Consider the following 55,020-nt stretch of genomic DNA (forward strand, 5'->3'; position numbering starts at 1 on the left):
CCTACATTTAATTGGTTGGCCACATCTACATTTAATTGGTTGGCCACGTCTACATTTAATTGGTTAGCCCAATGTGGTAAGAGGAGAATTAGGTAGGAAATTTCCTAATATGAGTGAACTATGAATTAAATATAGATTTGGGCAATTGTCGGCGGAGAGTCTACATTGAGCACTTGGCCAAACCTAGTGAGAGGAGCATTAGTTATGCCCATGGTTAGGGTTAGGATTAGGCTAATCCCCATTAGGAGTGAGCTCTGAACTATAGATAAATTTGGACAATTATCCAAATCTGTATATTGAATGGTTAGCCAAATCTTGTGAGAAGAGAATTGGTTACTAATATGAGTAAGCTATGCATTGTATGTAGATTTGGACAACTGTCCAAATCTATACTGAATGGTTCTAGTAAGAGGAGCATTAGGCAAATCCCCAATAGGAGTGGTGTATGTATGTATATAAATTTGTCCAAATCTATATCAAAATGAATGGTTGGCTAAATCCAAAAAGAAGAGAATTAGAGAAACCCCCATTCAAGGTTGGCCTTAGGCAAGGTGCCAAATAGAGTTGAGGTCTAGTGAGAGGAGAACTATAGAGGTTTGGATTGCAGGTAGATTAAGACAATTATCAAAATCTATATTTGATGGTTTGCCAAATCCTTATTTAATTAGTTAGCAAAATGTGGTGAGAAGAGCATTAGGTAGGCAAGTCCCTAATAGGAGTGAACTATGAATTAAATATAGATTTGGAAAATTGTCTAAATCTACATTCAACGGTTGGCCAAATCTAGTGAGAGGAGCATTAGTCATGTCCATGGCTAAGGTTAGCATTAGGCAAATCCCCATTAGGAGTGAGCTATGAACTATAGATAGATTAGGACAATTGTCCAAATCTGTGTATTGAATGATTAGTCAAATCTTCTGATGAGAAGAGCATTAGCTACTAATATGACTGAGCTATGAATTTTATATAGATTTAGACAAATGTCCAAATCTTTACTGAATGGTTCTAGTAAGAGGAGAATTAGGAAAATCCCCAATAGAAGTCGTGTATGTACGTATATAGATATGTCCAAATATATATCAAGGAATGGTTGTGGCTAAATCCAATGAGAAGAGCATTAGACAAATCCGTATTAAGGGTTGGCCTTAGTCAACGTTTCCAATAGGGTTGAGGTCTAGTGAGAGGAGAATTATGGAAGTCCCCAACAATAACAATAAGATATTAATTGTAGTTAGATTTAGACAATTGTCCAAATCTATATTAAAGGGTTAGACAAACATAGTGATATGAGCATTAAACAAATCCCCAATAATAAGAATTAGCCTTAGGTAAGTCTCCAATAGGGATGAGTGAATAACTAGTTGGGTTTCCCTAGAACCATTTGCCATGGTCCTGCTCTTCTCAAAATTGTTTTGTATAAATTCTCAAATTATTGCCCTTTCTAGTTTAGTGTGATCCCATGACTTTCTTATAATCCCCTTGTTTCCATGCATTGACCTTCGTATACCATTCTCAAACTGACCCCTATATCTGTAAAATGTTATAGTTGGAACACCACATGCATCTCATACCATGCCCTTTAATACCATTGAATGTGAAGCTATATTGTCTTGTCCCCACTCCGTCCACACGACAAGCAATTTCCATGATGGAATCATACACATAATCAGTGCGAGATTGCGAGCAACGCCCCCAAAATCTTTGCAGAGTTGTATCATTGCATCACGATCAACAACTTGGCAACATTTTCTCATGCAACAATCAATTGTAGAGCTATATTGGGAAACAACATCTAGTGTTGTCCTCTTTGAATTCCTTGTTATTCCCAACACTTTGGGCTACCTCTTCACCATGTAGTATCTCCTCTTCTTAGTTGGAGCATCATCACATTCATCAATGAGCTCGTCATCCATATATCATTGGAATCCTCTTCAACAAGAAGTGCTGAACAATCCTCAAATATGAGTCTTTTAATAGGCCACCTAATGAGATTAACACCATTATTTAAAGAAGGTACTAGTGGCTCAACATGTTGGATGGCTTGATCAACCACCACACCCACATCATCTCCGCCTAAAACTTCAAAACCAATAGCCTCATATGGAAAGACCAACAATATGACCCCTTTCCCAACACATTCTTCTTTGCCCTCTGATCACAAGAATACAATTTTTTCTCTCCAACTCTCACAGATTGAAATTCCATCATAGGGCGCTACTCTTGAATCATGTCCACCATCCATGGTTGAGCCCAAAAATTCTTGAATGTTAGGTGCTACACCCAAGGTCTCTAGAGAACTCATACACCACTTGACAATGCTACCGATTGCATCGACTAATTTGTTTGCATCTAAAGTTGGGAATGGTAGTGCAATGTCATGGGGTTGAAGCATTTATCAATGCTCACAGAGACGTGGTCTTTCCCAAGTGTTTCTCCATGGCACATATCTTCCATATGGGTTGCATGTATCTTGCATATTGCCACCATCACATTATTGATGATCAACTTGACACATTCTCCATGAGAAAATTAAGATGACATTTTTTCTACACATAAAAAATACATTATTTCAGTTATCCAAATTAGATCAAGTGTCCAAATTCAATTAGCAGAATATACATTATAATCTATCATTAGTATCATCTTCTTTCACTTACCACTTGATAGAATTGACCAATTATCCAAATCTATATCCAATATGAATATTTTTGAGGTCATCAGGTGGCAAAATCCTTTAACTCCATCGAATATGTGGACTACTCCTTTTTTTGGGATTATTACCCAAATATTTGTACATATCCCATTCCTGTTTCCAGATGCCACAACTCTCTAAAGAAATGGTCAGGTGTCCAAATCTATCTCTTAGAATTCTATTACATCCTACTTTTATGAACCTAGCCTTGTCTCATAAACATCTCATATGAACTAGCTAGTTTTAGATACCCTCTCCCATTCAATGCTACTTCTTTAGTATTTAGATACCCTCTCCCATTCAATGCTACTTCTTTAGTATTTACCTAGGTGTCTAAATCTATATCTAAATGGACACACATCATACCCTACTTTTAAGGACTTAACCATCCATATATACGTACCCCTCTAATGCTAATTCTCTCCAAAGATTTGACCGAGTGTCCAAATCTAAGAGGGCCTCAATTTTGGACGTGTATAAATCCACCTCAAAATTTGAGTTCTATCACCTCCTAGTTTTGTAGACCTACCCCATTAGTAAGGCCACCCTAGTTTTGATCAAGTGTCCAAATCTACCTCTAACATGGATCTCTAACAAGGCCCTAGTTTTAGCCAAGTGTCCAAAATCAATGGGGCTAATCCAAATTTCTACCAAAGGCCATAGTTTTGGCCAAGTGTCCAAATCAATGGCTAACATGAATTTCTAACAAGGCCCTAGTTTTGGCCAAGTGTCCAAATCAACTTGTACCATGGAATTCTAGTAAGGCCCTAGTTTTAGCCAAGTGTCCAAATCAATGGGGCTAATCTAAATTTTTAACAAGGTCCTAGTTTTGGCCAAGTGTCCAAATCAATGGCTAACGTGTATTTCTAACAAGGCCCTAGTTTTGGCCAAGTGTCCAAATCAACTTGTACCATGGAATTCTAGCAAGGCCCTAGTTTTAGCCAAGTGTCCAAATCAATGGGACTAATCCAAATTTCTAACAAAGGTTGTATTTTTGGCCAAGTGTCCAAATCAATGGCTAACATGGATTTCTAAAACAAGGCCCTAGTTTTGGCCAAGTGTCCAAATCAACTTGTACCATGGAAATCTAGCAAGGCCCTAGTTTTAGACAAGTGTCCAAATCAATGGGACTTATCCAAATTTTTAACAAGGCACTAGTTTTGGCCAAGTATCCAAATCAATGGCTAACATGGATTTCTAACAAGGCCCTAGTTTTGGCCAAATGTCCAAATTAACTTGTACCATGGAATTCTATAGCAAGGCCCTATTTTGTGAATAAGTGTGTCCAAATCAACCTCTACCATGGATTTCTAAGAAGGCCCTATTTTTGGCCAAGTGTAAGTCAACCTCTAAGATGAATTTGTAACAAGGCCCTAGTTTTGGCCAAGTGTCCAAGTCTACCTCTAACATGTATTTCTAGCAAGGCCGCCCTAGTTTTGATCAAGTGTCCAAGTCTACCTATATTATGGATTTCTAACAACAAGGCCCTAGTTTTGGCCAAGTTTCCAAATCAACCAATAACATAGAATTCTAAAAAGGCCCTAGTTTTGACCAAGTGTCCAAATCAGTCTCTAACATTGGAACTCTAACAAGGCCCTAGTTTTGGCCAATTGTCCTCATTATATACCTTTAGCTATATCTACAAATATATACAAATGTAGATATATATATATATATATATATGTATATATATATATATATATATGTATATATGTATATATGTATATATATGTATATATGTATATATGTATATATATGTATATATGTATATATGTATATATATGTATATATGTATATATATGTATATATGTATATATGTATATATGTATATATGTATGTATGTATATATATATATATATATATATATATATATATATCTATATATATATATACATATATATATATAAACACATACACTCACATAAACATATATCTATATATATATATATATATATGTATATATATATATATATACATATATATATATAAACACATACACTCACATAAACATATATAATATTTTATTTGTATGTATGTATGTAGATATGTGTATACATACATACATACATACAAATATACAAATATGTATATGTATGTTTGTATATTTGTATGTATGTATGTATATACATATATATACACATACATACATACATATATATATAAACAAAATATTATATATCTATATGTGAGTGTATGTGTTTATACATGTGTGTGTGTGTGTGTGATTTTATATCTATATGCATATATACGATTTTATATCTATATACGTATGTGTGTGTGTGTGTGTGTGTGTGTGTGTGTGTGTGTGTGTGTGTGTGTGTGTGTATAAACATATGTGCAGGTGGACATTTTGAATGACGTTAATATGACATTGAAGAATCTCAATCAAAAAGAAATGTCAACATCAAATTTGATAGGATTAGCCTTGCCACAAAACAAGTGAGTTTTCAAAGTGCACTATATGCAATGGAATAAAGGATCAATTGGGAGCCACAAAGTGCCAAGATGAACGTAATAGATTGATGCGTAAAAGAAAGGCCCACATGGTGCAACAACTTAGTTGTAGAAATCTCTACTATTCTTGGAGATTGACCTCACAATTAAATCCTAATAAGTACTTATGCATAATACATGATAAGATGGACTAAAAGAAAACAGCGATCCCGAGATTGAAGGTGTGTTCCAAGGAGACAGATAAGTCAACACAATTGCTAGTGTCACTAACAGGAATGATAACCCATGGACATGGATAAGGGCACTATGGACATTTTGCTATCAGCTTATGTCCATCTGATCCGAATTTCACAATAGGTTCTCTTGCCTTGTGTCTAAGAAACCTTAGAGAGGTGTGATAGACATGAGTATGGAGATCTTTCCAATGATGGTATGCCTAGATCTACTAACACATTGTTGAATGCTTTAAACTCTAGAGAAAGGCTCTTAATCAGCATTACCCACATGAGGGTGGATACATGGGTGCTTATTCAACACTACATTGAATGGTTTTGGGATAGCAACAGAAGTGTTGAACACAAATCCTAGTTCAAAATTCAAGAAGTTGCAAGAGAATTCAATGTTGCAATTGGACAATTGTGCATCAGAGAACAAGAATCGGTATTTGTTTGCCTATCTATCATTGTTGATTTCCAAAGGAGTATTTAAGATGGTCCAGTTAGGATTTTTGATGGTTGGTCATACACATGAGGATATTGATGCAATATTTAGCAGGTTTTTTGAGAAACTAAAGACTAGCCAAACATTCACCTAGGCCACATTTAATGAAAGTGTTCAAGGATAGCCAAGTATCTACTCCAACCCCATTCTTGATGACAAATGTCCCAAACTTCAAGGCATTCATTGATGGGTACTTATCTGATGGATAAGATGTGCTAGTGGGGGACTCAAAACCATTACAATTTAGCATGCAATATAAAGTGCATCCTAACTCCATTGAATGGCTACCAAAGGATGGTGGTATTGAATTATGGAAGAAGGATAGTGATGGTAACACAATACTGCCAACAGGGGTTCCATGTGTTGTTAATGTTTGAGTACATTAAAGATCACATAGAGGTGGTAAAAGGAATTAAGGATTACATACGATAATGTGATCTTTAATGTTTGAGTACATTAAAGATCACATAGAGGTGGTAAAAGGAATTAAGGATTACATACGATATTGAAAAAGATGGGCTGATGTTCAAGGATCTAATGCAGCTTTCACCTTGTACATCAACCCAATGATTGAGTATTTGGAGGCCATGGTTCAGGAACTAGAGAGACCAAGTTTCCAAGACAGAGGCTTCTATCAAAACTTTTGACCAAGAACTCTAGGCACACGTGGATGACATAACTATTGATATGATGAATTCTTAGGATTGGAGGAATTTGATGATCACTATTGTGGACCACAAAGTAAAAGGCCGAAGCAAGATTTTCAGCCCATGGTTGATGTTAGAAAGGGAGACTTTGTTCTTATTCGACCATCATAACCAATATATCCTATATGGTTGGATGTAGCTCAGAGCAACATAAATGCCAACAGAACATCTGAAAACTACAAGAGGATTTTAATACAATATTGGGCACCAGTATGCAAAAAGAGAAATGTTAGTGATGCTGAGTTTTATAGAGATTGTTGGAACAAATTCTGGATGTGTAATAAGAAGGATCCTATGCGTTGGAAACTATCAAACGTGATAGTTTTTGGGTGGGTCACTAAGGGGGGAAAAGTGCCACAAAAGATTAAGATTCCACCAAATGTGTGTGCTAAGGCAAAGGAGAGTTTGGCAACATCTGAGGACTGTGATGAAGGCCAGCGAGTTTAGATCATTATAGTACTAGTTGGATCTATGTTAGTCACCTTTTGTTTATGAGTTAATCCATGTTAGTCTCTTACTATTTAGAATTTGATTGTTTTTTATACTTTTCTTTAAAATTTTCTTAGCTACACTACTGTAGCTTAAACAGTGTTTGTAAACACCCCATATGTGTTATTAGCAACCTTGAGTAGCAACACTTTCCCTTTCAAATTTAGTGAAACTACCAAATTCATCAAAATTACTAAAATTAATTTAAAGATATTAATTTTAGATTTTCCAAAATGCATGGATTTTTCCAAATTTCCTAATATGGACTTTATTCTTTTAAAGAGTTTCTCTCCATGCTTATGAACCTTACACGTGTAAAGAGCCACGCGTCTTTGATGCTCATACCCAATTACTTCTCTCTCTCTCTCTCTCTCTCTCTCTCTCTCTCTCTCTCTCTCTCTCTCTCTATATATATATATATATATATATATATATATATATATATATATATATATATGTATGTATGTATGTATGTATGTATGTATGTATGTATGTATGTACAGAGAGAGAGAGAGAGAGAGAGAGAGAGAGAGAGAGAGAGAGAGAGAGAGAGAGAGAGAGATTTATTAACATCTACAAAAGACCCCCACGGTCTATGAGACCAAAAGTTTTACATTGGTTCCATGAGAATACTAGTCTATAGAGAAAGACTCGATAGTGATCCAACAAACAAACACAAACAAAAACAAAGAAAAATGAACATCCTCCTACTAATTAGCTAGGTGATCGATGGTGCTAAGGCTCACATGAAGTCATCATTTGAATGTGGTTTTTGGGGGGTTTTTTATTTTTGGCTTTGGATTAGACTTGCAAAATCATGAATGACGGTTTTTCCTTTATCTTCTTGTTGAGATGCTCTAACTTTTGTTAGTTGATACATTCTTTCGGTTAAGTTGATTGGAGTGAGTTCTTCTACATCCCATAACTTTGTGCCCTTTTTTAGAACTTCAATCATGTCTAATTTGGTGAAGAAGGTTAATAATGCATGATTACCTTATCATCAAACTTTTGTATAATCTTCCAACTAATCACTTGCACAGCTTCACACCATTGAATATGTAAGTGTTCTCCCATGAATGTACTAACCCTCAAGAAAACCTCCTACTTGAATCTACAAGGCCTTAGTTTTCTTTCCTCGACTTTGATAGTGTTCTCCCATGAATGTACTAACCCTCAAGAAAACCTTCTACTTGAATCTACAAGGCCTTAGTTTTCTTTCCTCGACTTTGATAGTGACTTCCAACTAGATATGTTCCTTCAAATCTTCATTGACCCATTGGTAATGGAGTTAACTATCTCTTGCAAGTCTTCTTTCATTTGTTGCCTTTACCTTGGTGTCAATTTCATTTACCTTGATTACTAGATTTGTTTTACTCTCCAAGGTCATGACTCAATCTTCAAGTTTGTGAACTCATCCCTTGTCCAAGTGACCTACTCAGGAAGGTATGTGGTTAACTCACTTGAGGGAGTTATATAGAATATGTCATATATAGTATTCTGGATGTGGCCAAAGCTACTCTGTAAAAGTGACTTTTTTAGCATTGAGTCTTGCTAATACTTCAAGTGATTTAAAAAATAAATAAAAATATGGATAAGGTTTTTTTTTGTGTGGACTTATTTGTGAGATTGCCAAGAGAGGCTAAAATACCAAAAAAAACACGTACCATGTACACATTTGAGATTTGTCTAGAATGGATTAGGTGTGTAGAAATGGATTAAAATCAACATCTTAACATGCTAAAATTTTAAGAGAGAGATTAATCCTAATGATAAAAATAGAGCATAACGACGACAAGGCAAGAGGTTTAGCAAAGAAGCTCATGTGATAATCCATTAGATAGAGTGCCTTTTTATAAGCTTGAGTATATGTCCATGAGCCACTAATCATGACCTATAAGCTTGATTAATTACCACCTAATTTTTTAGATTTGAGCACCATCTCCCTTGAAGTGAGTACCCACTTGGCTTCTTTCCCACCTTCTTCTAGGCGTCTACTTTTGGCCTCAACATGGGTTGGCCGTCCATTTAATCCTTCATATTTGGGCTCCATTTGAACCTTTGAACCATAGTCTATGACTTATGCAACTCATTAAAAATTTTACCTCCCCCTTGCTCCTAACTTTTACCCCACATTACTTGCTATTTCAAACTCTCCCCCTCAAGTGATGAACTCCTACCACCATACATAGTGATTAACTCTTACCACCACACATACACTAGATCTACACACTTAGTCATTTGCTAGTGTGGTGAACTACTACCACCATTGGATCTACACACTTAGTCATTTTCTAGAGTGTTCTATATATATATATCAAGTGCCTCATAGGCTACAATGTTGGCTTAGGGCTTGCAGTTTTACACAAGGGTAGGAATACAATGAGTGGAATACAATGAACGGGTTTAAACACAAGGTGAGAGGGGTGCCCTCTTCCATGAACTAGAAGAGTCATTCCGATGATTAGCCTCCTTTCTGGAAATACCCTTCATTTGGCTCTTCTTTTGGCATGATGTTTGCTTGAGTGTTGTTTGGAGTCTTCTTCTTACTCCAGTAATCTTTCTCTATGTGGACTGGCCTACCACAAAAGTTACACTTCACTCTAGCTCTTGGTCCTTTTGGTGAAAAATGTTTTCTCCTCATATAGTGTGATGAAGATCCACCTTCTTTGAGTTTGATTCTTTTTTACTTCAATGCCAGTGAAGGTTGGGTCATCAGGTAAATTCTTCAAGGTAGCCACCAACAAACTAAATGCTTCCAAGGTCATGCTCTTGAGAGAAGGATTATTATGGCATCCTCCTCTTCCACCACAAGAGACCCAACACATAATACAAGTAGTTTTCATTTTATTTAAATGTTCTTGGAGAGTGATTAACTCTCTTTGATGTCCAATCCAAAAGGTTGAATTTTTAGATTGAAAAATAATGTAAGGGAAAAGGAGGAACTCAAGAAGAAGAGGGAGAAAAAGAAAAATCAACAGAAACTAAATGAAGGGGAAATAAATTAGAAAGAAAGAAAATTGAGGAAGGAATTGGGAAGAAAAAGGAAGATGGAAAAAAATGAGTTCTTTTATTTGTACTAAATAGCTTCTCTAGTTTATGCCACATGCTCCTTTAGAGTTTTCTTCCGATGCAATCTTATGGATGAAACTATCTCCTGGCCCTAATGCAATGATGGCTAGAGCTTTCTCATCTCTTCCCAACCAAAACTTTTTTATTGCCCTTCTAATCTGGGATATTTCTTCCTTCCACTTACTATCTCCCAAAGCCCATCTTTCATGAGAATAAACTTAAGTTTTACCTATTATGTATGGAAACCATCACCATTAAATTTATCAACTATGAGTGGATTTTCCATGGTTTCGTTATGGAAATGGGAAAGTCTTTGAAATGGGGTTTACCCAATGCCACTGTCTAGTCCCTTACAAAGGTGGAGATATGCATTTCATATGATCAATACTTCCCAATTTCAAAAACTTGAAACCAAAAAATAACATGTTTTGCAGGAGTAATTAGAGTACTAAACAAGGGGCAATTTGATTTTGATGATGCACAAGTGTTTAGCAACACCCCAATGGTAAAGTAGAACCCCCAATGGCCTAGAAACTTGACTATAATTAGTGCTAATTACCATGTTAACTAAGGTAATTTTTTGCTAACAAAACAAAGAATGATTTCATAATTAAAGATCGAATGTTTGTTGTTTATGCTCAACAAACTGATGTACATGTCCTCTACACCATATATGTTGGACCCATTAGTCACTTGCTTGAGAATATTATGAGAAATAAGAAAATTTTACCCCCTTGTGGTTGAAAATTATCACCACCTGTTGGGCTTCTTTTGAAGCTTTGACTTGATTTGATCAATTATGGCTAAGAATTACCGTCGCCTATTGGGCTTCTTGATTTAATCAATGATGGCTCCCTTTGATGTCTTATAGTTGTAGCTGCTCCAAGTAGGCCCTTATTAGTAGTAGAGATGAACCAAGAACTCTTGATTCTTAATGATTTTGAAGCTTGGGAAAAGAGAGAAAAAACATATTAATAGCTAATTAAGAAAACTAATTATTTTCTAACTAGACTATCTTAGGATACATAGCTACTCAAGGGATGATGGTTGGCTCTAATACCAACTTGATATTTATGTCTAGAAAGGATTAGGGTGTACAAAATGGATTAGAATCAATAACTTAATATTAATCCTAATAATAGTGCTAATCAATATCTTAACATACTAGAAATGCAAGAAAGATATTAATCTTGATGATAATGCTAATAATAAAAATAGAGCATAATGACAAGGCAAGAGGTTTAGCAAAAAAGCTCATGTGATAATCCCTTAGATAGAGTGTCTTTTTATAGGCTTGAGTACATCTCCATTAGCCATTAATCGTGGTCTATAAGCTTGATTAAGTTCTCTCTAATCTTTTCTAGATTTGAGCACCATCTCTCTTGAAGTGAGCATCCACTTGGCTTCTTTCCCACCACCTTCAAGGCGCCTACTTTTGGCCTCCACATGGCCTGGCTATTCCATACAATCATTCATATTTAGACCTTTGAACCATAGTCTATGACTTATGCATGCAACTCATACAAATGTTTGAGGGTCACATGCCACTCCCCCTTGTGCCTAACTTTTACACCCAACATCACTTGCTATTTCAACATACACATTCTATAATAAAAGAATGTGAACTTCTAGTGTGTTATAGACATATGCTCTTTTTCCCACCATCATATAATCTTTGTTTGTATGAAAGAAAAAGATCACAAAACCAATAAAGAATCTCCTCTCATGACTACATGCTTATCTCTTTCTCTCTCTCTCTCTCTCTCACACACACACAAACACACAACACAAATATTATTCACACCTTAACAATAGGGAGAGAAGTGGTGGTCCCATCAACCTAAATGGCCTTTTCCTTGGTAGTTATGTACTCCCAAGCTAAAACTTCCAACCAAAAGAAACATTCTAATTTATGGGCATTTATTATTACATTCATTCTTAACATGAGATATGTACAATTCATTCTTCTTGGACATGGATTTTCAACGGCTATCCAAAATCTAATCTACCCAATGGCACCTTCACCATTGCTAGGGATAATAATGTTCACAATGCAATCAACAAGATAAGGAGGTCATTTTAAGCTGGTGACTTGCCAAATGTTGGTGGTGAAAAAATCCCACCAATAATCTTTTTACAATGGTTCACCTTTGATGAGTTTAAACTTTTTTTATTTATAAGAGTCTCATTCAAGGATTAGTACTACTCGGATAGTAGGACTCTTCATCAAAAAATAAGACAACCTCCTCTTTTGTGATAAAAATTTTTTTTGTTAAATTAGGAGCCCAACTTTTTGATTCAAATAACCAATCAAAACACTCAAAGTTAGATCTTGGATGCTCACTCTTTAGACAAAAGAAAGTGCCCTTTCTACCTATGATGCTGACAAGGATGGGCAAATCAAAAGTGGTTGGAAATGGATAGGCATGTTGAAAAGGACCAATCAACACAAAGTTACCCTTTGACAAAAGGGGTCTCGTTGTCCCTACTTTCTATGGGTATTGGGTTGTGTGTTAAGGACGTTGACCACCATGCCTAAGGCCTTACATAGTTTGAATCACTTGAGGATGTCTTGTCACTAATATATACTGTCAACAACCAAACTTAATACAAAGTTGTAACTGCCCGCTAAGAGCAGGCAATAAAGACCACCATGCCTAAGGCCTTACATAGTTTGAATCACTTGAGGATGTCTTGTCACTAATAGTTATAATTACATCGATATCACTAACATCAGTATGATGTAGTAAACTTTTCCCCACTATGATTTTATCAACCCTCCCCTTCCAAACAAAGGTTTAAGGAGAGTCCCGCAATGCTTTTCAAGGCTTAGCCAAAACAAGTGAAACCATCAAACAGCTTCTCTTGGCATCTTGAGGGTTACTTTCCCATAGTCGGGGGGTTCTATAGTCATGAAAACCTTTTTTGGAGAATTAGAATGTGTTCCAGACATTTGCACAATCGTGAAATATTGTATTGTTGATCTGTATTTTAATGTTCTTGCCGCTTCATTAAATTTGAACCTCTGTAATAAAAGATTTGAGTGAAGAGTAAATCAAATATCATGATGAATTATAAACTCTACTTATATAAAATCTCTAGCCGGTCAGAGTTTTTACACACACAGATACCAACACACAAACAGATTATTTTCAAGGCCCTGTTTGTAAATATATTAAATATTTTTCTTTTTATGTATTATTTCATACATTACTATGAAATGTTGTAGTGTTGAACTGTATTTTAATGTTCCTGCCACTTTATTAAACTTGAACCAGATTTTAGTGGAGAGTAAATAAAATACCATGATGAATTAAAAATTCTACATACATTTCAACTAATAACCGGCCTCGTGAAATTCGATCAAGTTGTAAACGATGATAGTTTTCAGTCCACTCTGCATAATAACGATAACCCTGTAGTAACTCCCAGCTTGTTCACTTTCCCATCTTTCTCTGCACACTCGCGTATATCTTGGAGAAGTCGAAAAGAGCTGTTTGAGGGATCTTAGATCTCTTTATGATTGGCCAAAGCCCACTTAGGAAATTGGTAAGAGCATGGATTGCTTGTCACTATATGTACAAAATGTCCGTCTGCCATGTCACTCAAAATTTGAAGCCTCACATATTTTATACACAGGTTGTTTGGGTAGAGGAGGATGAGCTGTTGTCATCCTGCATATAGATAGCTCTGAACCATATTGTTATTCTCCACTAGGTGCCAGCCTCAGGAAGGCGCCTCACTGTCACAGGGAGTTTCTTGACCATCCTCGTTGTTGGGAAAAATATTAATTCGTCTTCTTCTGCTACTTGCCAGCTGCATTATAAAAGTTTCACTCAACATATATCTAATATTGTCACTATCCTACCCGTCAACAGGCATATAGGCAATCCATAATCGCTTACGGCAGGTACAGTGCAGTTTTACCTGAATTGCGTCGTCAAGTAGTACAGAAACACAGAGATCTCCACCTTAGCAAGCTCATATCCAGGGCAGAAGCGTGGCCCCCCTCCGAAGGGAGTGAATTTGAAGTTGAAGTTAGTGCTCGGATTGCATCCCTTTCGAAAAGAATTACAAGATGATGAGAGCTTTCCAATGTGATTTCACAAAATGTGATTTCACAGCACAAGGAGAAATTGACTCGATCATGCAAGTAAATTGAGAGGTAGCTAGAAAGCTAATAAAGAGGTGAGCCAGTGGAAGATATATACATAATGAGATAAGTGGAAAAAGAAGTTATAGGAGCGTACCAACCACCTCCAAGGATTGAAAACGTGTGCATCTGTGTAATTGGCTTCATCAAAATGAACGGCACGGAAGGATGTGAAAACTACCCAGCCCTTCGGAATTGTGAAACCTGTATATTGCAAGTGAGACGACCCACCATCCACAAAGGCATAAAACATACCCTTTGAGTTAGAAACCTCCGGGACTTTTCTCATGGCATGCTTGTAGACGGTGACTTTGTTAATGTAGCTACATTAAATAGCCAGTACATGTTGTGGCTCCTTTACCTTGGATGTCTACATCTTGCAGTGCTTTTCGAAATACTCCGCCAACCATATTCCCCATTCTGAGGGTTTCATTGATAACCTGCCAATCAACAATAAGCCTTTGGTCTGAGCCAAATTTTGAAAATATAATTAGATCTTAACATATTTAGTGGACGAAGCAACACTCACACACTGTGTGAAGGCCATGGACTTGTAGTCAGTCCATAGCAGCTTCTCCCCAGCCTGCTTGCTCTCCTTGATTGTGTTATGCTCAGCCTGTACACTCAAGGCTCACCATCACTCACCAGACCCAGGAGTTATTCAAACACACGTTCCAAAACCAAATTAAAACAATGAGGGTTAAGACCATACTTGTACTTGCTCGAGAGCCATTGGATTATCCGTGAGAAATTTAACGGCTAGAGTCATGATCATAGATGTGGTCTCGTAGCCAGCCACTAGTAGCGAGATTACCATGTCAATAATCTGTTCGTCCGCCATGTTCTGTCTCAATAGTGCCGCGAGGAGGTCCTGGTGTTCAACTTTGGTCTCTTTTCTCCGTTGATCTACTAGATGCTTTATTCTCTTTGCGATTTCCGCACGTGCCTGCCATAATTGTTTACACAGTGAGCATAGGACACAGAACTACAAAGCCAACGGTTTACTTAAGCGAAAAGCTATCATCGGACCTGCAAAGCCCTGCCATAGGTGGTTCCCGGCAAGTTGATGGGAAGTGAGAAAAACCCTTCAACCAGTAGCAAATACTCTTTTCTCAATGTCTCTGTCCACTTACCAGAGCTTGCACTCAACAGTTGGCTCACACTCAAGTTGAAGGTAATCTGCACGAGATGAGATCAGTTGGATGCATATTGCAAAAATCTGTACTAGGCAAACAATTCCTCTCATGGTGCACAGTCCCTTCATAATAATGAAGCCAAAATATGTCCTGTCTACATGGAATTGCACGCACCTTCTTAGCTTCATCTTGGATGTAGATCACCTCCTCTGTGGACGTCCATGTGCCCAGGGTTGAGCAGACATTGGCTTCTATGTCAGCCATCAGATGTTCTTTGAGGACCGAAGAGTTTGTGAAGCTCCAGGTCAGTGAGTAAAGCTGCTTGTGCAGGTGGCCTTGAGTGAGCAGCAGAGAATTCCTGCCCAGCAGGCTCACCAGTGACAATGGATAGCTGGAGGCGAACAGGCGGCCTTCATTGTGAAGCACGAACTTGTTTGTCTCCGGATCTGTAGAGAAGATGGTTGGCTTTCCGAGAAGATGGGTCTTGAAGACAGGTCCATACCTGCATGCGCCAAGGCCTGACATGAGTATGCCTCTCTTCAAAACTTGTGATTTTACACGGGCACAGCATAATTAATACACAGAGCGTGTTATACCTGGCTCGCCTGCTTTCTGCAAAAGGCTCCGGGTTGGACGTTTTGTAAGCAGCTATGAGTTCCAGTGTCTCACCGATGAGAGGCCATCCCATCTTTCCTGGTGGCAACCTTGATGTCTTTGACCGGCCCCTTCGCACCCAAAGCTTGAACAGCAGCAGGCAAAGCATGCCAATCACATACAGTGCCATCCACTGCAGAGCACCTCTCTGAATAACATAGTGGTAAGCAGCCTGCATGATGAGGATGGTGGAGCTCCTGCAGGTGCAAATGACTACACTAATATCCCTTGATAACGTTTTGTTCAACTGAAGAGCGGAGCTTGTGTCTGTGTGAAACAAAAAAAACAAACGTATGTGCACAAGTATGATCCCCAAAAAAGATTGAGAGATGGCATGCTAATTATAAGCAAGTGAGTGTGCTGATGTCTTGTTGATTTCATGATAGTGGGGGGAGGGAGAGGGGGGGTGGGATGGGATGGGATGGGGTTACCAGTTAACCTTTGCATGGTGGAGATATTACGTACTGTGGGGATGAGAGCAAAACGAAAGACGATGCAAGGCCAAACGAATCATTCTAGGGAGGGTGAATGGAACAAAGCTCTGGAGATAAACGAAAATGAGAGGAGCAAAAGGAGTTTGATGGCCCCATACCAAGGGACCGATCAATGATTGAGAATTTGATATGCATATGAGAGAGTGTTTACTTGGCACCGTATTGAGACACTTGCAATTAATGTTTGTGTGTTGGTATCTTGGATTTCACAGTAGCATGGAGCAGGAAGTTTGGGTTCTCTGTCCCTCAAGGACAAGTTGGATGGAATCAACTACTCCTTGTGGAGTTTTGGTGGCCAAAGGCCTCTGGGACAGTCTCAAGTGATGTTGGAAGGCCTGTGGCTATAAAACCAGCTACTCCTTAAAGAGGTACAGCTGTTGCTGGTGCACCTATTGTGCTTCAGAAGGACATCAAGAAATGATTGGGAGACTTTAGCCATATATCAAGTCCGAAATGAAGCCACAATTATGTAACTTAAGTATTTTGTGTTGAAAGCAAGCCTTAAACCCTAGTAAAAATGTTGTTGGCATGTAAACAGTCTCTTAGTACGTGTTTGTGTGTTGGTGTGTGAACCACCTCTTAGAGCGGCAAATAATATCTAGATATTTTATGTGGTTGACCTAAGCAATGATGTCAACAATAGTGCCATGTGTCAACTCCATGCGAGTGACTTAGTCAAAAGATAAGCCCCATGGGCTATTAAAATGTAGTCACTCCTTGTGCTTTCATACTATAACAATCACATCAATATAGTACTTGACCTTTATGCAATCTTGTACTCTCTCACTCAACCATGGCTGCTCCACTGTTTCAACCACCACAGCTGAACCCTAACACTAACCCTAAAATACCAATATGGTATCAAAGCAGGACTCTTTCCTTCTCTCTCTGCTGCCCGCCTTCTTCCCCTGCTACCCGCCATGTTCTCTTCAAATGCCTAGCTTAGCATAGCTTAGCCAAGCCCTAAGCTCAGCCAAGCACAAGACGACCAGCTCCTAATGTGCATCCACTTCGGCCTCTGTAAACCGGCCTTCAGAGAGCAAAGGGCGGTGAAAACGAACACTCGCACATAGAACACTTCAACACCATTGAGGACCTAGAAAAGGAAAACAAACAGGGGGAGCTAGAGTGCTCCTGCAAATAGTACACGGACACCGATTGGCCCCAAATCGCAGTGGCGCCCCTTGCGGTATTTCTTTAATTGATTAAAAGAGCTTTGATTACAATATAGGGCTGGGAACTCAGCCGTCACAGTAGAACTCCTGAAGCCTGCAAAGAACCTGCATCTGGCTTCTTGTCCACACGGCATCCACAAACAAGTCCAACCATTGTTCGCATCGAAAGACTCTCTCACATTGAGCCTGCATACAGAAGCTTTTTCCCATGATCAAGGCTGCCACAACCATCCATAGCCTCTCACACTATGAACAGCATCACACCCTGACACATCCAGTGCTTCTGCATCACAACACAGACTCCCAAACTCTCTCTCAAAAGAGTATCATAGCACAGCATACCATACAGTCGACACACCTGTATAAACCCTCTCTACCTTCCAAGGGTACTATCCATCTCTATCATGGATTCCCTGTCCCCTGTCCTATCAGTAGCAAGGCTGTACCAAACATGTGTCCACTCCTGTACCTTCTGCTTGCATGTGACCTATCTCCTGGAGAAACCCAAAAACATGTTTCCTCATCAACAACGGCATACATCTAGTTACCTGTTCCCTCATGAAACATCTGGCAACATAGAGATGCCCAAAACTGTAGGTCCCACTGTTCCTTTCTAGTAGGAAGAAAACAATCTGCTCCATGAGCACGCAGCCATGCGAGCTTGCATCGCTCCCATGCCAAGAAACACTACCAAATGACCTGTACTTGTAGCCAAAAACCCAAGTACAAAGCTGAATTTGCAGCCAAACAAAAACAGCCCATAAACTGTCCCAAAACAGTCCCAAATCCAAAGCAAAGATAAGCTGAAAGCTCCATCAGATGAACGCCATCGACATGATGTCTATGTTCCTGGAAAACTAACCTCTGCCTTCTGTAAAAACACGGCGTTCTCCAAAAAAAAACACACACATGGCCTAGCTTTTTATGCGCCGCCTGAACCTTGGTGTTGCGCCGCCTGCAACAGTACAAAACTGACCTGAACTGGCCCACTTGTACCTGCTGGCCAGAAACTGTACGCCTGCTGTACCCGACTGTACCAGTTGGTACAGATCTGTACCTACAACCAGCCGCCTGTCAGCAGTCGTACAGCCGCCTGTACCTGCTGTACAGTTCCCTGACGGCTTCACCTGCACCAGCCAACCACAGCGCAGCACTCGACTGAATCAATGCCGCCTGTACTTGCAGCCAGCTGTACCTGCAGCAGTCGTACCTGTACCTGCTATCGTACAGATCAGTACGGGCAAGCTGTACGGCTTGTTCTTCCAGAACTCACAGCAGCCACTCCTGACTGGAAAAGCACACCCACCACAAAAGATAGGCGCCTACTGCTTTTTCTGCCCTACATCCCCTCTTTTACCAAAAAGCTCACACGTGGCTCCAAAATAGCTTATGGGCCACGTTTTCTTTAATGAAGGGCTTTATAATGACTTTTAAAGGTTTTTAAACCTTTTAAGCTAAAATCTCTTTGCCCCCTTTCACACATGGGGTTATCCACACATGGGCTTCCATCTTCACTCCCACCTGATGCCATTTCACACTGTCCACCATGTCCCCGTGCACACCTGCATATTATCCAGAGAAAAACACAGGGTCGTGACATATCCCCCTCTTGAAAAATGGCAAGCGTCCTCGATTGCACTCAATGGCAGCAAAGACTCCCATATGGCAAAAACAATGGCCTTCCAATGCATCTGGATGATAGAACAATCATCCTGCACAATAAGCCACACTGTCCTCTTGCTTGTTCCTTCAGAACCTACAGCAAAAGTCTAAAACCAAATGGAAACACGTTAACTGTGTTAGCGAAAAACAAAACCATGCGTCATTCTACATATGACACACATATGCATGACACACATATGCATTCGCAAACAATATGCTCCTCAAAATGCTCTACCTACTCCAAAGTAACAGTCTAAGGGCTGCTCGCAAGCCTTACGCCCATGGGCATCCCGCAGGACCCACGACTGAAGGTAAAACATGAGCATATGAAAGCACTCAATGCATCCAAACACTAAATCTACCAAGTACTTTCCCTCATATGTTTCATGGCCATCCCGCAGGAGTTACACCCAATGGTGCATCCATGAACATAATAAAGCACTTGATGTATCATACCAATATACATGCAACACATGACACAATGCAGAGTATTTCCCAATGTATTCTCAATGATACCAAGATCCAATGGCACCAGAATACAAAAATACCTCTACCTCAAAAAGTGTATGCATACATGCACAAATAGAGTTCGATCCATATTTCCATGAACCAAACCAACTCTAGGACTGCTCGCAAGACTTATGCCCTCCATAGAGTTATCCATAGTTGCAGTTAGAGTTCCAGGTGCGCGCGACTGTGAACCATACTCAACCATCATCTCATGTGTCTAGAACACAAGATCATAGAAGTCCTATAAGCAGATGTACTGTCAGCCTCAGTACCTTCGGGTGAATACAAAGATGTCACCAAGCGACTCCTAGATAACAAATGAGCCTGTCTGTAACAAGGGAGCGGAGGTGCTACCCCCCTCTTGAGCATCAGGCAATGCTCCAGACCTATGCTCTGCTGAACCTGAATGAGCCGTAACAAGAGTCGACTCCAACTCATAGACATCAAGATAAAGCTGCAACTCCTGAGGTGAATCTGCTAAGTCACCCTCCTCCATCCACTTCGCATCCATCAGTGAACCTCCTCCATCCACTTCGTATCCATCAGTGAACAGCTCTTGAACTTCACAAGATAGCGACGGGAAACCTTACCCTGTACCTTTCTTTCCTTTATGTGCCAGTATATGCTCAGGAATAAGAACCTCGTCAAGTTCCTCCACTTCCATCTGAGCCTCATCTGATACATCCTCAGACACCCAAAACCTGCTTGCACTCCACCCAAGTGGTAAGCACAAGTCCTCGATGAAGCATAGTAGATCACCACTGCTAAACATAGAAAGAAACTGTCTTCCGAACCCATGAAGCCTCTATGAAGATACCACCGATGACAAAGTGTCGAAAACCATAGCCTTCAACGCATCTCCTGCACCATAACACTTCAACTGCTTCTTGTTCCTGGCCGACTACTTCTTGTCCTTGGTGTCTTTTCTCTTGAACTTCATCCTCAGCTCTTGCTCTTCACCTCATATAGGCAAAGACACAAAATCCTGTATTGTGTCCTGCACTTCCTTTTCACTTTCCTCATGTTGAAGTTTTTGACGTGACTCTCATGAGACAACCACGAGCTCAGCCCCTTAGGAAAGTTGGCGATTGTCCCGACCAAAGCAACCACGGACTCGCCTCCTTGAGAAAGTCGACGATGTGTCCCGGCAGCGGAACCTTGTAAACCGGCCCTCAGAGAGCAAAGGGCGGTGAAAACAAACACTCGCACATAGAACACTTCAACACCATTGAGGACCTAGAAAAGGAAAACAAACAGGGAGAGCTAGAGTGCTCCTGCAAATAGTACACGGACACCGATTGGCCCCAAATCGCAGTGGCGCCCCTTGCGGTATTTCTTTAATTGATTAAAAGAGCTTTGATTACAATATAGGGCTGGGAACTCAGCCGTCGCAGTAGAACTCCTGAAGCCTGCAAAGAACCTGCATCTGGCTTCTTGTCCACACGGCATCCACAAACAAGTCCAGCCATTGTTCGCATCGAAAGACTCTCTCACATTGAGCCTGCATACAGAAGCTTTCTCCCATGATCAAGGCTGCCACAACCATCCATAGCCTCTCACACTATGAACAGCATCACACCCTGACACATCCAGTGCTTCTGCATCACAACACAGACTCCCAAACTATCTCTCAAAAGAGTATCACAGCACAGCATCCCATACAGTCGACACACCTGTACAAACCCTCTCTACCTTCCAAGGGTACTATCCATCTCTGTCATGGATTCCCTGTCCCCTGTCCTATCAGTAGCAAGGCTGTACCAAACATGTGTCCACTCCTGTACCTTCTGCTTGCATGTGACCTATCTCCTGGAGAAACCCAAAAACATGTTTCCTCATCAACAACGGCATACATCTAGTTACCTGTTCCCTCATGAAACATCTGGCAACATAGAGATGCCCAAAACTGTAGGTCCCACTGTTCCTTTCTAGCAGGAAGAAAACAATCTGCTCCATGAGCACGCAGCCATGCGAGCTTGCATCGCTCCCATGCCAAGAAACACTACCAAATGACCTGTACTTGTAGCCAAAAACCCAAGTATAAAGCTGAATTTGCAGCCAAACAAAAACAGCCCATAAACTGTCCCAAAACAGTCCCAAATCCAAAGCAAAGATAAGCTGAAAGCTCCATCAGATGAACACCATCGACATGATGTCTATGTTCCTGGAAAACTAACCTCTGCCTTCTGTAAAAACACGGCGTTCTCCAAAAAAAAAAACACACATGGCCTAGCTTTTTATGCACCGCCTGAACCCTGGTGTTGCGCCGCCTGCAACAGTACAAAACTGACCTGAACTGGCCCACTTGTACCTGCTGGACAGAAACTGTACACCTGCTGTACCCGACTGTACCAGCTGGTACAGATCTGTACCTACAACCAGCCGCCTGTCAACAGTCGTACAGCCGCCTGTACCTGCTGTACAGTTCCTTGACGGCTTCACCTGCACCAGCCAACCACAGCGCAACAATCGACTGAATCAACGCCGCCTGTACTTGCAACCGGCTGTACCTGCAACAGTCGTACCTGTACCTGCTATCATACAGATCAGTACGGGCAAGCTGTACGGCCTGTTCTTCCAGAACTCACAGCAGCCACTCCTGACTGGAAAAGCACACCCACCACAAAAGATAGGCGCCTGCTGCTTTTTCTGCCCTACAGCCCCTCTTTTACCAAAAAGCTCACACGTGGCTCCAAAATAGCTTATGGGCCACGTTTTCTTTAATGAAGGGCTTTATAATGACTTTTAAAGGTTTTTAAACCTTTTAAGCTAAAATCTCTTTGCCCCCTTTCACACATGGGGTTATCCACACATGGGCTTCCATCTTCACTCCCACCTGATGCCATTTCACACTGTCCACCATGTCCCCGTGCACACCTGCATATTATCCAGAGAAAAACACAGGGTCGTGACAGCCTCTACTTGCAGCCCCCTCTGCTTGCGGTGATGCTCCACCAGTGCTGCCACCCCTGTGGCCCAACAGCCAGCAGCGCACACCCTTGCGCAATACTCTTCGCTGCATACAGCATGTGACTTGGTTGAACACAATGCTAATCAATACACTTAAATACATTAAGATTTGAAGGACACTTGCTCAAATACAAGAAGTAAATTGCTGAATTGACAAGAGACACACAATGAGCCGGAACGGCCGACCCCTCCCTTGAGTAAATTATATTACTATTGGAGAAATTCAATACATAGTTTCACGGGCATCCATTGCCAAATCCTCCATGCCAATGCATATGAAATTCAGCATTTAGAAAACAATGGTATGTCGATGTAGATCACCAAGGAGCTGCCTTGATGCCCGGCCCGACTTCAGTGCCCATATTCTCCACCATTGGCTCTATGTTCTACCAAGCAAGGTAGCAACATCTTCAAGAGCACACAGGACAAGAGAAATACTACACAGGGCGGCTAAACAAGGAGTCCTGCCCTTCTACTGAGTAAGTAATGACAACACATTGTCCAATTAGCTTACCAGTCTTCATAGAAGTTGTTGCAAGCGGAAGCCTTCGCGTTGGAAGCTTTGGAAGTGTTGATATCTTCGATTTGCCGCAATCCTTCGCGACAAAAGTCTTCAAGAGGATGAAGGGAACCCTGGGAAAGCTTCCCCTATGGTTCAACTTGAGAAAGGAAGGCTGAAATTAGGGTTTTCAGCAAAAAGACCAAAAATTATAGCAAAAATGAGAGCTGTTTTGCTGAATTTCAGTCATTGGGAGTGAGTAGGAGAGTGATTAGCACTTGGAAACACTCTTGAAAGCTTGGAAAACACCCTAGCAAGTTGGGTATGGCTATGGAGAGCTTGGAAATGGGAGAAATGGTGGAAAAACAGAGTTTTCAACCTCCAAAAATCCTCATGAAGAGAAAACACGAATTTCTCTTCATAAGTAAGTGAATTGGGGTCCAATCAGGTGAAGGGACATGGGGAGATGTCCATTTATGAGTAAAAGGGGAGGATCAGGTCCTGGACATTGAGTCTTGTCCGCCTCGGGACTTCAGTGAGTGTGAACTTGGAAGCGGTCATAATTTATAAGTGACTTTTGGGCGCCCAAACTTTAATGAAATGGGAACGCACTCACTTATAAATATTGGCTAAGTCCTAAGGGCTATTTGAGCCTAGATTGGGTAATACTTACCACCTGTTCACATGCCACACAACCATGTCAGCAGACAGTTTCACACGCACGGTTCACGAGCGGGCGTCCCCTAGTCATGCAGGCATGAAAACAGCATGCAATTTCATTTGCAGGCAAGCACATAAAGATGCTATGCAATGCAGCATTGGCATGAGCAATTTCCGTTCATGAAACCATATAAGACCAGGCGTTTCCAGGCAAGTATATGCGATACCAGACCCAGTGGAAAGCCAATCCTCCAGGTGTTTCCGGGCATGTACACAAAGACACAAGTCCCAGCGGAAAGCCAAGTCCTCCAGGCGTTTCCGGGCATATACACAAAAGCACAAGTCCCAGCGGAAAGCCAAGTCCTCCAGATATTCCGGGCATGATAACGTCAAGTCCCAGTGGAATATCATATCCAACTATACAGCATGACACGTGTCAATCACATGCATAGGCACCTTCCATAAGCCATGGACACCAATCCAATATGTACATAGTGTGAAAGCAAGAGTGAACCATTCGGGTGGCCAAATGGTGAGACAGCAGCCCATAAGCACCGCCTGCAGTAAACGACTCAGCCCACCTGTGCGCATCAATCCACAGCTGGCCGCCACCACCGTGAAGAAACACCTACATGGTTGTTGCCATCTGACGCCATCGAACTACTACAGATCTACTACTTGCAGATCTACTACTGTGCTAGCTACGCCATCAAACCAACAACAAACAGAAGATACAAATTTGGAGAAAATTTGGGATTTTTCTAATTAGTACATTTTTCAAAAATTAGATAAAATTAGGGTTTTGGGCTATCTTTTTCAAAAATTGAGAGTACTTTTATGACATTGAGCTCATGCTCTACCTTGCTAAAGCATTAAATCCCTTTGTTGAAAACCCTAATTTTTTGAGGGTTTCATAAGCTGAAAATAATTTTTGGGAATTTGGGCATATAGCACCATCTCTATTATAAGGGTAGACACTGGCTCATTATTTATAAGAGCTAAGACCCCCTGTCTCCATCTGTAGCATGAAGTAGGTTGATTGTCGTAACGCGCAACAAAGCCTTCTTTATACCCTGTGAGTTTATGCAATTTCACTTTGAGATAGTAGTCGGACATAGTATTGGGTCCCAATTACCCACTGAAGGGCCACCCTTGCAAGAAGAGTATTTGCTTATATTTCTTTGGAGAACTTTTACAATGAATATAAATGCTAACTTTTACAATGAATTGAATGACGACTAAGAACTGCCAAACGCAAGCACGAAGTAGACCGAATGATGCTGTCCAAGCTCCTTTAAATATCTCTTCAATGACCACTATGCAAGCCCAAAACCGAGGGATGCACATATGTTGGCTGAATGCTGAAGATACTCTTTGCGGAAGCCTTGGGAATGCTGCTAAAAGTATGCACAAGTAAACCGAAGGCTAAACTGCTTGGGACTGTTTTAGATCTAATTTGCTTGATGAATGATTTATGCTGAATGTAAGCGCTGCTATATATGGATTATTGATGCTGGTCGGCCAGTAGAGCATGTGTCGACCTGTTTTGACGGAACAAAAAATGCTTATTACTAGCATTAAATGCTAGCCCGTCAAATAAATGCTGCCCATTGTGATGTTTGGCCAATCTTATTGCTCATGGCTGGCTGACTGTAGGCACCTACCCGACTACTGCTATCCTTTGCCATGCTGGCCGACTGATGCCAGTAGGCATCTAGCGCTGGCCGAAAGCAGGCTTGGGGGGCATTCTGTAGGCTGCCGACTGGCTGCCTATGCCCCTTATAACCTGGATGTTGCCCTTATGGGCTGGCCATGCTATGGGCTGGCCATTGGCTGGCCCATAGACCTATCTACCATACACTATATGCTTTTGATGCAACTACATGCTATGGGTTGACTTCTACATGCCATATCTGATGAGTTCTCCAAGTGAGTAAGAGGACTGACACATGCAAACTCTCTATGGCTATGGAGACTGACCTACCTATGTAGCTCATGCTTGACATGTCCTGGACTCGGGGTCACAATGGGGTCACGGCATACGACAAATATTCCTAAAACGGTAAATCCTACGGATGAATATTGCACTGATGCAGAGCCAATGTGTCACATAACACTCTAGTGCAGCGTGCATGTGACATTCCCTCCTGCTTAGCTTGGAGGCAGGTTCATCGCTTCCAAGTAGTCCGCCAGGAGTGGGGGGTACTCTGGAAAGAACTCTTCATCGAGCCATACTGCTTCATGGGTACCTCGTGTCTCATGTTATTGTCCTTGGCAAACCTCCGATGGGGTACCAATGTTGGATGAACAAGCAAACGATGTCTTCAGCTGTGTCTATTTGCTTGCACGGGATCTGTCAGAATATGCAACAGAAATGATAACCAAACTTGGGTTGACAAGAGCAAGTAGAATGCAAAAAATAGACAGCACAAGAAACACAGAGAAATAGGTGTGTAAACTCTTCTCTATACACAAGATCCCGCAAATAACTGAATGAGAAAGTGGTGGGGGCATGGGGCCTATTTATATGCCCCATGCATGCAGTCGGCCAGCGTTGGTGGTCCTCGACGACTGCATGAAGCAGTCGGCCAGCAGTAGAGAACTCCACGATTGCATACAGCAAGTCGGCCAGCGGTTAAATACTCCACGCTTGCTGATGGGCAGTCAGTCAGCTACACGACTGATGAATGGACAGTCGGCCAGCCACCAGAAGCTCCTGCCAACATCTGGCATCCATCCACACCACTGAAAAATATAGACAGGAGATGACTTCTAACACCCCCTCTCAGCTCCTGGCTATGAAATCAACCCAAGGGAGCTAGAGTGCCGCCTGAGCGTAGCCTGAGGTAGTGACTTCGTGAAGAGGTCCGCCGTGCCTCTGTCGAAGAAAGGGCAATAGTTGGCTGCCTCTTGCTGCTCCAAGAAACTGCTCCTAAGCCGAGGGTAAAACTGTATCCTGAAGTAGATCTCCTCGTGTCTCCCAAAAAGAAGTGGAGTAAGCCTAAGTCGGTCATCTCAAACTCCTTTGACAAGGCAGCCTTCGTCACTCTAATGTGCTCCACATGACCGCCAGTGAGAATGAGATCATCCACATAAAGGATGATAAGCGTGACCATGCCGCGTTCCCGAAAGAGATACAGGTTTGGATCTGCAACCGATCTCTGAAATCCAGTCCGAATAAAGAACGAATCAATCTTCTGATTCCAAGCCCTGGGCGCCTGCTTAAGACCATACAAGGCCTTACGTAACCTGTAAACCATCCCTTCAGATCCTGGAACAATAAAGCCTGGAGGTTGCTCAACATACACCTCCTCCTGCAGGTCACCATTAAGGAACGCAGATTTTACATCCATTCGATACACGCGCCACCTCTGAGAAGAAGCAAGGGCAAGAACAGTCCGAATCGTGGACATCCGTGCTGTCGGTGCAAAGGTATCCTCGTAGTCGATGCCTGGCCGCTGAGCATAACCATTAGCCACAAGTCTAGCTTTGTGTTTGTCCACCGACCCATCAGACGCATATTTGGTCTTAAAGACCCATTAGACACCGCTTCGATGGCCTCGGTACCAACTCCCAAGTGTTGTTCTTCTCGATGGCATCAAGTTCCACCTGCATGGCTTTCCTCCAAGTATCTTGTGAAAGGGCTTCCTTTACGGAAGTGCGCTCTTTGCCCCGCATAATACGAGACATCAAAGCATAGTTCACCTGAAGAAGCTCCACTGTATTGCTTTTATCCCGGACTCTATGTGATCTTCGAGGGCCGTCTTCTGTGGTCCACTCGGAGGGTAGCTCCGTGACACCTGACTCCCGAAGGGTGTCCAACAACCACCTAGGTACTCGAACATATCGTGGAGCCTCCTGTGGTCGCGGGGGCTGTACTCCAACTGCGGGCTCAACCTCCTATAGTGAAGGTTGATCAACTGGAATGATGGTCTAGAAATCATCATCAGACTCCTCTGGATCTCCAAGAAGTGGCGGCTCCTCGACAGTGGATACTGGAACATGCTCGTTAAAGACCACATCCGGGCTGACAATAATCTCGTTCCTGTCTGGATCATACAATCTGTATCCCTTGGAAAGAGAATTATACCCCACAAATACAAGCTTGCGAGACTTGGAGTCAAGCTTCCCCCTCTGCTTCTTCGGAATATGTGCATATGCGTCACTCCCTAAGACACGGAAGTGCGAGACATCAGGTTTCCTGCCAAAGTATGCCTCAAATGGAGTCATATGGGGTACTGAAGTCGTCGGAGATCGGTTGAGGGTATGGACAGCCGTTGCCACAGCCTCTCCCCAAAGTGGACGAGGAAGATCACGATGCTCCAGCATGGTCCTCGCCATCTCCACCACACTCCTGTTCTTGCGTTCGACAACTCCATTCTCTGAAGGCGATCCTCTTTCCCAGCTTGTAGGACTTCCTGCTGAAGGGCCTGCAGCTTGTTAATGTGTTCCCGCATCGTCGAGGACTTTGCAGGGTTCATAACCCGCATCTGCACTTCAAAGGAGATCCGTTTCATGGGAGATACCCTGTTATAAAGAGAAGCCAAGTGCTCCCATATGCCTCTCGCCAGCGTCATGTGCTTTACATGATTGATCACTTGTGGTGTGCAAATGAGGAAAATAAATGACCGGACCCTGGCGTTGACACGATCCCACATGTGTGCCTGTGCCTCTCGGTCCTTCCTCATCGACAGTAACTCCCCTTCCTCTGCTTCCGGCCGTGGAACCCCGATGATGATGAAATCAGCAAGGTCATATGACTCCAGCACAGACTCTATCATGACCTTCCAGATGCCGTAATTGGACCCGTCCAACTGACGGTCCACTGGGAACGTGGGGAGAGTCGGAATCTTCACGTGCTTCTCAGCCATCTCTAGTAAATCTGCCATCGCGGTGTCAAAACCCCACGGATCTCCTCGTGATCGATCTTGGTTCGTAACTCGAATCCTGCAAACAAACGAACAACAAACAACTAGGGGGGTGCAGGCCTGACTCACCTCCCAACCATGACAACCGTGGACAAGCCCACAGTCTTGGCTGTCCCCACCGAGCCACAAGCTGAGCTAACTAGGATGACGTACCGACCAATCTCCTCCTCGCGACGTCCCATACCGCCACGAAGCTGCCCTCGCGGGCCTCGAGACTGCTGTCGGCCTCGGCTACATAAAGCAAGTGCACGTCTGCACTAGATCCAGGCTCCAAGACCATAGAGCTCTCACAAACTCGCGAGACTCTCTATAATACAATAACTAACCTTGGCCACCCTTTTATAGGCTCTTGGCCGGTCATCGGGCGTCCACACTTAGCCCGTCCATACTTAGGTGCCCGCCCGTTAGTATTTCCCTAACTCAGCTCGTCAATCAGCCTACCTAGTTCCAAGCTTCCCCAAGCCTCGAAACTAGTCTTGCATGCATATAGCACACGATAGATACACACTGTGCACATGACATACTCCCCTTCCTCTAAGAGCTCACTCCTGAGCTCACTAAAAAGCCAGGGTAATCTCTCTGAAGAGTAGTCAATGTCTCCCATGTAGCGTCCTCCTCAACACGATCCTTCCACTTGATCTTGTATTCCGTGATAAGCGTATTACGCAATCTTCGTTCACGAAATCCAAGAATCTTTTCAGGTTCGTGTGGAACAAATGTCATGTCCTCGACATCTATAATTTCTTGAGGAGTAACTAACTGATCTGCTCCACCCAGTACTTCCTTAAGTCTACTGACATGAAATACAGGATGAACTTTCACATGAGAAGGCAAATCCAATTCATATGCAACTGAACCAATCCGTCGTGTAACACGAAAAGGGGATAATTTCGGAGATCTACCTGTCCGTAAAGTCTCGGAATCTTTCAGAACTCGCAAATACACTATCGTTCCTTCAGAAAACTCTCTAGGTGAACGATGTCTATTAGAATAAAACCTGTCTCGGTCTTGAGCACTTCTAATAGATTCCTTTGCAACTTGTAACATTTCCTGCATATCTTGCAAATTTCTCATGTGGAAGAGAAACCCCTGCTAATTCCAGTTGAAGCCCAAAACTCCATTTTCTCCTTTGATGATGGATGCTATTCTTCCCCATAAAACTCATGGTGTATGCCTCGGAGATGAAAGATGCCTAGAGTGACTATCTTTACAGGACTTCTAGAATTACTACTATACTAATGCAAGGCATATGAGACCCTATATGCTATGAAATAATGCAAATGAATGGGTTACTGATGCATGCCTAAGGGGAAAACTCTAAAGATGGGATGCAAGATCTTGAGAACTGGATTTAACCGAGCGAAAGCGACTATGCTAATGTTGAATGGCTTAGGGACTAAGCATGAACTAAGGTTGGTTACCCCGTAGAGCTCTGATACCAATGTGACATGTGAGGGATTGATGGTAGTAAAACAACTTTAGCCTTAACTAAAATGCACTTAGAAATACTTAAGAGATAGATAATGGTTTCAATGCGGTGCAATGCAACTATATTAAATGAGATTGTTACAATTGAGATCTCAAAATATCTATGATGATGATGATGACGCGGACTCTGACTGAATCGTTCTGAATGTTGACTTTGAATGTTGAATTGCTCTACTGTTGAACTCCACACATTCCTAGGATCTTGGACTGAAGACCACCAAAACGATGGAGAGCTTCTTGGACTAAATGATGTAACCTACTTTTATATGAGAGTCTTACTGTTGGTCGGGATGTGCCTAGGGCTGTCGACTCGCAAAATATCTTCACGACTATGATAATGAGAAATCAACACTGCTGTTGCATCATGCTGAAGTCCTGAGAATCCTACTGTAACAGGTGATCTAGGTTGAAAACCATACATAAGCATGAAAGGACTAAACCCTGTACTCGTATGCTTAGTACTGTTATATGCAAATTCTAACATAGGAAGATAATCCTCCCATGAACTCTGTCTTTTGGATACATATGCTCGAAGCATATCCTCCAAAATCTGATTCACTCGTTCAGTCTGGCCATCAGATTGAGGATGATCTGAGGAACTCAAATTCAAAGTTGTTTCCAACTTCTCAAAAACAAGTTTCCAAAAATCACTCGTAAACTTAGAGTCCCTATCACTGACTCATACAGTCTAAACAATTGCTCGATAAACTGCCGAGCTAATTGTGTAGCTGTAATAGTCTTCCGGGTCAATAAAAATCTAGCCATTTTTGTCAAGCGATCTACCACAAGCCAAATAGAATCGTGGCCTTGATGTGTTCTTGGCAATCCGGTAATAAAATCCATGAAAATACTTTCCCATTTATTACCTGGGATTTGCAAAGGATGCAACAACCCAGCCTGTCTAAAGCGTTCAGCTTTATTTGCCTGACAAATCTGACACTTGAGAATATAATCTTCTACATACCCTTTCATCTTCGGCTAATAAAAAGTGTGTTTCACTAATGATAGTGTCCTGTGTACCCCAGGGTGTCCAGCAGAAGGGGCCTCGTGACACTCCCTCAGAATCTTGGACCTAATGTCCGAGATCTGTGGTACACAAATTTTGTCATTACGGAATAGTAAACCATTCCGAATCATCCACTGGCCTCCTGCAGCCTGAATGGTAGACTGCTCAGTCATTGAGTCTTGGTCAATCAATGAGCTCCCGTCCTGGATCTTCTGCCAAAATGGACCAAAATAACTATCAGTCCTGCAAAGCCCTCTCAATGACTGAAATAAGTCAGTAGAAATCTCGGTGAACGACAAAGTATTCACCTCTCTAATCCGACTAAGCGCATCTGCAATACTATTCATGGACCCTTTCCGATAACGGATCTCAAAACCAAAATCTTGCATTAACTCTGTCCAACGAGCTTTCCTGCCTCTCAAATCATCCGCATCACACACATACTTGATTGACTGATGATCAGTCAATACCACAAACTTGGAGCCATATAAATAATGTCTCCAAACCTTGAGAGCATGAATCACAGCATAAAGCTCCTTCTCAAGGGTTGGCCAACGAGATTGAGTGCCGTCTAGCTTTTTACTTTCAAAAGCGACCGGTCTACCATCTTGAAATAGAGCAGCCCCGATAGCATAGTCACTGGCATCAGTTTCAAGAACATAAGGCCGACTAGGATCAGACAATGCTAAGATAGGTGCTTCCTTGACCTTATCTTTCAAAAGTCTGAAGACCATATCCAAATCGTTATTCCAAGTGATACGCTGATTGGACTTACGTCCACAACCTTTCAATAAGTCGGTCATCGGTAGTGTGAGCTGAGAGTACTCCCGTACAGATTTCCAAAGAAAAACAACAAAACCGAGAAAAGAACGAAGTTGTTTCACTGTTCGTGGTATAGGCCAGTGTAAAACCTTCTGAACTCAGTCATAGTCAATGCTCAATCCGTCTCTAGTGATCTTGTGTCCCAAGTAAATGATGTCGGTCATAAAGAACTCACATCTACTCAACTTAGCATATAGTCAATTCTGTCTTAAAATACATAAGACAATCGTGAGGTGTCTGACATGATCCTCAAGAGTACGACTATAAATCAAAATATCATCCAGGAACACCACCACAAATTTCCCCAAATGTTCACGAAAAAGATCGTTCATCATTTGCTGGAAAGTGGCTGGAGCATTGGTTAACCCAAAAGGTAATACGAGAAACTCGTAATGGCCATACCTAGTCCGAAAGGCGGTTCTTTCGGCATGCCTTTCATGAATACGTATCTGGTGATAGCCAGTACGTAAATCTATCTTCGTGAAATATTTCGCTCTTGCTAACCGGTCAATCAGGTCATCTGATCTAGGGAGAGGATAACGGTTCTTAATTGTCAGCTTGTTCAATCTCTTGCAATCTATACATATTCTCCAGGTATTGTCCTTCTTTCTTCTAAGCAACATAGGTGCACCCCAAGGTGATTTACTTGGACGGATCTGTCCAATCCTCAAATAATCTTCGAGTTGTTTAGCCAACTCATCTTCCTCAGCTTGGCTCATCCTGTAAGGTGGAATACTGACAAGATGAGCACCAAGGATCAAGTCAATACGATGATCTACTGCCCGTTCAGGTGGTAAACCCGATGGCAGTTCCTTAGGAAATACATCTTGAAATGAATCAAGTATCTTCTGTAATTCTTTGCTTTCAAACACACTTAATTCATTTACATCCATGGAAGGCATGAGAAAAGAAGAAAGTGGAATCAATACACAATGGAAAGCGGTATACAAAGAAGAATCCATTATATTTCCAAAATCAATTGTATTTACAAGAGGTCCCTGAGAGGGATGAATACAATCACCTAAAATACTATACTTGGTGTCCCTATGCTGAAAAGAAAAAATATGACTAGACCAATCTATCTGGACGTCAAGAGTCTTAAACCACTCAATTCCTAATAACAAGTCTACATTTTCCAAATGCATAACATAGCATTCCAGAGTATCTTTGTAGTCTTGAATCTAGATTGGAAGCATCTCCACCTTGCGATCCCAAACTTGCCTTCCCGCAGGTAGGCGTACCTCATAGGTATGGTCGCTGAGTGTCGTATCAAGACTCAATTTCTGCACAAGTTTGTAGTTAACAAAGTTATGCGAACTGCCAGGGTCTAAAAGAATGTGAATCTTATGGCCATTCACTTCTCCATAAACTCGAAGAAGATCATGCAAGCCAAATACCTTAGAATTGAACAAACAATCAGAACAAGTACTAGGACGAGAAAGTACAGTAATTGACTTACCTGCAAAGACAACTGGTTAGCTGCCTTTGACTTGGTACCCTTTTGCTTTAAGCACTCATTACGCATGTGTCCTTTTTCTTCGCAGATAAAACAACGTCCTTCCTTCTTGAGCTTCAAAGCCCTAAGGAGTCGTTTCTTCTTCGCTGGTGTCGAGCTGGAATTCTTCGAAGGTTGGTCCGAAGACTTTCCCTCTGTCGTGTTAGCCATAGGGGCGGAGAACTTCCTTTTATGCTTGTTCCCCTGCTCGGTAAGGGGTTTCGATTTGGAAGAGACTATCGTATCATCATAGATACGAGCTGAATGAATGGCCTCGTCCAAAGTTTTATATTTGTTATTTTTAACCTGTAATCGGTACGAGTCTGGTAAACCAGCTACGAAAAACCCCAAAAGAGTAGTGGGATCCATCTTTGTAGCTTTCATATGCAAGTCACAAAACTTCTGGAGGTAGACCTCATAAGTGAGATGCTGCAAGGTCATGGTCAAAGCTGAAAACCGGACAACATCATCGTAATCATCCTCTTTCTTGAGGAATTCTTTCTTGAAAACGTCTTCGAATTGTGTCCAAGTCGTTGGCTTAGGGTTGAGTTCCTTCCACCAAAGCAGAGCTTTGCCGGACAGGAAACCTACTGCTAACTGGATCTTCTTCCCATCATCATATGGATGAAACTGAAAGTGAACTTGCCACTTGTGTAGCCACGTGTCCACGATCTCCTTGGTGCGCTGCTTTTGCTCGCCCCCGAACGGTTCCGAAGTAATATTGGGACCTAAAGCTAAAGCCAAGGTATCCATACCCGAGAAAGTAGAGAGGGTAGTGGTCAATAGAGCGATGGAGTTCTACAAAGCTTGCATCTGGGCTGCGATTTGTGCCTGACGTTCCGTCGAAGAAGCTTCGAGAGCTACTTTGAACTCTTGGAAATCTGATTTTGACACAAAATCGTCAAAAAGATCGGCATCGGTACCTTCCGTAAGCATTCGCGTTCCACAAGGGGCTCCAACTTCGATTCTTGGGTCGACATCGTGAAGAGGATACGTGGAGAGAAAATTCGATCTTTGCACAACAAAAGTGTGAGCGAACTTGAGAGCTTGAGAGCTTGAAAACTTGAGAACTTGAGAGATGTGTGGCAAGAAGCCCACTTGAGGGAGTTTATAAAGGTTTTCCAAAAGCCAAAAATCTCCAAAAGCTAGGCTTAGCTTTTGTGTTTTTTTTTTCTTGAATAAATATATATATATGGATATATATATTCTATTGTCTTAAAAAAAATAAAACACCTTGGAAACCTTGGAGAGGGATCTTTTAAAACTTAGAAAATTTTAAATTCCAAAAAAAAAAACGAAAGCTTAAAAAAAAGGTAAGTTTTCCTTGGTTTTTTTTTTCTTCCCCCCTGGATTCACCCACCGGGCTGCCATCGTTGACTGCTGACGTCGCATGCTGGTGCCTACGTGTGATACGTGCTGCTATCGGCCAACCTGCGTAGGCCTGCGCAACACGGTAGCGTAGCCTTGGGCGCCTGCCGGCCTGGCCTAGGCGCCTGCCCGCCTGGCCTGGCTGCGCAAGCCTAGCCACAAGGCCACGTGGCCTGGGCGCCGGCCTGGCCTAGCTGCTTGGCCGCCTACTTGACTAGCCTTAGGCGCCATCACCGTCGGTAGCCACCGCCTGCAACTTGTCAACGCACTATTCCACCAGCCCGCTAGTGCCGCCGCCAACCGCCAGTGCCTCCGTCTCACAACCACTCTCGCTCTCAAATATTCAACGAAAAGCAAACTTGCTTTTTCTCTTCTTCTTTTTTCTGTTTCTCTCCCTGCAGTTTATGCGACTGCACAGCAAGACTTCTCTTCCTTGCAAAAGGAATCAACCCTATTTAGCTACCATCTCCCATCAACGTGGGTCTCTTTGATGAAGAAAAAACACATACTAAATCTGAAAACTGCAGTATGCACAGAAAAAACAGCGAGCTTTTTAACACATACCGTTCTTCGACCTCATCTTCTCTACCTACCGACTTGCTCGTTCACGAGGTATGCTCTGATACCACTGTCAAAACCCCACGGATCCCGTCGTGATCGATCTTGGTTCGAAACTCGAATCCTGCAAACAAACGAACAACAAACAACTAGGGGGGTGCAGGCCTGACTCACCTCCCAACCATGACAGCCGTGGGCAAGCCCCCAGTCTTGGCTGTCCCCACCGAGCCACGAGCTGAGCTAACTAGGATGACGTACCGACCAATCTCCTCCTCGCGACGTCCCATACCGCCACGCTCCAAGACCATAGAGCTCTCACAAGCTCGCGAGACTCTCTATAATACAATAACTAACCTTGGCCACCCTTTTATAGGCTCTTGGCCGGTCATCGGGCGTCCACACTTGGCCGCCCGTCCGTCCATACTTGGGTGCCCGCCCGTTAGTATTTCCCTAACTCAGCTCGTCAATCAACCTACCTAGTTCCAAGCTTCCCAAGCCTCGAAACTAGTCTTGCATGCGTATAGCACACGGTAGATACACACTCTGCACATGACACGCGGGGAGTAAACTGAAAGGGTGGGTGAGTGGGGAAAAAAAATCTGTAAAACCTGCAAGTGGCTGTCCAACACCTTAGCCCGCCTTTCTATTGCACCTTCTCTTCCCAAACCGTCCAAAACAGTCCACCAATCAGCAACCTTACGATCCCCCTCTTGCTCAGAAAACTCCCAAGATCTATCACGAACCTAGGGCTCTGATACCATGTCAGAATATGCAGTGGAAATGATAACCAAACTTGGGTTGACAAGAGCAAGTAGAATGCAAAAAATAGACAGCACAAGAAACACAGAGAGATAGGTGTGTAAACTCTTCTCTATACACAAGATCCCGCAAATAACTGAATGAGAAAGTGGTGGGGGGCATGGGGCCTATTTATATGCCCCATGCATGCAGTCGGCCAGCGCTGGTGGCCCTCCACGACTGCATACAACAAGTCGGCCAGCAGTAAAATACTCCACACTTGCTGATGGGCAGTCGGCCAGCTACACGACTAATGAATGGACAGTCGGCCAGCCACCAAAAGCTCCTGCCAACATCTGGCATCCATCCACACCACCGAAAAATGGGAAAAAATAGGGAAAAAATACAGGGAGTGAGGAAAAATGATAAAACACCTATACAGGGTGGGCACACCCACAACAGAGGCCCTGGTGTATAAATATAGACAGGAGATGACTTCTAACAGGATCAACATGTAAAATTTACGGAATTAGTGCACAATGCTCATGCACTGTGTGTTCCAAGATCCAAACGTAGCAGGAAGAGGTCCAACAAAGGCCATATTGATATCTTGAAAAAGACCGTCTGAAACCAACAAAGGTTGAAGCAACCTTGCATGTTGCATATAAGGTACCTTCACTTTTTGGCATATCTGGCATGCTTGGACATATTGATAGACATCCAGTCTCAGCTTTGACCAATAGAATGATCGCTCAAGTTTCTCCAATGTACTGGTGATACCACGATGACAGAGTCATGGACATCATGGAGAAGAGCCCATCGCTTTTTCCTAAGAATGCACAACCGGTTCTTGTATAATAACCAACCAGCTTGGATGGTATAGTGACCCGGTTTTGCTTGTAGGGCCAATCTATACTAGTCCCGAATTCCAACGAATTCTCATATTGTGACTTCATACTTTTGAGATCTTTTCTCTATATTTCAAGCACAGTGGACTTTTGCAAAGTTTGAATTGTGCCTTCTCGATTGAGAGCATCAACAACGGGGTTATTTGAACCAAGGATGTATTCAATCATACTCCAAACTATTGGAAGACTAGACTCCATCTAGCTTGTCTGTCATTCCATTGGACACTAGGCATGGTTTGCAACCATTTAAGTGCCTGATGATCAGTCTTAGCTATGAAATCTCTCCCATAAAGGAAATGTTTCCAATGCTTAAGCGCTGTCATACACAAAATAGTTCTTTTCTGCATCATTTAATTTCCGACTGTAATAAGCCACTAGGCGTCCTTCCTACTGGAGGACAGGTCTTATGGCTAGATTGTTGGCATCGGTGATTACCTCGAAAGAATGACGCCAATTTGAGAACCGGAGACTCACAAGCATGAAATGCCCCAAATGCTTTGCCCGCAACGAACACCCCTTCTATTGACACGTCTTCATGCCCTTGAGCAGATCTGTAAGGGGTGCTGCAAGATTAGAAAACTTGTCCATATGGGTATTGTATGCTTGACAGAGATCTACGAAAGAGCGGATCTCTTGAGCATTTTTGGAAACATTCCATTCAAGAATTGCCCGTACTGTTTCAAGGTCGAGGCTAGTCCTGTTTGCAATAATAACATATCCCAAATAATGTATTTCTTCTACTCCAAATTCGCTCTTCTTTGTATTGATGTACAATGCATTATCTCACAAAAGTTTCTAGACCTTTTCAACATCCTACTCATACTGCTCTCTGCAATAGCAAAAAAAATGAGTATAATCATCTAAAAGACAAACACGCACTTTCCTATGAGCTCCACAAATACCCGAGACATCATCTTTTCGGTGCATTGTTGAGACCGAATGACATCACCACAAACTCGTAATGGCCATGTTCATTCCTGAAGGTTGTTTTTGGAATGTCAACCGTACCTGATGATAGCCACTCTTGAATCTTCCTTCGAAAAGAACTTTGCACCATCGAGTTGCTCACAGATATATTCAATCCTGGGCATTGAGAACTTGTTCTTCATTATGAGCTTGTTAGGAGCCTTGTAGTCCACGCATAATCGTGCGAACTTGTCTTTCTTCTACACAAACAAGATAACATTCCACACAATGGGCTGCTTGTTAGCCTCCTCAACTGGCCGCGGAAGAATATGAACCAAGAAACTCCTCATGCAATCCTAGGCTGACAGAAGAGATCTCACCAAAGGCGAAGAAGGTGGTCAGTGCTTTGCATCCGAAAATATAAAATGTAGGCTGTACATCAAAACACCTCCCCCAATCGGAGTGCGCTTCATAATCTCCTAGAGAAGAAAGTTCTTCCAAGGCTTAGTGCCATGAAGAAATCCTCAAACAACCAACTTACAAAGCAAAGCCTTACACTGCACCTCGAGTTCAATGATGTTCAATCCTCCCTCTTGCTTAGGCATAATAATGGTATCCCAAGCTACTCTCGCCCTAGTGTGTACAGTGCCATCTAATCCAGACCAAAGACAGTTCCGAATAAGTCAACGAAGCTGGCCAATGCATCCCTTATGAAAAACCCAGCACAATGTCACAAACCAAGTAGTCATCAATAGCACATGGTTAGAATTACTCATTTCGTAGGATAAGTTCAATTGGTTCATCAATTCCTTGTTCACACACAAGCTTTCCATTGCGAGCTTCCATTCGACAACCAAACATTTGTGTTGCTGTTCGCAACTTACAACTAAACCTGATAAAGCTATACACTTATGGAAAAGTTCGTAGCAAACACATTCAACCAATGAAGACTAAAGCCTCTGAGAAACCACCCGATACATGGTTTTTATATTTTCTTACGTGTGGCACCCAGAGAGTATGGAGGGCCGATGCTCTTCTTAGCGCCACGCCCCACCGACGGGCTAAAGAGCTATCTCAAATTTAGGGTAAGAGAGCACAGGCAAACCCTCACAAGGCAGTCCCACAAAAGGGATGATGTGCAAGAGCAATAGAAAAAATTATTCTCATTGGCTCTAAATATTTTCTTGCAATTCTCTCATTCGTTGTTCCTGCTATAAAATCGTATGAGAAGGTTTTTTATCAGCATTTGTAGGGCTGTGATTTTGGCAAAATTCACACCTTATTTTTCAAATTACCGGCTTTGGTTAAATGAAAAAAGGAGGTGTGTCTGTTTAATGAAAGGGGCTTGTCAGTATGTTCACCTGTGACCCCAAAGCTTACGCGAGCACTCCTACACAGACACGTACGCTTGAAGCCTACTCACATAGATGCGGAACTTGCATCAGGATATGGCTTCGAGCCACTGGTGCTCCGTTGAGGTTAGCGAATGCCTGTTGGGGTTAGGGCTTAGGTTTAGGGATAGTTACGGTCAGGATTAGCTGCAGCATCCTTTCGTAAAGTTAGGGGTCCGGCTCCGGCTCCGGCTCCGGCTACGGCTAGGACTCTAGACATTTCTTTGTTAGGTTTTCGACACGGTGGACAGCGAGGGAGTTGATTTAAAGCTTCGCTTACCATATTTATTCGCTGAGTTCGTGAACCAAAACAGGCCATCGCGCTCCGACTGCCATGGCTAGGTCACAACAGATCTCAGAAAGCAGATTTCTGCCCCCGTTGATCTTTCGTTTAACCACAACATCGCATATAGGAAGACGCTAGAGAGAGAGAGAGAGAGAGAGAGAGAGAGAGACCTGACGCGCTTTTCTGGCACCGTAGATATCCCTTCGCAAAGGCCGCAAGAAGTGCACAGAAAATTTAGACTGAAGAAGACACTAGGGTCAAGACATCTGAAATTCTATACCTATCACAACTCGACATCTGAAATTCTATACCTATCACAACTCGACAATCGCCCATTGTTGATGAACGATTCGAAACCAGAGGACAAAATCTCCTAATCTAACCATAAGAAAAAGTCAAGACACTCTCTCTGTACCTGCACGTATGCACGTGTGTGTGTATATATATATTATTATGATGTCCTTGGAATGGTACTATATCACACCATGAGACTATGCCTCAAGGGACCTACTTTGAAACCCATCGGTTTGAAGGTTTTTTAATGGGTGAGTCCAATGGCAATTCCCACAGTACCTAGACTCTTACACGGGGTACTTCGTCATTGTCATGCTAAGATAAAGGTATCGCGGAGTAATTGCCTTAAGGGAGTGGAAATAATTGAATCTCTATCTATCGAAACTAGAGACAAAAGCGTTTGGCCTTTCAAGTTTAACGGGGCACATCTATGCCTAGTTGACCTTGGCTCGAAAAACAAAACAAAGTACTATATCACAATCAAGATAGTAGAGAACCGTGCAATATTTGCCTCTAATCTACTCAAATATGGCATTTATTATTGTTCCTACCAATATTGAGTCATTTGTTGATGTTTAAGTTCATAACATGCTTTAATGTCAAGCTGTACCATACATCTTCTTTAGCTAGCATGCAATAGGTACCATACATCTTCTTTAGCTAGCATGCAATAGGTACCATGTGAAAGTTAAGAATTACACTGAGTTTGCATGCCCCTTTAGCATAAAAGGAGATATAGGACCTAGAACCAATGTAGCTCATGTCCTTTTCACACCTTTAGAGTCCACCAACATCTATAGCCATTTACAAAATTTGAAAAGATTTTCAAAGTCATCACCATCCCAAGCTTCCATTCCAAGTTTCCACATCAATGCAAGTATTTGTTTTTCTTTTTTAGAGACAGGCTTTATGTATTAGTCTTATCTCTATTAACAATAGTCTAATCTCTTTTTTTAGAGAAAGGCTTTATGTATTAGTCTAATCTCTACTAACTATTAATATCAACAAAATTCTTTTATAACCATAAGCTCATCCTCAAGAGCATCACCCACAAAGGCTTTATGTATTAGTCTAATCTCTACGAACATTAGCACCAAAATTCTTTTAAAACCATAAGCTCATCCTCAAGAGCATCACCCACACCAGCTACTTACACATTCAACCTTACTTTACCTTGTTTTTACCTTTAACGTTAGTCACATAAAAAAGAGTTAAGATCTAAAAATACCTCTTCAAGCATTACCATCCCATTTATCAAAATGCGAGAACTTCACACCTTCCTTATCCACAAGCGTGGTCGATATCCTAAGCTTATGCAAGGTTGGATTCAAAACAGGCACCCACTTTCTAAGAAGCGACTTCCAGAGCGTTCACTCCTTTAACCAGCACTTTACTCTTTTCTTCTAAAAGGAACCCAAGGCCGACATCCACTTATGCCTCCTTAACCTCGTGTGAGAACGATCCAAACTTCCATCTTTGAGCAAGTTCGACTAATGTAGAGAAAACGATGCATCTTCACTCTTGGTTTGCCATTGTTGAGGTGCCACGATGATAGATAACATGATACTTTATTGAAGGGGCTCTATTTTTATGATTTGCTAGCAAATTTTGCATAGTTCCTATTCTTAAAAAAAGGCATTCACAAGTTTGATTTAAAGAGAAAAATCTTGAATGGCATGGAACAAAATCATCATATGTTGCTAGTAAGGGAGTTAAATAGCTTTAAATCTTTTAATGGTAGGTGCTACCCATGCATAGCCTAGGGTTGGCAACTAGTATCTTCTATGCCTAGGGCACTCAGATTAGTGACTCGGAACTTATATAGCTACTCCTATCTCTCCTCTTCATTATTGATTACATCCCATCTCCTTAGAAATGCATGCCATCCCACTGTTTGGATAAACATCCATGATGCTAAGCATGCTTGTTAGACATCATGTATAGTTCACAACAATGACAACTACAATGCCTTGATGGAAAAGGTTTCCACAAAGACAATCATCATTTTTGTACAAAAATATGGCATGGAATGACATAAGGGTATGTGCCTAACATAATATCTCATGGTCCTTAAAGTTAAAGTATAAATGGGGCAAGGACTAAGGACATGTGTGAAGTCCTCTCTATAATTATACATAAGCTATATCTTCTTATTTTTTCTCTTAATCTTACTTTGAGAGCTCATCTCCTCCTTTCCCTATGGTTATTTATTCATGTGTGTTGCTATTTATTGTGGTATGCTCTCATTGATTTGTATGTGTTATGGAGTTTCTTCAAGCTCTCTAATGAATCCTTTTCTGATTAAATTTAATGAGAGATGAGTCTTTGTGATTTAAATGTTGAAGCCTATAGAATGTTCAAAAGCATACATAGAGCTTCTCATTGATCTTAGGGATAACCCTTTTACTTGAAATCCTTGAATTCAGTGGAAGGAAGCGTGGGATGGAAAGCTAATAGTGGTAGTGAGAGTTGAGAGATCATCGGAGAGTATAGATTAAGAAATCGGCTTAAGGAAGTGAAGGGATTAAAGGGTGGGATTCTAAGCTATTTGCAAGGATAAGCCCCCAATGGGAGAGCAATCCCTCCTTGAGCTTTCCATTGAACTAGCATGCGAAGAAATGCATGCAAAGAAATGATGCATAAGGAGTCATTTTCTTGTGGATTGAAACTTGGTAAAGGGTAGAGTACTCCTATACCCATAAACATGCTCTTGCAATGTAGCATCATCATACCACATTCACTCATGTCCCATGTTATCACACCACACCTATCACACTTATACCCATGCCACATGAACCTTCCACGCCACACCCAGTCAATTGTGAATGTAGAAGGGTGCTTAATGGCTATCCATATTCACACCCATGTAGCACCTCACCCACACCCACATTCACTACACCTAACTCTGATAGTAAGTTTGGATGTGATCCACTTTTTACATACTTCCCACACTGCACATCACCATACTAAATGATCACAGGGATCAAGAGCAAGGACAAGAGTCTTGGATAACCAATTTTTTTTTATAGAGTGTGAGTAGTTTTGTTTAAAAAAATGTCATAGATGGATTAGCAATCCGTTGGTCTAGGTAGAAGATAAGTTCAAGAGTAAACCAATAGGATTATGACATGTGATACTAGCAATAACTTTTTTTTTATAAAGCTGAGTACTAATCATCACGTTGCTTCTAATTCCTCACCATCTTTTCCTTTCTATTGGTGGCTATACTTATCTCCTCATTCTAACAACTACTATGCTTTAGTTTTGGTTTGATTAAGCTACACATCGAGCTAGATGGTAAGTGTCCTACACCATAATATAAGGCTAAGGCTAGAAAATAATGGGACGTCTTACACCAATTAGAGAAAGATTCTATGTCTACCTTTGTTGGTACATTTTAGCATACTCTTCTTTAATTGCAAGCCATAGACAAGGTCCATGAGAAGGAGGAAAAAAAGATAAAACTTATAGCAAGCCTTAGATCCACCATTTGACAGGGTCTTCCATTCTCATGGACAACCCAACCTCAATCACACCCGCTTTATCGGTTAACCTCATTACACATCCACCACCAATTCCCTATCTTAAATCATGCGTAAGAGTCGAAGAAATCATTGTGTTGTTTTTATCAGAAGAAGCTTTTACACGGGCCCACCTTTTTCCCAATACTCATGCACGATCCCACTTGTAATATCCACAATCTCTCCATGTAATAGATACACAGCCACTGTCTATATACAAACTTGTAGTGAGCCTCATCGTCGACAACCCTCTAGGTACATCTTTAAATGATGGGGAGGCCATGGCATGCACAAGTCTAGCCCATGGTACTTCCCCTCGCCTAGACCTTCCTACAATCAACAATAGGACCCTTCCATGCCTCGTCTTCGATCACCCCACCCATTCAATCCACCCTACCTCCAACCCACATGCTTGACAATGCTAAGTCCATCGACCCACTAAGGCTACATAACTCCCTGCATCTGTGGGCACCACCATACACAAATCCATTGTCGTGCCTCTAACAAGCGACTGAACTTGACTGCCCAAGAAAAGGTAAGTAAATGGCAAAGAAAGCAGCGATGAAAAGAGTCAAAAGTGCACCCACATAGACCCATGTTTCACTCATTGCCCATGCATGTCACGTGTATATTTTACTATGGGCATCATAATTTTGTTCACTTCTCGCATCTCACATCACGCACAAACACATGCACCTGCAACTAACCTCGTCTCAACGCTGCCAACCCTCCAAGTACATCTATTGATGGGGGGAAGGACCATGGCAATAAATGGGCACAAGCTTGGCCCATCATACAATCCAATGCATGGAGAAGCCTCAACCTTACAAGTATCTCCCTTGAGTTTCCATGTCTATATCCTCTGGTTTGACTCCAATTCACCACTAACAAAACGTTGCCTTGGTCGACGTATTCATCTAGCAAAGCTCAATCTCTAGGCATCATGCTGCTGTGAGATTGAGACATCATACTCTGTCATGCCAAGCTATCTTGGACCTCTATCTACCCATGCCAATCGTTGTTCCATGGAGTCTTGGCACACTCATGTCACCACTCATAGGGTGCAAACTGCTTCTACCCCCACCACTACCTCGTGTTAAAGGCTCCACACCACTTCTACATGAAGAACCTCTACGTTGCCTATCACTCTCCATGTCACCTCGACAAGCTTCATGCCATCATGACTGTTGAAAGCTTTCCATCACCTTACCCTACATATGGCTGAAGATTGGTCCCAAACTATACCACCTCTTAATCTTTGCCCACCAAGCTTATGGCATATATGGGACCATCCACACTATCCATTGACTTAGGTGGTGTGAAGATGTGATCACCATTAGGAAGGGGGATATGTAAACCACTCCATAGTTTGACATGGTTTTGCCTGCTTGACTTAGCATAAGGCACTTTGCCATCTTACCCATACGAGAACGGGAACTTACTTGTTGTAAGACGGTGCTCGAACATATAAAGTGGTCTTACTATGTGCTTAATGTCACTATGAATGTAAAAGCAAATTTGGAAATGAAAGGAACTATTAATGGTAAAGATGTTAATATTCTACGTGATGGTGGTAGCACACATAGCTTCAATTTTAAAAGAACTATGAGATTGCTTAACCTAGATTCTACTTCAATATTACTTTATACCTGCTCCATTGATCCCCATTCAAGTTATGCTTGACCTTATACGCCCACATACATCCAATTGCCTTCATTTCCTTAGGTAAAGCACTAACTCCCATGTTAGATTTACATCCAATGCTGCTATCTGCTCATCCATAGCATCTTCTCATTTTTTATTTCCAAGTGCTTGCCTAAAACAAGTGGAGTCCAGCTCTTGTATTGCTTTAATCATGTAAGCATAGTGATGCCAGGTTGTTTCCATATCTTAATTTATCAACATGGTATTTAACCCTTATAGACCTACGTACACCTGGATCACTACCAGGTGTCATCAAAACAGCCCTAATTTTCCTTGCACCAAGATTAATATTGATGAAATACCAAGCTCCTCATTAAGGTTTTGCTTGAAGCCACTATAGTCACCATCTACATATGAGTGACCTAACAGAGATTATGTATAAAAGGTTGATCTACCTTTTCCTTCCCTCCTTTGCATGATACATGTGTACCTACATTTGTGCCTGACCATGGACTAACACTAGATCCACTGCAAAAAGAGGACTCTCCAGGTCCACTAAGCACCTATGATTACTGATCTACATGTGGGGTGGCATCATTCAATATCATTACTTCTTATGTCTACATCTTATGTTGCCTTCACTGGTGCATGTACAAGCTACTCATCTCATCAAAGACGATATCTCTACTTACTTGCAGGTCTTAAGTGGTGGGGTTATAGTATCTCTAACCTGTTTGCTCCAAAGCATAACCAATCAAGATGTCTTTCTTTACCTTTGGATCCAACCTTGTTATCATTTCATCAGGAATAACAGACACATGTATAATGCATCCAAACACTTTCAAGGGAGACACGTCTAGTTTTATGCATGTAAACTCCTGTTCAGGTGTCATACCATAAACAGCTGGAGGTTTTGTTTATAATGTAAACATCAATTTGTTGTTGCTTCCACCCAAAAATAATCTGGCATATTCATTTCAAATATCAAGGCACGTGCCAATTCTACAATGTGCCTATTTTTCATTTTCTGTAACACCATTCTATTTATGGAGTGTACCTACATGTAATGGCCTCTTGATTTCTTGATTTCTCAAGAAATCATTGAAAAGATATTGTCCCCTACCATATGATTTCATCGAACTCATTGAAAAAATATTGCCCCCCACCATCTGATCTCAAGCATTTTATTTACATATCTTTTTTCTTCTCTACCAAGGCTTTAAATATATAAAAGTGAGCAAACACCTCACTTCTCCCTTTCATGAAATAAACCCACACTTTCATAGTGTAATCAATGAATGTAACATAATACCTGTGCAACCTGTAATTGTTGTAGTCTTGGTTGGTCCCCATACACCCGAATATATAACATCCAATGGCCTTGCATTGACATGCTTTTCATTACGAGAAAGCATGTTTCATATACTTACAAGCTGGCATGCTTCACATACTTTGTGCATACCATTAACCTTAAACTTTAGTAAACCTACAAAATATTTTGGGCCCAATGCGCTTGTGCCATATATTAATATTTGTATAATGACACATGTCCTATGCCCAAATATGGTTGCCTTCACCTCAAGCATATTAACATCCAAAGTAAACATCTTGCCATTTTTATTACCCTTTGTAACCAAGTAGCACTGATTTTGAAGTCTTCCACAAAACACTCTTGAGGATTGAAACTCACAGACCTTGCTCAACCATATGTCCAATAGAAACTAGGTTCTTCGTAATTTAATATCTGTAATGACACATGTCCCATGCCTAAAGATGGTTGCCTTCACCTCAGGCATGTTAACATCCAAAGTCAACATCTTGCCATTTTTATTACCCTTTGTAACTGAGCGGCACTGATTTTAAAGTCTTCCACAAAACACCCTTGAGGATTGAACCTCACTTGCGAACCCTGCTCAACCATATGTCCAATAGAAACTAGGTTCTTTATAATATTTAGAACATGAAGTACATCTACCAAAAGTACTTTATTTTTCATCCTACATAGACAATGGCACTTTACCAACATGCACAATGGGGTGCTTAGTCATCGCATGTTTCTATATAGCCTCGTTTTTTCATTGTTTGCATATCTTCAAACCACCATGATTTTTCATGTGGGTTAGAGGTGCCAGAATCCACATACTAAATATCTCCCAATCCTGACACATCTCTCATGGAACTTAGCATGTGCTGCATTATAAATAGCTGCTCACTTCTATCATCACCCTATTTACTTGATGATGCATAGTTGCCTTGTTGCAAGTTTCCTTTTTTGATATCATTTTTCTTTTATGGTAGTCCTTTGCCATATTCCCTAGTTTACCCATAGTAATAGCATATATCATTTTAATTTCTTTGAAATCACCTTGGACTTTTTGGCTCGCCCTACCTCTAGAGTGGCCTCTTCCACCTGTTCGTACATTAGATGTATGTTATTGTTGCTACCCATGATTTTTGTTTCCAAAATGGCCTTACACCTTAGCCTCTAGATAATGATCTGCCTCTACCTCTGCCTATATTTAAGTAGAAGACCTGCTCGTGTGAATTTCTAGAAGATGAACCTCCCACAATATCTCGTCATCATAAATGAGAAGAGTAATTAGTTCTTGAAAATTAGGAAAGTTCTCTTGAACTCAAATGGAGGTCTGAAACTAGCTATATTCCTTGCCAAGAACATTCAAGGTCACCAACACGGTATCATCATCAATATATTGGTGATCTAATAGAAGCAAGGACATCTAATCATTTATACTTAGCTTTGCTCTGGTCACATTATGCAAGCCCTATTTTAAGTGCATCTTTTGAGCTTGGGTGTTTGTGTTGTACATCTCCACCAAGGTGTCCCAAGCCTCCTTAGGCATTTGTGCATCCTATATATGCACAATCATAGAATCTATCACATGGATAAACAACCCATACAACAAGGTTTTGGCTCTTTCATGCCATGTTTTATACGTCTACACTTGCTAAGAAGGCATTTTCTTTCTCTAGATTATTTTCCTCACCTATACGATAGACTCCCAATATCATTTTCCCATAAGGAAATTGGCTATCATGAACTTCTATGCTTAGAAGTTATTCTTATCCAACTTCTTGCTCATAATCTGGGAGACTGTCAGACATGATTACCTATGATAACTTACTGAATAGTGCTTGTAAAAACTTCTGCACTTGTATAGCAAACTTGCAATCTTAATAAAGCAATATCATACATTTGTTATATTGTAATTATATAAAGAACAGTCACAAACATATAATCTTCAATAGAGTAATACCGTACACTTCTTATATTGCAATTATATAAGGAACAGTCACATAAAAATACATCCACCAACAACTTGTAATCTTAGATTCTCTGCATTATATAAGGAACAATCACATAAACATACATCCACCAACAACTTTCAATCTTAGATTCTTTGCATTGTTTTATAACCAAATTTGTGGTGCAACTTTACACCAAACCATAAATTTGGCATATACAAAAAAAAATGATGCTTTACAAAGTGCCCATGGAATACTTACAGAGCAAAAATGGGGCCCAAATGATGGATGGTTGATTTTTTTTTTCTATTTTCTTCTCTTCAACCATAAACTAAAAAGATAAGAATACATACTGTAGGGAAAGTGCTCTCTTACTAGGCTATAACATATAATGGTTGGTGTGAACCCGACTATATAAGCCAGAGCTATAACTATGCCATACTCTAGTAATCCAAATGTAGTGGTCACATAACTTGTCATCCACCACTAGCAACATATCAACCATAATCTCACCAATTGTGCCAGTAGCATAAGTGTGGAAGCTATCACCCAGGCGGGTTATCAATATTGGTCTATAGCACTAGTCAAGCTTGATATCTCAATAAACATCATATTAGTTATGCTTTAGAGACATTAATATAGCCCTCAGATTGATGCCATACTCTAGTAATCCGAATGTAGTTGTCACACAACCTCTCATCCACCACTAGCAACATATCAACCATAATCTCACCAATTGTGCCAGTAGCATAAGTGTGGAAGCTATCACCCAGGTGGGTCATCAATGTCTATAACACTAGTCAAGCTTGATATCTCAATAAAAATCATATTAGTTATGCCTTAGATACATTAAAATAGCCCTAAGATTGACTATGATACGTATGCTATATGGATTACCAAAGATGGAAGGGTTTGTGTCTATAGGATCAATGAAAGATGGAAGGGTTTGTGTCTATACGTATGCTATATGGATTACCAAAGATGGAAGGGTTTGTGTGGGTTTATGTCTATAGGATCAATGAAAGAAGAGCCTAGCTTCACACCCAGGCTAAGAGAACTTTGTGTAAGAGGAAGAAAACTTATATGGTGTTGGTTAACAAGGTTACAACCATCGAAACTACACTTACTAGTTGCTCATATAACAAGCATTTATCTCTAAGTTTAAGGATTGTTTCTTATAGAAATTGCGTCATGGACTACCACATTCTAGACTTAAAGACCAATAAGATTGACGTTCACCCAAGTAATACACCATCTTGCAAATCATCTTATAGAGAATATGCTAGAGAAGGATTTTTAGAGAGAGGCTTGATTAGACCTAGTAGCTCACCTTATGGTTTTCCCGTACTTTTGATTAAGAAAAAGAATCATACTTACGATATGTGGATTGATGATTTATTGCATAAATTGAGAGGAGCTAGGGTATTTAGCAAAATTTACTTTTAATATGGGTAAGGAGGATGTGTATATAAGACTATTTAGTACTCAACGTGGTTATTATGAGTTTTTTGTAATGCCCTTTGAATTTACCAATACTTTTGTAATCATTTTTAGAATACACTCTTTAAGACCTTAGCTAAGTTGGATTTCAAGATCGCATTTCATCCAAAGGAGATCCAAAGTCTGATGCACAAGCAAAAGTTATTAATAGTATGACCATGTGCTTACTTAGAGCCTAATTTTCATCCCAACCTAGACTTTGGGACAAATACATTCATTTTCTTTAATTTTCTTACAATAATACACCTCATTTAACTATGGTTTGTGCACTATTTTAGGTAAGGCTTTATCCATTCCTACCTCTTGCCTTTCTCATAAAGTAGAGGTTTTGCTGATGGGTTTACTTGAGATTTTGAGAGCAATAAATCTCAAGAAGCATATACTAAACAAGCAGCCAAGAAACATAAAACTATATCTTTTAATGAAGGTAATTATGTTCTTTTAAGCGTTGAAAAAAGACATCTCAAAAGAGTGTTGAGAGGAATCTAATGGTGAAATTACCACCAAGGTTATATGGACCATCTACAATTAATGACCTTGCATATCACTAAATCTGGCACATTCATAATTCTTTTCATAGTAGTTTGTTAAAACTATTTAGAGGACCACTTTGTTCACATTCTACTTATGAAGAGCCACCTCTAATTATTGATTTAAGAGGAAATACTTCAATCACTTATCATCAACACATTACCATGAGCATAGGAAACATAAGCACCAAGTATCTTTTGACCTTCAAGAAGCATCCTATAGGAGACGCTTAGTGGATACTGAGCAATATTTTCACACTTGTCTAGACCTCATTACCATGAGCAAACACCTAATTGAGAACAAATGCCAACTCAAGTAAGGGGGATGTTAGATTGATCCTTCTATGGTAGATTGGGTGTTAAATTTGTAGTAATGTGATGAGCTATGGTGGCAGATCAAATGCAAGAATCAACATCATTAACAAAGATTAGACGATGATTAAGATGAGATTAGTGAGCAATCTGATAGCTTAATGTAGGCATGGATACTTAAAAACCAGCAAATTCTGATTAGGCCAATGCCTCAATTTATAGAGTTTACATCCACAAGATGCCAAGCATATAATCCCACTGATCTCTCCTTGATTCACTCCACCTCTTTTGTTTGATTCTCTCCACCTCTTCACTTTTCTCATAATATCTCCACATATCCTAAATCTTCTCATGCTACCCTTTATTCTCTCCTAGTAGATACCTCTCACCTTTTCACTACTTCTCACTCATTTACAGATTCTCTTTTACAGCCTCTTGCTAAGGGCTTGTAGCCCGCGACTAGTGCCTCAAGTCCCTAAACTCATAGTCCTTGAACACTCTCTCTCTCTGTGTCCAAGGCTTACTACAAGTGCCCGTGACCTTGACTAAAGTGCTCACACATATATCTACCACATGGCCTACATCATCGGTGGCTCAGAGGTTGTTTTACTCTGTTGGGGCAGGTTACATTGGGTTGTGGGGTTTCTCTCTCTCTCTCTCTCTCTCTCTCTCTCTCTCTCTCTCTCTCTGAAAAGATGATCTGACTCCACTTCCTTTAGGAGCCTTCATGAAGTTTGCCCTTCTCCACTAGATTTACTATAGCACTCTCTTGCCATGTGTCCTGGGTTCCCACAGTTGTGGCAAGTGAAGGTCCTTCCTCCTCCTCTGCCTCTTTCTCGTCCTCGTGAGAATCCTCCTCGAGTGAAGAATGCTTTTTCCTCTCCAGCTGTTGAGTCCAACCATTTCTTCTCTTTGACCTTGGTTTCTTGCTCTAGTAGAGCTCCTTCTATCTCATGCAGCTTCAATTCAGGTACATTCTTTAAGGTTGCTACAGTGTTTTCATATTCACCTTTGTCCACACTCTTCAGAAGCACTGCTAGTGCCTCATCATCCTCTACCTTCTTACCAATGGCTGCCAGTTGTTGCTTAATGCTTTTGTTTAAGTGTGTGATTAAAGGTTCACTTTCCTTCATATCAAGTTTGTAGAATTGCATTAGCAAATTTATCTTGGGTTTTTTTGCTTGAGTGCCAAATAATTTATTGAGTTCATCCCATGCATCTTTTGCCCATTGTATCCCTGTGATGTGGTGAATGATTTCATCATTTAAATTGAGTGCGATGAGTCCTAATGCTTTCTCATTCCTGCTCTTCCACTCATTTTCCCCACTCACCTCTAGGAATTCATCTTTTCCCTCAACTAGTCCCCACAGATTTTTCCTTATGAGCAAATACATGGTTTTTGTTTGCCATGTATAAAACTGCTCCCCATTAAATTTGGCTATCTTTTGTGCCGGCTCATGATGATGTGAAGGGTAGTTTCTACCCTTTTATAACTCAAATCTGGTGTTTGTGATGATTACAACAGATTTATCAGCATAAATTCACCAAAAATTATATAAGCCAAGGGTAACAAATCTGTACTGAATGGTCGGAGTATCAAACCATCTTTGAATTGCAATCTGAAGTGATAGGGATCTGTATCCGATACCCAATGGTAAATTTGAACCTTCAATTGCACCAAAATACAGTGATTAGTGTGATTAATCTAGTGATTAGCAAAATAATCCCTTGTTTTGTGTGCAAAAAACAGTGTGCGGGGAGGCCAGATCTGGGGCCTTAGAGTTCAAATGAGCTCAACTCCTTTCAAAGGCATCAATAGCAGTTAGTCTAGTAGAGCATCAAGCCAAGAAACAAAAGATTTGACCAAACATTGAATGCTTAATCTTTGTTTTACCAGTCACTTTGTAGATTTGATGCAGAGCTTGATGCCACTTCTCCTTGAGAAATTTCACAAGTCCGACATTACCAGCATGTAGAGGACCCTTGAAAACCCTTGGGGCTAAGAGGAATTAGAACAATTGCTTATGTGGAGGAGTAGATCTACAAATTTCTTTCAGAAACAGGCGCCAGCGAATTTACGGATTTCTGCAGCTATCGATGGCGGTTTAGCGAGCGATTTGTCTTGATGGGCTGAAGCGTGGGGAGTGTAGCTATGTGTGGCTAAGAGGCTATTGCCTAATGTTAAGCCTAGAGGGAGATCAAGCCCCTCCACCAGCTGGGGGGTACAAAGGCTAGTTGAAAAAGAGCTAAAAATTTGGATTATCTCATAATTATGATTAGTAGAATTATTAGCAAGATAATTAAGCTTAAAACCAGATGAATACTAAGCTTGGCTATGATACCATGTTAAATTTGCAGTAATGTGATTGGCTATGGTGGATTAAATGCAAGAATCAATATCATTAACAAAGAGATTAGATGATGATTTAGACAAGATTAGTGAGTAATTACCTGATAGCTTAATGTATGCATGGATACTCAAAAACTAGCAAATTCTCATTAGGCCAATGCCTTAACTTATAGAGTTTACATCCACAAGATGCCAAGCATCTACCCACTAATCTCTCCTTGATTCACTCCACCTCTTTTGCTTGATTCTCTCCACCTCTTCACTTTTCCCAGAATATCTCCACACATCCTAAATCTTCTCATGCTACCCTTTATTCTCTCATAGTAGATACCTCTCACCTTTTCACTGCTTCTCACTCATTTATAGATTCTCTTTTACAGCCTCTTGCTAAGGGCTTGTTCCCACACACACCCATTCACTTGTATATTTCAACATTGGGGACCCATTGCACCACAGTAGTAGTTGGTATCATTGGTGATTGTGTACTAATGGGTTAGTGTTATTGGTGTATGCACATTTGAGGCCATGCTAGTATTAGTAGTATTGCAGGGTTATATATTGAGCTAGTGTTATTGGTGTTTATGTTTGTGCTTATCATATGCTGTCATGATGTGATAGATTGTGAGGAGTCCGTCATGGTTGGCACTATTGAGTAATAGGTGATAAGATCTAGGATGGAGCCGACTATATTGGTGCAGGGTTATGTGTAATGCATATTTATCATTTGCTATCATGCAACGTAACTTTGTTAATATTTGCTATCATGCAGAGTAACTTTACTATTGTTTGCTATCATGCACAATAACTTCATTTATGGGTGGTTGCATAATAAGGGTCCTCACTTTTGATCACCTTTGAAGATTTTATGTAGCAAAAAATAATTATTTTTTAACTAAAATTGGCTAATCTCACCCACAGTTGATAAAGGAATTTGACATTGAGCTCTTCTAATGAAACATCACACCATTACTCATGCACTTAAATATATAGTTCGATCAAAATAAAAAATTTCAAATGCAAAATTTTCCACGTCACAAATATAGTGTATATGGCTTGTCCCAAACTTACACAAGGAGATAATATTATTATAAAATGTTAATAACTTCCTTGTTTTTACTCCAATTCTATCCCCACTTAGCATGCAAGGAAGGTATATAATGGAGATCTTAACTTTATTTATTGAATTTTTTTTGCATGTAATTTTTATTTTAAATTAATTATTTTACCAGGGGCACAGAAAACAACTCTAGACGCCCAAGCATCTAGGAGGAAGTTCAAACAATTGTTTCTCCTAGAAGTAAGCATACAATGAAAACCTTACCATCATATTTGGGAGAATATGAGAACTGTTCTCAAACCTTGAGGATACCCTCTATGCATAGAAGGTTGACAAAGGAGATGGATATGGGTATCGTGCAAGCTATTTTGTTAGCACCAGTGGCTTGTACCTTACTTTTGCTTGATTTGATAAAGCTTCGACCAGAGTTGTGGAATGATATTGCCACATGTTTGTCAGAGCAGGTATTGCTACAAAAGGGTCACCATCAGTGTACTATACACCCTAAGACAAAGCATGTTATGCCAGTTCCTATCAACAAAGTAGGAAAATTTTGTGAGGACGATCAGGGAAATGCTACCCTCCCATTAGAAGTGCGAAAAGTAGCTTC

General features: G+C 41.1%; 1 protein-coding gene across 8 annotated transcripts; it reads right to left on the reverse strand.

Moving 5' to 3' along the window:
- Window positions 1-13,419: 13,419 nt before the first annotated feature.
- On the reverse strand, window positions 13,420-40,379 carry LOC147603829 (3beta,22alpha-dihydroxysteroid 3-dehydrogenase-like). 8 transcript variants are annotated; one of them, XM_086795779.1, is made up of 13 exons: window positions 40,109-40,339; window positions 38,825-38,913; window positions 38,642-38,740; window positions 38,364-38,521; window positions 16,017-16,271; window positions 15,595-15,922; window positions 15,314-15,463; window positions 14,997-15,230; window positions 14,814-14,900; window positions 14,646-14,724; window positions 14,382-14,488; window positions 14,059-14,189; window positions 13,420-13,947 (listed from the first exon to the last, which is right to left on the reverse strand). In XM_086795779.1, the coding sequence occupies exons 4-13, from the start codon at window positions 38,462-38,464 to the stop codon at window positions 13,845-13,847; spliced, it is 1,575 nt and encodes a 524-aa protein (XP_086651905.1). In that variant the 5' UTR covers window positions 38,465-38,521; window positions 38,642-38,740; window positions 38,825-38,913; window positions 40,109-40,339; the 3' UTR covers window positions 13,420-13,844. The 8 variants fall into 8 exon arrangements, with proteins under 8 accessions (XP_086651905.1, XP_086651903.1, XP_086651904.1 ...); XM_086795777.1 differs by having other exon boundaries at window positions 16,017-16,341; XM_086795778.1 differs by lacking the exon at window positions 40,109-40,339 and adding an exon at window positions 39,933-39,949 and having other exon boundaries at window positions 16,017-16,341.
- Between the last annotated feature and the right edge of the window lie 14,641 nt (window positions 40,380-55,020).

This window comes from Cibotium barometz, chromosome 63, assembly GCF_041138505.1.
Source record: "Cibotium barometz isolate CiBa-2024 chromosome 63, ASM4113850v1, whole genome shotgun sequence".
In the NCBI taxonomy this organism is placed as follows: Eukaryota; Viridiplantae; Streptophyta; class Polypodiopsida; order Cyatheales; family Cibotiaceae; genus Cibotium; species Cibotium barometz.

Coding starts and splice junctions, on each gene's coding strand:
- LOC147603829 (XM_086795777.1), bottom strand. CDS start 38,412: ATGGTGCAAAGTTCTTTTCGAAGGAAGATTCAAGAGTGGCTATCATCA. Junction 15,923..16,016: donor GCAGAAAGCAGGCGAGCCAG/GTATAACACGCT, acceptor TGGCGCATGCAG/GTATGGACCTGTCTTCAAGA. Junction 15,464..15,594: donor TCCAAGATGAAGCTAAGAAG/GTGCGTGCAATT, acceptor CATCTCGTGCAG/ATTACCTTCAACTTGAGTGT.